At 32.3% G+C, this 60,948-nt stretch overlaps 1 protein-coding gene and 1 long non-coding RNA gene across 2 annotated transcripts; one reads left to right on the forward strand and one right to left on the reverse strand.

Annotated features, from left to right (window-relative positions):
• The first annotated feature begins 26,661 nt into the window (after positions 1–26,661).
• Positions 26,662–35,609, forward strand: LOC127738797 (uncharacterized). The gene is made up of 3 exons (XR_008000168.1): positions 26,662–26,816; positions 28,030–29,032; positions 35,114–35,609. It is a non-coding gene; the product is annotated as an uncharacterized LOC127738797 (long non-coding RNA).
• An 11,204-nt stretch (positions 35,610–46,813) lies between these two features.
• Positions 46,814–60,401, reverse strand: LOC127738796 (uncharacterized). Its single transcript, XM_052250175.1, has 5 exons — positions 60,352–60,401; positions 59,454–59,580; positions 50,534–53,868; positions 49,834–49,994; positions 46,814–49,360 (listed from the first exon to the last, which is right to left on the reverse strand). The coding sequence occupies exons 2-5, from the start codon at positions 59,520–59,522 to the stop codon at positions 49,167–49,169; spliced, it is 3,759 nt and encodes a 1,252-aa protein (XP_052106135.1). The 5' UTR covers positions 59,523–59,580; positions 60,352–60,401; the 3' UTR covers positions 46,814–49,166.
• Positions 60,402–60,948: the final 547 nt, after the last annotated feature.

A 60,948-nucleotide genomic window follows, 5' to 3' on the forward strand; every position in this document is an offset into this window, starting at 1 on the left:
AAGAAATTTAAGTTCTATCAAAAAGGACTTTGTTTCATAACTAGGGGCACAATCGGAAAGTTGGCGAAACTTAAATGAATTTAGATTTAACATTGTAGCTATAATTTGGAATCAAAATAATCAGTATAGAGTTTTTGGTGAAATTTAAAATTTTTATGCAGAAATAGATTTGACTGTAAGAACTATTGTTTGAACGCCGACATTACTCTTATTATTTTTTTTGATAATATCTATACATTTTTGCTGAATTTCTAAGAAAGTAATCTCTGACTTAAGTTATTCAATTCAAAGGTTAAAGTTAAACATTATAACCATAGAGAATGTTTATGTTGACAAAATAAAAATGAAAAGTAAAACAATAATTCAGAAAGCAGTATGCAGCACAATAACAATTAAGCAACAATCAAACAAAACAATAACAAAAAATAAAAAGAACGCCGTTCGAAGAGCAAGTAGTAGTCTCATTATTCAAAACTCGATATTTAGTCGATATCTTTTACCATATATTTCATGAATACAAGCACCCTGTTTTTTTAAATAATATACATAAAGCTATTTTTTTTATCTCACTTGTAAGAAGGTTTGCGCCAATCCCGTCTTCTCCGTTAGCATAACTTCTGATAAAGTTAACCAGTTCATCTTCAGGAAAGTTTTCATGTATATTCAGATCAACTTCTGCTCCATTAGAAAATCCGGTTTTCATATCGCCATGATCCCAGTTTTTCATGGACCTGCAAATTTCAAAAGTAAAATTTCAAGATCTGTCTCTGCAACTTGTCTTACTTCAAATAGAAAAAGTATGATTCCGAACAAGGAAAATAGTAACAGATACAACATGTCTTTTAATTCTTATTTAATGACAACAATTATATTATTTAAAAAAAAAAAAAAAAATACATATTGCAGTTGGGGAATCTTCGCGCAGATCAATTTTCCCTCATATGTTTGCAATGCAGGAACCTGCAAATCTTCACTACTCTTTTTTTTTTATATTGATATGAGAATCGTGGGTAAATTGGAATTAATCAATTCGGCTTAGATTTAGCTAGTTTGTAAAATGTTAAAATTGTGAAATAATCTTAAATAGTGTCACAACAAAATACCTTGGAATTTAATATCCCATCAATGTGTGTGACATTTATGAATGTCTTATAGCTATTATAATCTTACGTTTTTTTGAATATCAAAGTTGATCTAAAGAACATATTGGACGTATGTCAATTAGAATGTAGGCCAACGGCACAAATAACTAAATACATTTACGACATCCGTCTTTGAAAGGTTAAACTCACTTGTAAATGTCATTCTGAGATGGTTTACATTTGCCATCTTGAATTACCGGAGCAGCACTAAAATCTGATGCAATTGGCATTGTTTTCCTCCTTCCATCTGCAGACGCTCCAAGTGACATACCCCAACCAACATAACCTTCAAAGGTACCGCTTCCAGGGCAGAGGATACACTCAAATGGTGCTTTGGTTGTAGAATACTCTTTTTTCAAGCGTGTAAACAGCTGGCATAATGCATCCGTTTCTGATGAGTTTTCCACAACGTCTTTAAATGTCGAAACGACCATACTGGACAACCATTCAGCAAGTTCCTGTACTGTTTTGTCTTCTGCACCAGCATCAGTTCCAAATTTTGGAAATGTGAGAACCCTTTGTCTAAGAGATCGATAGTATGTACTTTTTTCAGCGGACCTCATTATTCCTGCATTGTCATTTACAAATGGCTCTGACATGTCAAACCCCCAGTCATTTTTCAATGCTACAAGAAGTTCTTCTAGAGAAACACAGGCAGAAGTGTTGTCAAAGCATAATTTCTTTATACTGTAGAGCGAGTCGATGCAATTAGAGAAACCAATGAACATACAAGCGGCGACGACATATTTTGCCCCTCCATTATACAAATCCCTGCCTGTCTCAAGACAGCCATCTATAAGCGTCGACAGTAATGGCGCCGGGCATGCTTTCCATATATTGCCGTAATTTGCTAGCAATTTATATAAAGACCCCTCGATTTGAATTTTTAAATGGCTTTCAAATATATCTTGCAGGTGTTTAAAGCTTTTAATGTCTGATGCTGAGACAGATCGATAGGAACTTGGTTTCCCTTGCAGGAAAGCTGGTCCTGCAGAAACGTACGAATTACCTTGATTGATAGTAAGTTCTAATACCAATGGCAATGGTACGTAGGTGAATGCAAATTCAGACTTTCCAACCAAAAGTGGTTCAAAGCAACCGTCGCAAGCGTAGTTTTGTATGTCAGCCTTTTCTATTGGCATTTTCTGAAGATGAGGACTTGACTCTAAAGCGGGAATTATTCTGTCATCATGTAGAAGTATTGGATGTGCTCCGCCACTCAGCAATGATTTTGCTGTTTCTTGTAATATTTCCTCATTCATTCCTTTATGAAGACGCAATGACAAACAAGGAGCGTTTAACGGAAGACGCCTTGCAGCCTTCAGGCAAAGAATTGTGACGTCATTCATCGCTTGGATAGTCTCCGGTTTGCTGTGATAACCTCCAACAGTAATTTGTTGCACCCACTGATTCAAAGAATCGCCTCTAGGAAAATTACCATCTGACGTGTATGGCACTGCACAATTTCCCCAGCTGGTAACGTCTGTAGCTTGATGAGGGTCCAATATTACTCTTTCACCAAATTTTATCCAAAAACAATCAATTATTTCCTGATTCGATATTGTTTTGTTACCTGATTGGTTAACATACGGTGCCAGGAGTTCGTCTAATCTTCCTACTGCTACGGGTTGTCCAATCAAATGAAGGCAGCAGTGCATAGAGAATATTAGCTGCACTGCTTCGGTAAAGTTGTCTGGCTTGCCTATTGAAAGATGTTCCATTCGAGCTTTGATTGCTTCCAGGTTTTGTCTCTGGCTGTTCGAATACTCCTTGTTAAGAGTGTACAAATTAGCAGCTAAACGACTATAATTTTCAAGATACATCTTTACGCCTTCCAATGCAAAAATACATGATTTATAGAAGTCATTAACTTCATCTTTGGCGTATTTGTTTTTAATGTCTTCTATCAGTCCATTGACACCTAAATTCAATAATTTACTGTAATCAGGAATGATATGACCAACGGCAGATGACTCACTAAGACCCAATAAATAATACGTCATCCTCTCATCGTCATTCAGGTACTTCATCACTTTCTTCCCAAGGCCAAGTGAGCTGTCTTTCGGCATACGTCCTACTATAATTTCATCAGGATGTATGTTGAAAAGATCAGACTTCCATCCATAGAATTCAGAGGGATTGCTTATGCTTGCTTTTACGTTTGCAGTTGTAAATAATTCACCAAGAGACTTCTTAATGGCCAATCCTTTTCGTAAAGGAACGCTTTCTTTTAGGAAATGTTTCTCTGAATTTTTCAACATTTTTGACAGGTCTGGAATATCAGGAACGACTGCTTTTCTGTACCAGACATTATTCCACTGTTCAAATGTATACTGTAGTAATCGTAGCACTCTGGTTGAAACTCGGTCCGGGTCACTATCATCCTTATCGATTTCATGCAAGTATTGTTTGTGGTTATAGAAAAGGTACTTGTTCTTTCGTGGAACGTTCCATTGTTCATCTAAATCAACTCTACAATATCTATTGTCAACAACTGGGAGATCTAACTCTTCAGAGCTAGGGACATACCAAAAACTTCCTTCTAACGAAGAAAATACATCTAGGAAAGCGTCAAAGGTGGTTCCAGGGCACCCACTGATATTCTCTAATATATCATGGAAAATCTTCGTCGATTTGGCAAAGGAAATATAGAAAGCACCTTCTTCTCTACCGGGATGAGTTTGACAACTTCCATATGGCATCGACTGTCGATAGATACGACGGAGACCTTTAGATACGTTACAGGGAGGAGGAAAATCGTCTAAAGTATGAGCGCGTTTGATATGGCTGCTATCTGAGAGTGATGGAATGATGCCCAGTCCAAACATCTTTCTACCAATCATTTCTTCCTTTGTTGAATCAGGCTTTGATCCTAAGATTTCCCAATGGGTTTTAAATTTCTGAGTCATCATGTATGTTCCCCCTATTTCCCCATTTTCCATTTCCCCAATCAAAATAAGTTGGTCGACAGAACAACGGTCAGACAAATTGGCTAACCCTTCTCTGAAAGAACCATTTATTATCAATGTATTGCCATATTCGTTTGATTTTGTGATACTTAAATTTTTACATGTGATTCCTGCATCTCCTAATCCTGTTTTCAGTAGCTCGAGTATTTGGTCAGCATTTGACTTTTTGTCAGATTTGATGTAAAAGAAAATATCCCCGCCTGTGTTAAGGAATTTTAGTGAATTTTCTAATAGATAGTTTCCATCAGGTCGTAGTTCTAATTTCTTCTTGTCACATACTTGATTCCAAAGTTTGGGATCAAACGCTATTAGAACACGAGTTCTATCTGTCATGTCAGTTGCCTTTTTATACAATTGCCGATACATATATGAAATAACATCTAGTTTAGAAGGTTGAATAGTCCCTTGATTGATAGTTACAAAATTGCCATATTTGTAACGCTTATCAAATAAACCTCTCTGAGCAAAACGTAGATTCTTGTAACTTCTGTCTAATCGATCGTTTTCATCTTCTACCTATAAACAAAGGAAAGATTCATTTCAGTATTGACAATACTTGTTCTGAATACTAGTAACCGTCATATGATACGTTGACCAGCAGATGTTTCGGATATCAACGACGACTGGGGTTTTAAAACCAACAGAACTTCTACTTAACAGTTGACTTATACTCCTTCAACAGTGTTTCAAACATGGTTTTTGTACAGTTAAAAATATTTGTCGCTGAAGATTTACTATTTATAGTAATTAATCTAATTATTGACTTAAATCTATTGAGCATAAGAGAGCCGAAAGATACCAAAGGAATTTTCATTCTCATACGTCGAAAACAAACTGACAATGCCATGGCAAAAACACTTAAAACGACGTAAAGATAAAGAACAGAACACGAAACACAACATAGAAAGCTAAAGACTGAGCAACACGAACCCCACAATAAAACGCTGATATGTTAAGGGCTTTACTATTAGATGATATACATGCATGAAACCTCTGTAAAATGTCCATGTGATACTCTTAAATAGGAATAATAGAGCGTTTAATTACAAATTAAAGAACCTTAGTGAGCGCGCTCACATACACCACGTCCCCACATTGTCACTGGAGAAATAAAATAACTGTAAGAAAAAAAAATTGTATAAGAAAAAAAAATTGAATCATAATTTCCTGTCGATATGCACATCTACATAGTATGTCCTTATTATCTACAAAGTTTCATGAAATTCTGTTGTGTGGGTTCAGAGGAGTTGCGATGACAAACTGTTGCAGAGGTATATTGAAGCAAATAAGTTCAAAGGGGCGTAACTCCTAGAAAAAAAATTGAATCGTAATTTCCTGTCGATATGCACATCTACGTAGTATGTCCTTATTATCTGAAAAGGTATCATGAAATTCTATTGTTTGGTATGAGAGGAGTTGCGATGACAAAAGGTTGCAGTAGTATATTGGGCAAATAAGTTCAAAGGGGCGTAACTCCTGGAAAAAAAATTGAATCGTAATTTCCTGTCGATATGCACATCTACGTAGTATGGCCTTATTATCTACAAAGTTTCATGAAATTTTGTTGTGTGGTTTCAGAGGAGTTGAGATGACAAACAGTTGCAGTAGTACATTAAAGTAAATAAGTTCCAAGGGGCGTAACTCCTAGAAAAAAAATTGAATCATAATTTCCTGTCGATATGCACATCTACCTAGTATGTCCTTATTATCTACAAAGTTTCATGAAATTCTGTTGTGTGGTTTCAGAGGAGTTGCGATGACAAACTGTTGCAGAGGTATATTGAAGCAAATAAGTTCAAAGGGGCGTAACTCCTAGAAAAAAAATTGAATCGTAATTTCCTGTCGATATGCACATCTACGTAGTATGTCCTTATTATCTGAAAAGGTTTCATGAAATTCTATTGTGTGGTTTGAGAGGAGTTGCGATGACAAAAGGTTGCAGTAGTATATTGGGCAAATAATTTCAAAGGGGCGTAACTCCTGGAAAAAAAATTGAATCTTAATTTCCTGTCGATATGCACATCTACGTAGTATGTCCTTATTATCTACAAAGTTTTATGAAATTTTGTTGTGTGGTTTCAGAGGAGTTGAGATGACAAACTGTTGCAGTAGTACATTAAAGTAAATAAGTTCAAAGGAGCGTAACTCCTAGAAAAAAAATTGAATCGTAATTTCCTGTCGATATGCACAACTACATAGTATGTCCTTATTATCTAAAAAGGTTTCGTTAAATTCTGTTGTGTGGTTTGAGAGGAGTTGCGATGACAAGAAACAGGACTGACGGACTGACGGACGGACAGACAGACGGACGGACAGACGGACAGACGGACAGACGGACGGACGGACTGGTCAAAAACATTATACCCTCCGCAACTCGTTGCGTGGGGTATAATTAAGAAAAAAACATGCCAACAACATATGAATCAGGAGATTGATCATATTTGACGTTCTACAATCACCCACTGGATACAACAAACACAACGTCTCATCGATTCCAGAAACATGTTAAGGAAATATATCCCACAAAAATTAATAGTGACACAAACATCATATTGTTCATATACATGTGCTCATATCGATTTGAAACGTACACCATGCAATGTACTCGTTGCTTTCTTTTAAGACGTTATAAACTTAAAGTAGATCAAACTTTTCCTTGAAACGAAGGAGTTTAATTTCATTAAAAAATAAATATTATTTCCGTAACGCACAACAATAGTTTTCGACAGGCAAATGCAACACGATTTACATATCTAATTATTAATTAACTGTCCAAGTCATCATTAGATAAACTTATCTCTCTTTTTTAACAAATTTAAAAAAATTGGCAAAGATTCAGTGTGACCTAGCATAGCCCGGATAAACTTGGTGGCATAAGCCCAAAAACACTACTGAAAAATAAACACTTTTGTAAGTAAATTTAATTTACATCCGCTTGAGTCCATTTATGCAACAATTTAATAGACAAATACAGGATATGGGGTATCCATTCAACAATTTCCTCATTTCAACATTATTTATGAAGGATGTTTCCTTTCTCATTACATTTTGGGTTAATCATCAATTATTCAGATTGTTTTAGAGAGTAAATTATCACAAAAAAATCTATTTTGCATCCTGTTTTAAACCCAGACTGTCATTAAACCCCTCACTGGAACCCATTAAAAAGATGAGAGCTGTTCCCCAATCCAAGTCTATTTGCATTGGTTTCGGGACATCTGTCCAATAATTCTACAGACAAAGAAGTTATAACAATTTGAACACAGATTGTCAATTGTCACGCGACTTTCACATTCTATAAACCGATAGAATAAATTTCAACTTATTGTACAAACTTAAAAGTGTTATAATGAAAAAACGACAATTTATACAGCATCAAAATTTTACGAGAGATTGGGTATTCTTCCATCAAGGTTAACATTGATTTTTCAAGAAGTAATGTGAACTATGTGTATTGACATTTATCCTGCAATCGTTCTTTTTGAGCAGTCAAAATGCGCTAATTGTATATTTTCATGTGATATATTGTCACAGATCGTATATTGTCTTAACCCTTGACCACCTTCGGGACATGTTGAGCGTCATTGATCTCGAAATGAAATGTAAAAACCGTGAAGCTGAATACGAAACCCAATGAACATAACTTGCAGTAAAGGATATAGGTCGATAACAGAATGAACTGTTAGAAACTTATATCTTACTTAAGACATTGTTTAACATAGTCAAAGAAAGTGAAAAAAGTAAACAAATACAAACTTTTGTCAAGATATATTTACATTAAGTCTGTAAATTGTTTTGGATAAACTTTATTAATATCATCCTACATGTTGGCCCCTTTAAACATGATTTCAACTTAAACAATAGAAAAAAAAATAAAGTACAGTTTAAGGTAAACTACATATATAGCTACATGTACATGAAGATCTAGTAGATGTGTGTCATGCTTTTGCGTGCGCTAGGACTACATTATATATTTCCCGTGAATTCCTTCACATGCGTTTGGTGTCTAAAAATGGATAAAGACGATGAAAGTATATTCTTAATGCAAAATCCTTTCCGACAAGAAGATAGCGATGTCGAATATAGTGAATGTGTTGATTCAAACTTTGGATAAAATTTAAATCTGTGTTCAAATATTTCCCATTGCAGTGCGGACAACGAGGAGGATTTAGTTATAACAGCTAATAATGGCAAGTTGTATATATATTTTAAAATGTAGTCCTCTCCTATTACTGCCTTATTCCTTCTGGGTTTTATTTCTCATTAGGTGAATGAGATAAAAAAATAAAAACACGTGAAGCTTGAAGACAGGTTAACGTTGCAGAAAAAGGTTCAACCGCAGTCGATTTTATTTCAAATACAACACTATTAAAATAATGAATGAACACACATGAAGAGATAACAAGCGTGGAAGCAATTTAATTATTTTGTTGTTCATCGGAATTTCCCCCTTTTATATAATTTCAATGAATTTTAAGAGAAATATGATCCAAATATTATATCTTTTACTTGCAAAAATAAATTAATATAGTTATAAGATCTAAATTCATCGCCATGAAATATCAGGAGATAAAAAAATCAATCAGACGTATTCACCTACTATACATGAAAAAAATATATTGATTCATAATTTTCCCGTATGACGAAGGCCCCCTCTTTCTTCCTCGTTCACATAAATTGACCTTCACTCGGCGGTTGTCTTGCAAGAGACAGTTATTATTTACCCAAACTGGACCTCCTGAACACCCCTAACCCCCCTTTTCCAGTTTTTTCTGCAAGGTTCGTGTCGCTCATTTATTTTAGTTTATTTGCGTATTGCTGTCCTTTTTTGTTTTTTTTTCATGTTTGTTACCGAAATATGTTTTGTCCCTCGATTTCCCTTTGCAAACAACGCATTGTAAGTGTATATATCTTGGTTTTTGCGCTTAATATATATTTATTGTTTTAAATCAATATTACTTTTGAGATCTTAAGTGTTTGAGACTATGTACATCGGTTTAAAAAAAAACCGATCACTACGAACAATTAAGCGAAGTTTTGTATTATATTCCTACACAGGCAAAAATATCAGATTTTTAATAAAAAACCTAGCAAATTAATGCCGACACCTGAAAATTATAAAAACTGTTGTAGCCCCCTAGTTCATGAAGCAAGTTCTTGATTTGCATTTTTTACACGAGATGAGGTTTAGGGTTGTTAATCAAATTCTTAATTAACTATTTTATTCAAGGAACAATCTGTGGCTTGCACCTCAACACTTAGTAAAACATCTACTTCAGATGAACGATATCTCCTAATAATGATAATAAAATTATGTTACTTGTGGTCCTCGTGTTGCGGCATAATCTATCAAGCCTTAGAAGAATTATTTTTTTTTTCATTTTCATTGTAGCTATAAATGATGTAAGTGAGAATGAGAGCAACACAGATGTCGATTTTTACATTCAAAGACGGACGAGGATATAAAAATCTTGTGCAAAAAGAAATACCTAAAAGCACCAAAAAAAAAAACAAAACACACAACGAGCATTGTCAAACAAATTGGTGTTAAAGGAGACAGCTAAAACATGAGAAAATGGCTGTGAAATAAGTATTGACGCTGGCAGTGTTAAAATAATTCAAAAGTTTTTTTTTTCAAGAAACCGTCTTGATGAGTGACGAAATTATTGTATTGGAAAGTGACCTGAATAAAAAATGTTTTTGGTGTAATTTTCATTTGTTCTTTCATTGTTAATTTTTTTCAAAATGAAAAATGTGAATTGATGAATTTTTTTCAGTCCTTGCCTGTAAGAATCAATTATGCTACCTCCAGCTGTCAAATATTTTTAAGAAAGAGGAGGGTTATTCTTAAAAATATTGGACAGTTAAAGGGAACATTTTTTTTTTTTACAGGTAAATGTTAGTCAAATTACTGAAATAAAGAACGGGTACAACAATAGAATGACGTCACAACAAAGTTTTAAATGAAAATTAAATGAAAAAAAACTTGTCGGAGTACGAAACTAGATGAATAAAACTAAAACTAAAATTATATGAAACTAAAGGAATAAGCTTTTTCAGTACGAAACTAATGACAGAACATATCAAGTACAATACAAAATGAATATAACTTATACAATTATTTTGGGAACAATGTTCGGCTAAAATTAACACAAAGGCAAAAGTCAATATTACGGTCATCTTAAAACTATAAAAATAACAATAAAACATGTCGCAGCAACAAATAATGAGAAAGTAATCATTTGTAAATTTATCTGAAAAAAATGGATGTATTATAATAGAAGAAGTCCCTTTATACTATTATGCTGGATGTCTAAAATGCCAAATTCTTCATGCGCGACTAAGAATGAATAGTAGTTCCTTAAACTGTCACTTGTTTCCAAGAAACTTAGTTTCTTCTCCTCAATGTCGCTGTGGTGACTTGGAAACTAATTCACATTTTTTATTATTTTGCCCATTAAATTCGGACATAAGACAAAAAAATATCATTTGGAAGCCTACAATTAACAGTACCAATGGACACCGAATTACTATTAAACGGCTCAAATATGATTTCAAATGAAGAAAACATTAGTTTATTTCTCATGGTACAAAGGTTCATTATTAAATCTAAAAGGTTTACAAACTAATAATTCACACAATATACCTGTAAGCATTTCATCTTATCAGTTGCAATTTTTTTTTCTTTTTCAGTTCATTATGTTACGTAACTCAACTGACATTATCAATATTTTTATTATGTAACAGAGCATATATTTTTGATTTATTTGTGTATATTGTATCTAATTTAACAAGGAGACAGATTGACATAAGCACTTGTTGCTTGTTTCTGAATCCTTTTGTGAATGTAAATATATATTGTAATTGTATAATTCATAATAAAATATTGTTTACACTAAAAGAAGAATGTATTGGAGTTCAAATAATTATCTTTAATTGACAAAAATACCTCCTTTCTTAAACTTGATTAAAATATGGAAGAAACTCCAAGCAGAATTTAGCATGCATAATCGTTTCGCTTCGTGTATACAATGAACCATAAGACTACTATATCTTATTTAAAACGCCCATATAAGAAGGTCATAATTTACAAGAATTAATCTATATTGAATAAAATTTGGCAACATTTGCACGTGAATGTTTTTTTTACCTTCCTTTAAATAGAACCAAGACTATCAACTTTATTTGCATTTTTTTTCTCTAGATATTATAGAATCTATACTTATACCAATTACAAAGATAAACGAAAACAAATAAAAAATGGATAAAATGACATCAATAAAATTACAAAGAGTTATATATATTTTATCTCTTCTCTTTTTTTATTTATTTTTTTCTCATTAATTGTTGTTAAGACTGAAATTCAAATTCAACAACTGACCTGCTTGTTGTGTTTCTTCCTCAGTTTGCTTGATTCATTCTCAACTCCAGTTCTCCCTCTTTTTGACATTCTGATGTAGATAATGTTCAACTTGTGGACTGGTATTTTTAGTCGTCGCTCTCCGCATCTGAAATGATATGAAAGGAACCAATATTTTTTATGATCTAATATACCCATGCATGCACTTTTTGTATGTAACTAGATAAGGTAAACAATTCCTATAAAAATGCCAAAAAATGTCTTTGAATGTTTTCAGTTGTATGCAATTTAGGTAAGATGATAGTATATCTCATTTGACTCACAATGGATCTACTTAAAATTGTAAGAAAAAAAAAATTGAAAATATTTTTTTAAAGGAAACATAGCGCATAGATGAAACAGATAAGGTATATGCTTTGTATCTCAATTATAACTACGTATTTACAATAATTATTCATATAAACGTCTTTTAGCAAAATGTCTTGGAGTACCGGTAGTTGGGTATGTTCATGTCTATAGGATAACTGTATCATCATGATACAAAAGAGGAAAATCATACCATATTCATTGGATATATTCAGGTCTCTTCATGTTTATAGGATAACTGTATCACCATGATACAAAAGAGGAAAATCATACCATATTCATTCCATATATTCGATATATTCAGGTCTCTTCATGTCTATTGGATGACTGTATCACCATGATACAAAAGAGGAAAATCATACCATATTCATTCCATATATTCGATATATTCAGGTCTCTTCATGTCTATTGGATGACTGTATCGCCATGATACAAAAGAGGAAAATCATATCATATTCATTCGATATATTCAGGTCTCTTCATGTCTATTGGATAACTGTATCGCCATGATACAAAAGAGGAAAATCATACCATATTCATTCGATATAATCAGAAAGTAATGTTTATATACTTTGACAATAAGGTGTTCTTTACGTATAAATGGTCCGAAGCGCTATTCTGGATTACTTACATCAGGAACGCTCGAAGACAAATATTTAAAATCGAGAATCTTGTCAACATTTGTATTAGATTTTTGATATTCAAATACTTTCAGCCTCGTACATCAATGAAGAGCCACTAATTGTTGAAATGCGCATCTGGTGCATTATAATTGGTACCGTTTATGTTATTGTGAGTTATACAATATATGGCAGTTGTTATCAAATAGTCCGTTTCTATGTATGTTGGCGTTTGTTTTTGTAGCAGTTCAATGTTTATGTTGTTCCGTTGTTTTCCTCTTATAGTTGATGTGTTTCCCTCGGTTTTGGTTTGTGACCCGGATTTGTTTCAGTTAAATCGATTTATGACTATTGAACAGCGGTATACTACTGTTGCCTTTATTTATACAACTTTTATTGTGCTCGTATTTATTTTCATTATTGTTTTACTGACTAGTTGATGTTAAACAAACTTATCCTTTAAAAATCATCTTTGTGGAAAATACTTCATTGGAAACATTTTAAACTAAAACATGGAGAAAGCAGATAAATAAATCATTTTATGAGCGTAAGCTCAATATGGGAAAAAAAAACAGGAAAAAAAATAAAAACAAAACTGTCTCCAATTGAGGAAAAGAACAGTCGATTTAATTTTGTTTTGATAATGAATTATGAAAGTATTATTTCAAGACAAATGGTATCTTTGGAAACGTTTGGCTAGCAGGGTACATACCAAATACCATCTAATTTACCTGGCGAATAATACGACACACCATAACTATATTTTTGGATTAACATGTGGAATGAACTTTGAAACGCCTATTGCAATTGCACTCTGTACATCAAAGTTTTACAAAGCTTAAATGAGATAACCAAAATAGTCTATGTTCAATTTTACCTTATGTTGCATGACCCATTTATGGTATTCTCGGCTTTATTATTAAATAATTTTCTTATTAACAATAATGTCTTTATTGAGAAAAAGCATAGCTAAACGTGTTAAATGATTGCTCCTTTCCCTTTGGAATCAATCAAATGGTATGTTTTTTATTTTACTTTGGTATATGGAGAAGAATTATAAAGCATTTGCTTTGAAAGTAGCCCATGAATTACTATTATTTTTTTATTTTCATTGTATTCATTACACACTTTTTTGTGGTGTTATTATACAATATGTCAGCAGTTTTTAAGTAAATGACTCCCTCCGGCTTGTATGTACATACAGTCTTGCAAGGTGATATCAATATACTCTCCTAAATTATGGGAACACCATGTTGATTTCCTAATTTTTTCAACTATATAATATTCTTTCTTCCAACACACAGTTTATTTTTCTGTCTGTGTGCTACGGGTTGTTTTGATTGCTTTGAGGTTGGCACGGATTTGGATCTTCCTTGTTCCATACTGATAAAATCCATAAAGGTCGGAATTTTGCACGGACATGACATTTTGAGGTGAAAATAAAAAGCGCATTGGCGAATGCAAAGGGGAATAATTAAAGTCTCATAATAAATCAACCTTCGTTATTTGCATTTCCGTAAGGAACAATGTAGCCGCATATCTTATTAATAACCGGAAAAGTACCTTTATAACTTTTCTTTCATATACTGTGCATGACTATAATTAAGATGTAATTAAGATGATAATGGGCGTGAAATTTAAAAAAAATGTATGTGGGAGTATAACATGCTCCTTGCACGTACATAACTACATTTATTGCTATAAAGCGTCGTAATAATTTTACTCGTTATAGTTCCTTTTTTAGAAATAAAACTTGAAAACAGTTTAAATATCCACACTTTTTAGAGAATAAAGAGCTTGGTCTTTTGTAGAAGACTGTACCTACCGGTTTTGCCATATATACGTCTTTTAGTTATTTGTATCAGTTGGTTGCTGGCTAATTGGCTTCATTAAAACTCCTTTAAAAGCTATTTACTTTGGTATGTGCAAAAATGCAAAAACATTATTATGAACAATTGATGTACATTTTCTTTAAATTTGATCACAATTAAATTATATTTTTCAATTTCTAAATGAAGTTCTTGAAACAAAGGTTGCAACTCCAAAAAATAAGTTGACTTTAGATGGCTTTTGATTTCTGATTTGGTCACTTGATTTTGATGCTTACAAATGTTTCCTTTATTTGACTTCCCAAACTTTTGTTCTCGAGGTGCCTAATGATTGTTTTCTAAAAAAAAAAAATGTCGAGCGTACAGAAATCGGTTTTACCCGATTTATACCAAAATAATGAACGAAAAACAATTATGACGGACAGCAATAAATGATAACCACTCGTATACAGGCTCCAGGCTTTGACAGGCACAATGATATGGTGGGGTAAAACGACCCTTTCGAAAACCAGCGACAATACAACTATTTTATGTCAATTCAAACCGTTACAGCCGCCATAACGAATGCTATTGGTCAGATGTTCTCAGGTGAATATTTTGCAAATGACCGTCATCATATTTCTTTTATAATTTTTTTCTTTTCCATTTTTGACCCGCACGTGATTTGGCTTTATATCGGTTTTGACCATATGTTTATTTGACACAATGCCATGCAGGATTTGATTTCCCTCCGGGTGCCGTTGATACTATTCCCAATTTTGATTGATTTCGGTGCACAAAAATTTAAAGTTTTAAGTGTTAGCTCTTTACTAAAACAAGTAGATGTGGTATGAACGCCAATGCACTAACTATTCTCCAAAGACCAAAAGACAGGATGTTAGTTAACACATGGCACCGCATGGCCTTAACAATCTTTGTATATTTTTTTATTTCTTTGTCTGTTTTTCTAAATTTTGATTTTTAGAAACTCTTTTTAATGTTATTTAAAAGAAACAACATGCCTTTTATCCATATAATTTCATCCATCAATAAATATTTGAATTTTTTTTTATATTTAGTAATATTTATATATGTCCATCTGAATCTAAATTGGGTAATATGTAATTAGTAAAAAAAAGTTAACAAGTATTTGGCAAAAGTCCTTAACCATACTTTATTGAATATCCTTTTAAACCCTAAGTATTGTTATGCTTCAAAGTATAGATGAATTAAAACAAAACTATATTTGCAAGATGTATAATTCCAGGAACGCTTTTAAAAAGTAATACTATACTGCAGAGAAATATCCTGGCTAATTTTGCAATTGGATTTGTTACATTAACAGGGTATATGAGCCCATATACCTTGTGAGCATAAACAAAGATCAGAATGGTAACTAATGTTGAAATCAGGGCACTCCAGTTAAATATAATTGTTCTCCGGTCTTCCCTACATCCCCTTCGCCTGACGGTTCAGGGGAAACAAATCACTGAAAGGGAATATGTGTCAATATCCGCTGTAAAGATTACGAATAGCCTTTAATATATTCATATCCAGGCTCTGGATATTTATGATATAAACGAAAGAGCCACATTAATTTTTGTTTTGAATGGCAAGACGCAAATAGCATTTATTGAACAACAACGATAACATACAAATATAAAAATGGGTTTGAATCAGTTATCACAAATACTTAAGACTTCGCCCTGTGTTTAAGTTGAAAACAATATCAAAACCAATAAGGACTTGAGAAAGTATATATGTAATGTTCCTTATTATTGTAGATAGCAAAGTTCATATATATTTAACAAAGCTCAGAGAAGTATAAGCTTAAAGAAATAGTCTCTTGCATTCGATAAACTATATAAATGTAATTGGAAAAATTTTCTTTGGATTTTTTTAAGTAAGTTTTACAATCATTTGAATTATTACTTTTATAAATAACGATTTATAATTTTTTTTAAAGACATTGTCTACTTTTCCAATTAAACCAAAATTGCAGAACGTTGATTTTTTTTCAATATGTTTGACATTAATCTGTAAAATTGAAAGGCCATTCTCATTCAGCGCTAAACATTACTATTGAAGATAATTTTAATACACTATTGCATTTCCCTTTTTTGGGGGGTCAAATTTGGCAAAGAAGAACATTAGAAACCAAATTAGTTTGTATCTGAGGTTATATCCATGTTTATTTTTCCTAGAATTTGGTTTTAAGTGTAGGCTTTTTGTAAAAAAGATAAAGAAGATATGGTATAATGGCCAATGAGAAAACATTTTCCAGAGATCAAATGACAAGATGTGAGCAAACACTTGGCACTGTATGGCCTTTAACAATCTTTGTATATTTGTTTATTTCTACGTCTGTCTCCTTCTAGTATTGTTCTTTGAATTTTGAAAACTCTTTTTAGGGAGATTTAGAAGAAATCTACCTGTTATGTATCCATATCAATCGATCTGCCATCCATCGATAAATATATGAAAAGTGTATATAGTAATATTTATATATGCCATAACCATCTGTATCAAAATTGGGAGAGTAATATGTAATGATCTTAGACACATAGGTAATGACAATGTGCAATGAACAAGGTAAAGATCATATATCTTCCTTATTATAAGTTACTTAGTAAATAAAAGTAACAAATAATTGACAAATTGTTATACAAAAGTCATAAACACTTTTTTATTCATCCTTCCTCTCACTAAAAATTAGTTTAAAAAAGTTAATGTTATGTTGCAAAGTACAGTTGATTTAAGAAAGACTATATTTGCAAGATGTTTAATTTCGAGAACGCATTTAAATAGTATTTATTCATATCCAGCATCTGTTTGATTTTTTTATGACATTTACAAGATAGCCATATAAATGAGTTTTGAAATGGCAAGACCGCAATAAGCATTTATTGAATTACTACGATAAGATATAAGAAATAAAAATATTTTTGAATCAGTGTATTTCTGTATTATCACAAATACAGCCCGGTTTTTAAGATGTAAACAATATGAAAACCAATGAGTCCTCAAAAAGTATATATGTAATGTTGACTGCTTTTGTTAATGTCAAAGTTCATATCCATTTAACAAAAGTGCTTGAGAAACAGGGAAGTATAAGCTTCAAGATAAACTCTTTTACATTTGATATACTATATAAAAGCAATTGAAAATTTTTCTGAATATACATTTTCTTACGGAATTTAATAGTTAGTTTTACAATCATGTTAATTTTTACTTTGTAAAAGGAATAGACATTAAAATTTAAAATAGATTTGACAATTTCCCCTGTGTTAGTTTCGCCTACGGAAAGGTCGTTTTTCGACATTTTTGTACATAAAACGGAAAAATTGATGTTATTCAGCAGTATTCATTGCTATTGAAGATAATTTTAATACATTATTACATATTACATTTTTGGGATCAAATTTGGTATACAATGACACCCGAAACCATTATTTCTCCTAAAAGGGGTTTGAAATGTCCCTTTCGTCATTTTTGATTAGTAATATCTCTAAAATGTGCTAAAATGTATCAAATTCGGCTCTTTGAAAATGTCCCTTATACCAAGGAAAATTTGTCCCTACCCCTTTTTTTTACCTGCGTTTCGTTAGATAAACTTACTTAAATGACAAACGGTGAACACTTATATAAACTGTACCGAAATAGTTATGAGGTATGACAGACAAATATATAAATTAATAATAATAATAATAATAATAATTCTATATTCAAAGAGCATCACACAGTTAACCATAAAACTCATCTTCTCTGAGGCCCTCAATTCAACTTTATAGATTGCTCAAATAGACACCTGAACAGGATTCCAAAATTTCCACCAAACGTTGATATTCTGAATTTACATAATAAAATTTTAGAAAATATACCTGATAAAACATTTGAAAATCTTCACAAACTACTAGAACTTGATATTTCTTCCAATAAGCTAACGATTATTAGGATCGATGCGTTTGTGGGATTACATAATTTAAAACGATTGATCTTGGAGGACAATAGATTAAAGGATGGTAACTCGTATCCTTTTGGTGTTTTCAAATCTTTGGTTTCCCTTGTTTATTTGAATATCAAATTTAATGATAACGATGAATTCTTATATAGCATAATCCCAGATGATGTTATATCACACCTTGTAAAGATTGAAAGTTTGGAACTAGATGTAATTGATCGTCGTTTCGGCGTTTTTGTCTTTGGAGAGGGATTTTCTAGATTATCTTTTCTTAAAAGAATCAAAACAGGAACATGTAATATCAATATGGTGAACAATGAAACGCTTTCCAACTTGCCACATCTAGAATTTATAGATCTATCTAATTGTGTTATTTATCAATATGTAGCTGGAACACTAAGCGATAGAACACAATTGATATACCTGGATATGTCAAACGTCCTCATGCAAATTGACACCTTTAAGGACTTATTCGAAAAGGATATTTAATTATCCAAGGTGAAAATTCTAAAAACAAAAGGTTTACTTCAATATGCAGCTGATCTTCCGCTGTGCTTTTTCCTAATCTTGAATAATACTGGTATTGAGGAACTATATATTAAGAATAACAGTTTTGTTGTAGCTGAAAATGTCCATGTAAAAATTTGTAATTCCGTTCCAACAACATTGAAATTATTACACTTTTCAAACAATAAACTGACAAAGTTTTGCTTTGAATTACCATATTTGGTTACACTTAATTTGAAAAATAATGCCCTTGCACAATATTTGGCGCATAATTCATACATGGATAATGATACCGGTATTTCTCAATTAGAAATGATAGATTTGTCTCATAATCAATTGATAACTCTCAGTTTCACAATCTTTCATTTTCAATCACATCTGAAAATTATAAATTTGAGTCATAATTTTCTATCAAATATTACCTTTGACCTTTCACACAATGTCAATTTGCAGGTCTTAGACTTGTCAAGCAATTGGATAAGAAACTTTTTTGAATATTCAATCATACAAATGCGTATCCGAAAATGAGGCTATTATTCAATTAAACAATTTCCCCAAAACCGCCCAAGAAATTGAAAAAGAATGTAAGTCCTATACAGTTTTAACAACATGTATATCTGTAGCCATAACAGCATGTGGTATTGCTATAGCAACAGGATTGATATTTAGATATCGTTGGAAAATGCGTTATTTGTATTACATGACGAAAGGCAAATATTACAGTTATAAGCCAGTCGCTGATAGTATACATACTTACAAGTACGATGCCTTCATTAGCTTTTCAGATATTAACATTGGCTATATCAAAAACGTTTGTATACCACAACTTGAGATAAAAAGTAATCTAAAGCTATGTATTCATAACCGTGATTTCCTGCCCGGTGAAGAAATTACCGTAAATATAACAAATGCTATCCACAACAGTAGAAAAACTATTTGTGTCATATCTAGAGCCTTTTTGGCTTCATACTACTGCAGATTTGAATTTAATATGGCTAGAATGGAAAGTATCTACTCAAGAAGTGGAGATAATATTTTGCTTTTAGTATTTTATGAACAAATACTTCCAAGAGAACTGCCTCTAGTCATGTTAGAATTAGTTCAGGAGCAGTTATATATTGAATACCCACACGATGAACAAGGAAATGTTGTGTTTTGGGAGAAACTCAAAGAAGTAATAGCTTAAGAACTGTTTTTACAAAAAAAAGTTGAAAATCCATTACATTAGATTATAAATACTATCAAAATATCATTTATTTAACATATCAATGATGATTATTATCATCATAATGTAAATTAGTTATTGTCTTTCTACTATAACCATAGTGTAAATATTAGAGTGAATTAGGTGTATTAATTCAATCAGGAAGAGATAATGCTTAAACCATAAGGATCATAAATATAACTTAGGATTATCATAAGACCATCCTTATTAGGAATATCTTAGCAAAGCTTAGATTAAGTCTTGGAAGTTTCCCAGTAAGATGGTCCCATGCATGTTAGTCCTGAAGCCTATCTAAAGATATGTCGCAGGGCAAGTCCTAATAAAAATTAATAAAAGTATACTAAGGGTTAAACTAATTTTTTCTAGAGATATTGATGTGTAAACTAGGATGCTGACTCACAAACTGTTCATAAAAATCCTTCGGACAACCATATCCCTATTAATATGTACAAACATTATCTCCATTAATATCAACATCATGAATGTATGTAACTTACAAAGGCGATTACAAAAAAAATGTAAATGATTGCTTGATTTATTGTTGTTAGCTTAATATCCAGTGGCATATCGTTCACGCATTTTAAGGACGAGAACAAATAAATAATATATCTGCAAAGTGGGTAGATCGCGGGAATGATGGGTGGGACATTTAGACTTTTGGTAAAAAATGGTATGCTGGATATGGACAGAAATGTTGCCTAACAACCATTTCCGAATCCCTAAAAGAGTTGTTGAAAAATGAAAATAAGACTTTTTACATTTGATTCGTCCGAAGCTCTTTTCTAGATTTACCTTCATCAGGTTCGCCTAAAAACGGTGAATTATTGTTGCTAACTTCTACTCATTTGGTCTGTGGTGGAGATCTGTCTCATTGGCAAACATACCACACCTTCTTAGTTTTATAGTACATGGTTTGATCGATGGATTAGTAATTAATTTCCAGTGATAAATAGTACATTCACATGCTGATGTGGTTATGAATATGAACATCGCTTTATAAGACCGAAACGCTGAGTTAAATTTCAACTTGCAAGTTCACAAGGAAACATTCATCAGGACGACATGTCACCCTTTTACTGATAAATGCCACGTTCCTAGCGCAGAAAAAGCATATACTACTTTTCAAGTCTTTGTTTTACCGGCAGGGGATCAACGCTACGTCCTCCTGTAGAGCACACTACCTCGAAAGAATTGACGCGGTTGTAGAAAGTTTGAAAACAAAATAATATACTGACTAGTTCGGCATAAACATCGACATTTATACACTGGATCACGGTAATAGTTTCAATATTGCAGGCATAAGTGTTATGTTTGCTAGATTCGTATAGGAGGAATAAGAGATCAAGACCACATATATGTGTTAATGTTCTTTAAAGGAGACATGACACGATTTTCAATTTGTGTTTCAAAATGTTTATTTATACTTAACTTTCCCCAAAAATACATCGATAGCAATATAAGTGTCAAATATTTGTTAAAATATGTATTTTAATGAGATTTTAATGCACCGATTTATCGACCTGTCAAATATGCACATTTCCATCCCTGAAGTCACTCAGAACGAGGCTACTACGTCAGTGGTTCCTTTCATTCATATTAACATAAGGGTACAGCGCAAATTTAGTTTCGATTATTATCCAACAAAACGCATGACAGTGATAAAAAAATGAGTATGTGTAATGCCGATGGATTCAACAATATAATTAAAAAGAATATTGACATGATATTTTCTGTTTTTCGAATGACACGCGGACTTAGAAGGTGTAAAGATAGGATTTTTTAACAAGCCCAAACTACACTTCTTTCCGCCCACTTTCATAAGGAATCCAGAGTTGGGGTCTCGGGTGCAATGTCATGAGTTCATCGTAGGTCACAGGTGAACGGTACAGGTGATTGAGTTTCGCAATTTCAGGTCTCGTTTGAAGTCGCAAGCTTCAGGTGTCACGCCACGTGGGGGATTGATAAGATATAGTTATTACGCAATATTACTTCATAAGCTCTTTGTGTACATCCTGGATGTTGGTTTTGCCGAGGGCACAGGTGAGATTGGAATAAATTATTGTTACAGCAATACACGTACAACTACCTGATGTTTAATGAATACCTGCATGTAGTACGACCATACAATACCCTATGCACCACCAATTAAATACCCTAACCAGCTTTGATAACTAATTATAGACAACCTGTATATAGATCTTATTTTTATTTCTTTTAAGAATATGCAGATATAAAAAGGTTTATAACAGATGCATTTTTTTAATTGACTTCTTGAGATGGAAAAGTAATATTCCTGTATGCTTGCAAGTCTATAACTTCATACCGTATATTCGGCTATAAAAGTTCGCAACATGAAAATGTGAAACGATAAAACTAACTTATTTATAACAAAATAATTTCCGCAGAAAAAAATTGACAGACATGAACCACTGATATACATGCTCCTGATTTGAGACAGGCACATTCACAATGTGTCGATGCGGGGATATATGTTTGTGAGCGCCTAACCCCCCCCTCCAAACGTGTGATAGCGGTCTTACAGCATAACATAAGAACTATAAAAACCAGTCTAACTCAAAAGATCGGTACGAAGTACAGAAACAGTCAAACCACTAACGTAAAAACAATAGAGATAACGCACAAATAATGTAAGCTAGATCAAAGCCAAATACAAATAATACATAATTCATGTATTCGAAGACTGAAGTATGTAACATGTAAACATTTTCATGTTCAGTACGATTGAAAATTTAACATCTTTTCAAATGACCCCTTTTTGAAGAAATATTAAGTTGTGAATATTTTCCTGGACTCAAGCATTTTGCTGGTAGCAATAAACAAATTGATTGCTAAATGATATTTGGAAGAGAAGGGTGGAAATGTGTGAACTTGAATTTACTTTGTGTAATTCCTTAAATTTGAAATAAGATTTATAAGGGTTTGGATGGAATTGCAAACTTTAGAAGTGTAATATAACTATATTAATTATTTCAACATAAGACTACAGTAGTTCAAGGTAAATAACATAACACGCGACTAAATCACACTACAGGTGCCTTCTTACATTTCACCTGGTCAGGTATGCTATAGGTGTCAAAATTTAATTACTAATACAACAGCCTCCGATTAAATGTTTTGTATTGTTTAATTTTATACATAAGGTGAGACGTAAATAAAATATTGAATTGAATTGTTTACATAAAAAGGGGGAAAGTAATAAAACTGTTAATTGAATATCCTAATGCAGAAAAGTGTGATAAAGGATTTATCACTATACAAATCCTTGGCGTGATGTATGGTTTCCAACCAATGCATAACTTTTGGTGATAGTTTATACCTATTAAAAGTATCACCGTAACCAAAACAAAGCAAAACAAAAAACGTACCCTTTGCGAACGCATAATTTTCCTTTTACTATCTTTTTTTTCTCTTTTCTTTCTGCTTCGGGCGCACACATAATTATAACATTACCGTAACAGAGAGAAAAAAAGAACAATTTGATCATCAATAATAAAATTTATATTTTGAATCATGATTAAAAGTAGTTTTATTTGAATAAATAAAAAATGAGGAAAGCGGTTTATTAAATTTATTCATCAGACAAACCTATATGACGAAGTCGATACACTATGGACGGTATTGAAAGCACTTTTTCCGATTATTGACAAACTACAAAGACAGTTGACCTCATCAATTTGAGCCATTGTGTGTAAAATAACCAAGAAAAGGATATTAATTCTTCATGCGAAAAGTCCAACAACGACGATCTTTCAGACAATACCGATCGGATTGTTACCACAATAAGAGACATTTTCCCAGCTTGTAACCATTGACGTAAGCACGATCACGTGATCGTTATCTAATTAAAAATCATTCATTATGACAAGCGCTGGATTCTTTGACCTAAAAAATGCCGATTGGTCAGGTTTTGACTAGCAAAATTGTACAAAATATGTTTTAAGACTAATATTTATCAATTTAATAAAACAAAAATAATTAAAAAATCGTGTCACGTCTCCTTTAAATAGATATAAGAAGATGTGGTATGAGTGCCAATGAGACAACTGTCCATCCAAGTCAAAATTTATAAAAGTAAACCATTATAGGTCAAAGTACGGTCTTCAACACGGAGCCTTAGCTCACACCGAACAGCAAGCTATAAAGAGCCCCAAAAATTACTAGTATAAAACCATTCAAACGGGAAAACCAACGGTCTAATCTATATAAAAAACGTGAAAACGAGAAACACTTATGAACCACATCAACAAACGACAACTACTGAACATCAGATTCCTGAATTAGGACAGGTGCAAACAAATGCAGCGGGTTTAAACGTTTTAATGGTACCAAACCTTCACTTTAAAAGCTACTTTAACGTCATAAGATATTTTCATTCCAAATAAAGGGCCACTGATGGGCAAAGATAAATAAATAATTTCTCCGCTTAGAAAAAAACGCCCCCCTCCCCCCATACAAAAACATAAAACAAAAAACAACCGAGAGAGAGAGAGAGAGAGAGAGAGAGAGAGAGAGAGAGAGAGAGAGAGAGAGAGAGAAAACAATAGTAATTTAAAAATCAAAACTATTCTTATACCAAGAAAAGTGAAAAAATAATTAAAAATCTTATTTAACATATACTTCTTACCACGTTTCTGCGACATAATTTTTTTTCTGTCCACACACCTCCTATATCAGATCAAGTATGAACTAAACTCCCACAAAAATTATTTAACAAATCTATGTGACATATAAGTACAATGATTTGTCGAGAGATAAATAATTAGTTTGAGGATATGTCCTTAATGAGCCTCTTATATTATCTTGTTTATGTATTAGAACCGTTGCCCCATAGATTTTCTGCACGTGATCAGGTCAAGTCCGAGGCGATAGCCGATGACCTTGACCTGACTGAAAGTGCAGAAAAACTATACGGCTGGTTGTTACCATCCCGTTTATTTTGTTACTTTTGTTTTGTATCTGACTTGTACGACGTTTTTAATTAGAAAGTAATACTTTTTGCATTTAAGACGGTTGCATAATTAAAAAGATTGAACACAAATAATTTGCACACCGGTTTATGTACCACGATGTTTGAGATATTTAGTCTTTAATAAATTAGGGATTTTGCGTTAACACTAGCGCTTCTCAATTCTATCAGCTGTGTGCAAGTGGAATTATTGCGTATTCCTTTGATACATATCAGTGAAGTAGGAGTAGATTGAAAAGTTGAGAAAGAAGGGGGACTTCTTAAAGTGACAAGCAAAAAACAAAAGACCTTTAATCTATATTTTCTATCATAATAGTCTAATAGTCTAGAAATAAGTTAATGTCCTCTTTCGTAGCCATTTTATATTTTAATAATAAAAATAATTGCCAAAGAGGGGGGTGTATTATAGTTTTACCCCTCACCTTTACAAGTGAGTTATGCGGTAATGGTCCCCTTTCCCGGCTCCTACACCCCTGCATTGATATATACCCCTCTACACCTAAAAAAAAAGCATACATACGTACAAAAAAACAAAGCCAAACAAAGAAATATGTTTTGCCTCCTCCATCCCCCATTTTGAAAGGGGGAACTGCCCCCTTTCCCGGCTCATACCCCCCCCCCCCAAAAAAAAAAAGAAAATAAACAACAAAAATATGAAACAGATATAAGACATTTAAAAATTCAACGACGTATGGAAATGAAAAAAGAAAGAGTAATCAGACAAACATATATACAACACGTATAAATATTGTCAAAATCAATAAAAAAAAGAACAAAATATATAAATATAAAAAAAGATGTTTTTCTGTTTTATGGGGAATAACATTCAATCAACATACTATATTTTGTCTTGTTTTAAATTTTTTTAATCTACTTATTTTGGAAATCAATTTTTTTTTGTGTTTAATTTCATGCTCATTACAGTAATGTGATATTCGAGTAGACTCAAGTATTGATCATGTGACACAATATTTTTTTTTCATTTTCCATCCCTGTATCCCAAATGGGTGGACATTTATTGACGTTGAGACTGATTTTGTGCTATCACAATTCGACTTAAGCAAATTCATTGAAATTGAAGAGAAAAGGGGAAATCCTCCGTCTAGTTCGATTTAGACGATTTAAAAGATTTCAGCTTAAGGTTCCACTAAAGTCAAAATATAGGACACTTCATAAACATCTAAACTTTGCCTGTATTTTTCAACCTATAATGAGTAAAGTCCTAAACTATGAGAACATATGTTCATTTAAACATACTTAACATATACACACTGTGTAAATTGTAAATAAACTTGAAATTGTTATGTTGTGGCCAAACCGGTTCTTGGGGTGAACACTTAATTTTCTAAAAAATCTGGATACCTGCGAGACGACTTAATTTGTTTAAAATTGGTATGGACGAATACTGTTATATCTAATGCAGGGCCGAAGTGTCCTATATTTTGACATTAGTGGAACCTTAACTGCTACGCAAACCCACGAGATGTTTGTACATGGAAACATTCTATGGTTTCAGTTACTCTTGCAGTCAGTAACTTCGTAGACACTTTATTTAACTTCAGCATTTTGGGACATAGTTAGCTTTTTTATAATTATGATTTTTTTGAAAACTTTTCATATAAATTATATTTATAAAACAAGGTAACTATGTCACAAGGTGTACGATAAAGAGCCTATGAACTCACTGAATGCGCAAGTGACTCTATTAATAAAAAGTGTCCGTGTAACACCCGTTATTGTACTGTTTTTCTATAGCTCTGCTGGGGGCAAAGTCGTACAAATAATTTGAAGCCATTGAATTATGCAACGTGTTGTTTACTGTTAAGTTATATAAGTGCTTTATATAACTCAAATTTATGTAAACGAAAAAGGTAAGAAATTGCGTTTTATACTTTTAATTTATTACTCATTTCGTCATGATAAAAAGTAAGTATGCTCTTTTAAAGTAAATGATTTATTGACGAACGAATGTAAAATAAAAAAAATGGGGTTTATTTATTAATTAGCACATGGCATAGGCAAAATATCTATCTAACCGTGCTATAATCAACAGTAAATTCGGTCCGGTAGAAAATTTTGTCCCCTGGACTTTTTTCCTAGGTAATCAAGTCCATGAACATAATTTTCCTAGGAATGTAAGTCCCAGGATAAATTTTCCTAGGAAAATAAGTCCATAGCTTGAAAAATATGTCTGGCACTCTTTTCCTTATAATAAAGGACAAGGACTTTTTTACCTAGGGATATTTATGACATGGACATGAATTCCTATGAAATTTAGTCTGGGGACATAAATTTTATCAAAAGATTAATGCAAAACTGTTAAACAAATTATTAAAACATAAAAATTAAAAACTCCATTGTTTACATGATTTCTTTCCTAGAAAAATAAGGGGTTTACTACTGGTTTGCCCACATTTAATTATACCAATTATCTATTAGTTGAGAAAACAAAAAAAACCAAAAGGTTTAATGAGCATACAATTGTATAGTCTGTTCCAACTTTATAGGTACATAGTTTATCTGTGTTTTCTATATATTCAGGTATTTTTCATTTTGTAGTTCCACTTTTATTTGAATAGATAAATAATATATAAATCAAATATTTTTTTCACAATAATCAAATATCAATTCAATCTATTCATTTAACAGAAAACTAACATGACTAATAATAAAATAATGGCATTCATTTATATAAAAGTGTCTTAATAATTGGTCAGTATATAAATGATTATGATATAAATACATCAATCTATGCTAAAGTTTTCTTTATAATTACAATTTATATTACTTATGAATCAAATTTATACATGTATTGCATAAGAAAATAAAACAAAAGCACTAAGGTAAAAATAAGTAATATGGGTTACTATATGTATAATGATAAAAAATACAACATTTTATATATATTTCAAAAGTAACAAAACATTTATATATTATCAAAGTCACAAAACCTTTTATTTACAAAGTCACTAAGTCACAAATTACAATATTTCACAAAGTCATTCAATTAAAATGAAGAAGATAGAATGCTGAGTCAGACTAGTCTATCACGTTGATAAGTCCGTGTTAGTATCTGTCTTTCAGTAGTTGGAGGCTGGTGTCTATAACTTTGTGTCGTCGTCTTTTTGGTGGACAGGTTCCTCCTGCTGCATACTGGATAATGGTAGAAGAAGAGATAATGCTTAAAACATAAGGATCATAAATATAACTTAGGATTATCATAAGACCATCCTGATTAGGAATATCTTAGCTTAGATTAAGTCTTGGAAGTTTCCTAGTAAGATGGTCCCATGCATGATAGTCCTTAAATCTATCATAATAATTGTGACGACGTCTGACAAAAAGGGCCCAAATGCGGCAAAACGTAATTTTGACTATGACGTTGCAAAGTTAACGTTGGCGAGCACCTGCAAAAATTATTGTTCGCTGCCTAAAACAATATTATTTCACTAATGTTATCAAATGTACAGCTTACCATGTGTGCGTATTTCGTAATTGTCTTTTTTTATCAAAATCCGCAACATTTATTTTAGCACGATACCGTATATTAGTCTGTTCAATGTTATAAGTTACTTCCCTAACCGAAAACGAAAGTTGACAAAGTGAAAGAGTCTGAAGCTAGTTTTGTTTCATTTTGCTAAAGTATCCCATCGGCATCGGAACTATTAAACAGATAAACATTATGAGAGTTTATTGAGGATTACGGATTGTTGATGAAATATATTTTGCCCAGATAGAAAGTTCTCAACGTGATAATCTAAACGATGATGTTGGCGCTGTTTAAAACATGTGAATCTGATGACGTCGTGTCAATGCAGGATGGTATTTTTATACAAACAAATGGAGAAAATCGGGAATGTATGAAATATATGCCGTAGAAGTGAAATACAAAAGTGTTGGTTTACGCTCTTTCTTACATGTCTAAAGATTTTCAAAAATTGTGGTGTCAGAACCATGGACTGACAACCTGATTTACCTGATAAATACAGTACACATGGACATGTTCAGCTAGCAACAGAAAAAAGGGACTAATGCTCTTCTAGCAAAGAAAACTTTACCAAACTCCAAGGTGACAGCCAAGATACAGGTAATTATATTGAATAATTAAATCAGATTAAAACACATTAAATTACATGTTTGAATATTTAACATTTTCTGCTAACATTTATCTTGTTTTTCATGTTTATTAAATAACATTGTTAAGTAAAATCAATAAAGTTTGTGATAACTCAGGTTGTGTACCCCTCTCAACAGCTAAAGTATGACATGTATCCATTAAGAACAAGAATGTAAGCATTATATACATGTAATACATGTATGTATATTATATGCATTCAAAATTGTACTTTCATTTTGATAAATATTACTTTCAATTTTAATATGCAAAGCATCTGTAGAAATCTATGTACTCATTGAAATTAATAAAATGTTATTGACTAAATCATTTATGAATTTAGATGTACCTTTTTTCCAAACTGCACAGATGTCATAATGATGTTATAGCATGTACATATAGACTTTTTATCATGTTTATGATGAAAGCACAACATTGTAGCTATAGTTTAGTATAAGTATAAAAAGAGTGTGATAGCTAGTTTTCTCTGAAATTGACAAATCATAAATATATTTTCTAAAAAAATTAATGCATCAGATGTTTAAGAACATGGTTAAAGTTAAATTTACAACACCTATGAATTTAATTCCCAGACAGATAATACTGACAGCACCACTCTGAAAACTGCATCTTTATGTTATAGTCTGAATATGCATATTATACTGCATATAGTATGACTAGCATCTACATATTTATGCGTATTATACCAGCATCTACATGTCCTTAAAAATATACACATTTATGAAGTGGCTTTATTATTTTAGTCATAAAATTTCATCTTGTTTAACTCAACGTATAAACTGTCCTTTTAACTCAGTTTAGAAGTAAAAGTTGAGTTAAACAACACAATTTAATATATACATGTACATGTATGTTGTCTCTTTTTATCTTTTGTCCTTATGTAAGTGTTTTGTGTGCCTCCAACAGATCTTTGAAGTTAGGCCAATTGCTACTGTTTTTTTAGTTTGTTCATTTGTTGGGATGTTACACCACCTTCCCAAGTTGGGGAGAGGGGATTGTTCCAAAGTTAGTAACCTGCAGTTCAGTGGTTGTCTTATGATCATATTTGTCACACTTGTTTTTCCTAATTGTTTTGTTATGAATTAAGCTCTTAGTTTTCTTGTTTGAATTGTTTCAAATTTTTTATGCTCTGGGCTTTTTATTACAGCCAGTAATAAAGTATGGTTTTTCCTCATTGTTGAAGGCCGTACAGTGCCTTAAATTGCTGAATGTGACTTCATTTTAATTTTATTAGATACTTGTCACATAGGCAATCAGACCACATCTCCTCATTTTTATATAAGGTACATATTCATTTTTTATCAGGTTTCAGGAAAATGTTTAACATGTTTAAACACATTTTCACCTAAGTGCAATGCAGTACATTTAATGACATTAATTTCAAAATTGTGTCTTTTTAAAAAATTATACTTCTCAACTGAGTTAAGAAAAAGTAGGACCAGATAAGGTTTATGATCTAAAATTCAAAGTGATTTTTTATAAGGACATGTAGATTCCAATAATATTATATGCATAGTTTTTTTTTTACTTAAAAGCATTTTTTTATATATAATTCTTATTTCATTAAAATATTTGATTTTAATATAGATACTAAATAAAAAACCAGAATGAGTTCATTTATTATAAACAAAAAACATTCACATTAGTTTTTCTTATTTTGGCATAATCATGACAATTCAATAAAGAATTTAAAGAAGTGTATCAAGGATAAGAAAGACTATTTTCGGTTATCATCATAACATATCTTATTCCTAAATGTGCTTACTTTTACAGACTACCTTAAGTTAAGGGGCGGATCCTGGATTTCTAAAGGGGGTGTAATTCCCAATTACAGATTACCCCAAAAAATGTGTGACATATAAAAAGTTGTGGATGATTTTATACTATAATTTATATATATGGAGAAAAACAGGATTTTTTCAGCAATCAAAGGGGTGTGTTGGGGCGGGTGCTTTAACACTCCCTCTTGACCCCTGACTCTGTCAATGAGTCTTATAACTGTGGCACTGATTAACGATATAAATATAATTATTCAATTGAAAGATTATACATGTATGCATTATATATCCATTGCAGGAAAAAAAGCATGTTGAACCCTTTTTGAATGTAGTGGCTCTTCTGGCTACTTTTAAAACATACTGTATGTACAATATTTTTGATGATGTAAAAGCATTTGTATTTTATTATTTTGCAGATTGCAGATAGTGTCATCAGTAGAAAAAGCCATTATCTTGCCCAGTTAGTCCGGGATACTACTGATACCAGAAGGACTGCTTTATACCTTGATATTTTCCTCAATATTGGAACAGATGGACGACCTCACACGAAAATCTATGATAAACGGGACGATTTCAACTTCCCAATTATCAATTTCCCATTTCTCAGCAGTAACATACCCTCTGCCCCTTCGTATGGTGTTTACATATCTCAATTGATACGTTATTCTCGTGCTTGTTCACACTATACGGACTTTATATACAGGAGTGTGCTCCTTACGCAGAAACTGCTGCAACAAAGTTATGAGGAGGACAGATTAAAAATGACACTCCGTAAAATTTACGGACACCATCACGAATTGGTTGATCCATACGATGTGTCTTTGTCCAAACTAATTAAGGACATTTTTACCACGTGTTAGATTGTGGTTTGTCATTACGTCGTCTGATCTTTTGATTACCGCACGTGACTTATTCCCGATTGTGACTGTTTTGCTGAGTGTGAAACCGCATTGCTATAAGACGTGTCACGGTACTTTTCTATCCCAAGTTCATGTATTTAATTTTGATGTTATATTTGTTATTCTCGTCGGATTTTGTCAAATGTCTTAACGTCTTTTCTGTTATATTCGTGTGTTATGGTAAAAATAATTAATCACTCCCTTCATTTATTAGATTTTAGTTTGGTTCAACGAAATTTATACGATATATTTGGTTTACGGTTTGATTCAGAAAAAACACCGACATAGCTAGATAATACAATTGATTATCTAATTACTACCACAATTTTATATTAATAAGTATTGTAATTTTCATTGTTATTAATAAATGTAATGTCAGTATTACAAATCTAATATTGAATCAATCCTAATCCTATCTTATTTTTGGGAAATATTTTTACAAATTCAAATGTGACGTCACTTTGTGTGTTTTTTTAGAATTTCAAATGTGACGTCACTTTGTGCGTTGAGGCTTTGGCTAACTCGGCTGTGTATTTTTATGTGTTGGATTAAGTTGTTTTATGTAATGTATCCGTTTTTATTCTGTAGTTAGTCCCCACTTCGGTTTTATCATGTATATCTATTATATAGTCATTTTATAAAATTTACTGTTTGCAAAATTATAAATTATTCTAAATAATAAGAATGTTCTTGTCCCAGGCAGAAAACCCTGGCCGTGTTAGGGGCAACTTTTTGGAAGTTTTGGTCCTCGGTGCTCTTCAGCTTTGTACTTGTTTGGCTTTCAAACTTTTTTCATCTGAGCGTCACTGGTTTGTCTTGTGTGGACGAGACGCACGTCTGGCGTGTTAAATTTTAAGCCTAGTACCTTTTGTTAGCTATTATTCGTGTGTTTCTTTGTCCTATATGTTCTTCCATTTTTTTTGTATTGTGGTCTTGTCATGTGATGTTGTCGTTTTGGTGTTGTGTTTGACGTTGCCATAAAAGCGTGAAGTTTGGCATGCCACAAAACCAGGTTCAACCCACCATTTTTTTCTTAAAATGTCCTGTACCAAGTCAGGAAAACGGCCATTGTTCTATAATAGTTCGTTTCTGTGTGTGTTACATTTTAATGTTGTGTTTTTGTTGTGTCGTTGTTCTCCTCTTATATTTAATGCGTTTCCCTCAGTTTTAGTTTGTAACCCGGATTTGTTTTTATCTTTATCGATTTATGAGTTTCGAACAGCGGTATACTACTGTTGCCTTTTTTTATATGGAGAAACCTGTCATATATTAAAATTGGAACCAATACCTTCAGCAATATTTTAACACTGCAGCATATAATTACATGTCACCATTTTATTGTTGATTCATCAAAACACATATGTGTATTATCATAATATCATGTAAAGAATCATGTGACTCATAACCTATTATCATCAATATGTTTATAAAGAAGAACACTATAATTCCACCATCTATTATGCCAAACAACTTACACACAAAGGATAAAATGTAGCAAGACCATAGTATCTGTATTAAATCCGGGAATATTGCTATAATGAAACTAGTAATGACATAGTCTGTCCAAAACCAACCATTGCAGCTATAACTGTGGTTGATTTGACCGATGAAGGAGAATCTAATAAACGCTAATGTCCATCAAGATCAGAGCTTTTTATGAAATAAAATACTAAAGTTTGTTTTGTCAACTATTCTATTTTTTCTTAAAATTTGGAAATATTAAATTCTCAAAGCTAATGTCACCAACAAAATCAAAAAATTGTTAGTTGTTGATATATTGACCACATGGCAGAGAACTGGTATATTCTGCACTTGGTACAGACATTTTCAATAGCAATGCAAAGTTCAAGTTATTATTTCATTTAATTTCGGGGAAAAATCCGATTGAAGTTTTGATACATTATTTTAATATACCACATAAAAAACACACATTCAAAACATACTATAACGAAAAGCAACTCATTGGAAACCAACCAAAACTTAAAACAGTACACTTAACTTGAAAGTACCATTGTGAAAAAAAAATACAGCTTTAGGGACAATGACATGAAGACAGTACATTACAGCCAGAAACAACACATAAAATATATGTAAAATTTAAGACATTTGGAGAATATGAAAAAAAGTTTTAAAATATTGATTGCTTTGTTTCCGTCGAAACCACTTATTTAACACATACATATTCCACAAAAACCAGATTTTGGTCATCAATATAGATATTCAATTCTGGCGTATTTAAATATAATACAATATTGAGGTGGAACACATTGCCAACATTCCAATTACCAAAGAAAATAATTAGTCAGAATTTTGTTTGAATTTCCATATTTTTCTGATTATGTATTATGTACCCAAATGCATGTCGAATATGAACAAGCTGTATTTTCGAAACCAGTTGAGATATCATCATAAAATTTTGTATTTATGGTAAGCACGTTAGTAGCATTGAAAAAAATGCAAAAAACTGAAAATATGTATAAATCTCATCTGGACCCATTTTCTCAGTCACGGTCACATATATGGCGCAGGGCAAGTCCTAATAAAATTAATAAAAGTATACTAAGGATTAAACTAATTTTTCTAGAGATATTGATATGTAACTAGGCCGCTGACTCACAAACTGTTCATAAAAATCCTTCGGACAACCATATCCCTATTAATATGTACAAACAGCATCTCCATTAATATCAACATCATGAATGTATGTAACTTACAAAGGCGATTACAAAAAAAATGTAAATGATTGCTTCGAATTATGAAATAAAATAAAGGTTGCAAAAGTGTTCGGGACGGGAGAAAGGCTCCTCTCTAAACATGAAACCTTTTTGAACAATTTTTTTGGTAATTTCTGGGGACAAAATGAATGAAAATTTTAGAAACTCGAATAAACAAAGATAAGATTTGGATCAATTTTTGCTAAATGGAATTAATAAGGATTTTTTAAAATATTTATTCCTGTTTAGGAACTATTTCGAGAACGATTTAATGCGGTTCATATTTTAAGTATGTGCATAAAAATAAATAAGATTCATATCAATAGACTTCGTTCATCATTTGTCGTCGAATACAGTTGATAAATAAGGGGGAGGTATATTATGAAAAAAATATTACGTTTTTCTCTTCACTTTACCTTGTTCGATAAATTTTGTCTCATCTTTTAGATCTTTTAAAATGAAAGAATTAAAAGCACTTAATCTATACATAATAACCCTTTTAATTTATGATTTTGAAGTACATCAAACAGAGCTAAAACTGTTATAAAATCTTAACAGGAATTATAGATCTAAACATCTAAAAAGTCCAGTTAATTAGCCCTGTTCACTTTGAGATGATAAATGACTACTTGTCTTTTATAGATATTATAGGATGCCATATTCAATGCCAACGAACTCCCTCAAAGAAGAAAAATTGGCAATCGGTATCTTAAAAGTACAAGGAGCATTCAATAAACATCACGTAGCACTGCGCAAAGCACAAAAATGCTTAAATATCACTGACTTAGAAATTATTGGTGTAAGACATCCGGACCATGTATCCGACAAAATAGACGGCCTTTTAATTCCTGTTGGTGAAAGTACAACCATTAGCTTATTTCTGAAACGTAATAAAATGGACGAACCATTGCGGAAGTAGATTGATACGAAAAGTCACGTGACCTGGGGGACATGTGCTGGAATGATACTGTTATCGAAGCAGACAGAAAATCAGAAAATCGGCGGACAACCTTCGGTATAACGATAAGTAAAGCCACTTGTACTTTATATTACAGTATTAATTCTCACCAACCTGGTGCTAACTCTTGAATAATGTTGTCAGAATAAGTGAACATTTTCTGTAAGGTTCACCAAAAAATTAAAACACTTCAAGAATTCAAAATAATAACATTTGTAATCTTTCTAAATAGGAAATATTCTTTTCTGAAGAAAACATATACCTAACGTTTTGCATGCGCGTATGGAAACCACAATATTATAAGCCGTACACGCGATTTATCAGAGCGCTTGGTGATAAATAAACTCCGTTGAACATTGATAAAAACCACCAACCATTTTTTGAAGACACAATCTCATTTGCAACCTTCCAGCTGGTTGGAAATTTGCATTGTTTCGGGTACTAATTAGAAAATTTTATTTCTTAAGGAATTGCTACTTTTTCAGAAGAAACTTTCAACATTTCATGGCTTATGACAGCAGGACCAGATGCCTTGTTAGGATATAAAATTTTGATTTTTTCAAATATTTCATCTGTTTCAATTACTAAGTTATATTTAAGTATTGGGGCGTGTTTTAATGGTCTCTTCTGTACATCTCCAGAATTTCTTCTGGTGAAGAGTCCAAAAAAAAAATGAATCTGGACCTCTTCTGGAGATATTCTGTAGAAGAAGAAATAAAACACAAATTCAATTTGACGTCGAATATAGCAGATTTATTTTATGTTGGATGACATAAATGAAGTTTACGATGATTTATTAGAAAATTTAGTTACGTCAGTTCATTCGGTAGACATGACTGTAATAGTGTTCTCTGTTTTGGTATTGATGTAATTATATGAGAAGTGTAAAACAAAGAAACTTGGTTGGACGAAATCGCTGTGTTCGTGACATTTTTTCTTTATGCTTTCCCAACTTAATTTAGCTTAACAAATCCGACTTAAAGCTCCGACCATTTGATTTTCAGGAATAATCTTAAACTGTACAAGAATGTATCTATGTTTTTCTGGTATATGATCGAAAATGACATCTTGTCTATCAAATTTTTTTAAAGTAACCAAACTGGATTATTTTTGTATATAAAAGATATCGCAGAGTTCTCACAATCTTTTTTCCCTGGTGGTCCTTGAAGAAAATCTGCTGATACTAATTATTATTTTATTTCTAATTGCAACTGATTTTTACAGTTTGTTCTTATGTTGTACTGTTACACCACTGTCCAAGTTTAAAGGAGGGTTTAGCGCTCACAAACATGTTTAACCCTGCCATACTTTTTTATGTGCCTGTCTCAAGTCAGGAGCCTGTAGTTCAGTGGTTGTCGTTGGTTCATGTCTGCCGACTAATATTTGATTTTTTTTAACCGATTTGTTATATATAATAAGCTATAGGCCGTTAGTTTTTTCGTTTGAATTGTTTCATATTTTTCATGTTGGGGGGCCTTTTATAGCCGACTATACGGTATGGGTTTTTGTCATTGTTGAAGGCCGTACGGTTACCTATAATTGCTTACATCCACTTCATTTGAACTCCGGTGGATAGTTGCCTCATTGGCAATCATACCACATCTCCTTATTTTATATAATATACCTGACTTTTTAACTCCTTTATTCTGAACATGCATGAAATAATTGTAACTGGACGTTAAAAATAACCAACCAACAATCGATCAATTTAAACTCGTGTTAAATAAGGGGAAAACCATTTGATATTTTTCTTTTTAGGGCGGGGTGGGGGACAGTAGGAATTTGAATATGAATACGGTGGCCTGGTAAGAGCTGACAAAAATAGGCATGCTTAGCGACAGATTATAATGAATAATAAATCCGCAAAAAATCCTCCTGCACCCTCCCCCCCTCCCCCCCCCCCCAGAATATCAAATAGTCGTCCCTTACTGTTATTGTCCGTGTAGTTCTATTATTTATACAGCTTATCACAGGGATGTCCTACTAAAGCTGCCGTATCATAAAAAGTTTATCACGAAGCTAACGTTCTATTATATCTGCATTCATAAATTATTAATGTCTTTATACTAAACTGCGCCATGTTTGTTTAGTGCCTCTGCCGTTTAATCTACCTGTTTAAAATGAAGAGGTAGAAGAGAGACGGAAGACCTTCCCAATTTAAAAAAAGAGAAATGGACCTCTTCTGGGTCACTACAGAAGAACAAAAAAAACACGCCCTTGGTTCTTGGTCAAATTTCAGAGATAGGAACACTTCTCCCCTCTAGGGAATAAATCAGACAAAAATATTTATTCAAAAGATAGCATTTCTCTTTGTTTTCAGGAATAATTATAATATTATTAAACGAGGGGCCTCGGTGACCGAATAGTCTTAGTAGTCGAACTACTGTATCACTAGCCTGTCAACACTGAGGTTATTAGTTCGAATCCCTTTCGTGGATGGTGTGAACAATCGTAATTGACTAGCTATAGGATTGTCAGTTTTCCTACTGAAGGCTACCGAAGGTTACCGAAGGTCTGTGGTTCTCTCTGGGCACTCCTGCTTCCTCCATCAATAAAACTGACCGCCACGAAATAGAACAATAGTGCTGAAAGTGGCGTTAACACAAATCAATAAATCAATCAATATTATTAAACGAGGGTATATCACAAGAACTTTAATGACAATTTATAAGCATTTTCCAATAAGTTTTGGGTAAGTCACATTGTTTAAGTTGATATTATTCAAGTTTCTTTCGAATTTTTCTTTTATAGCTTTTTTCAAATTATTCAATATATTCCTAATGCTTTGTATATCTGTTTTTTATCAAAATTTTGGTAAAGATTTTTAATGAAATCGTTTTCTTCTCCTAATTTCTTTTCTTGTATCATTCTCAAACTGTGGTTTGTCATTGTATGCCTATGTATTGATGTGATTTCCGAGTATAATCACCAAATAGATACGCCAATATTGCAAACACACAACTATCTATAACTACTAACTTACAAAATATCCTCTGATATATATCTGGTTGAGTTCCAATGTATTTCACATGCGTTTTCACTCCCGCCAAATCTCCAACTCTCGTAACCTGGTATCTATCCTAAAAACAATGTGCCTGTCCAGAGTTAGAAACCTGTAATCCAGTGGCTTTTTCTTTCTTTAATATAGATATAAGAAGATGTGGTATGAGTACTAAACGATATGAGTTTTGCTCGTTGTTGACCTGAAATGTTTTACATTCTTGCTATCATGTTTTTTGATGGACAGTTGTCTTATTGAAAATTATATCTATTTTGATATATACTCAATCTTATATATCAGATATCTTTTTAAACATTTACACTATTCATTACAGCTCTTTCGGTAAATCCAGTCATATTTAAACATTTATCTTGCAGTGGAAATAGACACACGATCTTTTAACTGATCACCAAAAGTGTCCAAATAATTTACTGCACTGGAAATATCTGTAATATCGTGAAAAACTAATAACAACACAAAACATTACTTAGCGATTTCTTTTCGGAGGAATGTTCATTCAAATTCTGATAAAAATTACTGTTTCTTTTCAAATATTTGTCAAATGCGAGTTAAAGTTAGTATACATAAATTGTTAGAGACTATAACAAATCTGTCATTAAATGCAAAACTTCTATGCAGCTAGTAGTATTGTCGTTTTTACTGCTTTAGTACATATTATATTCTGATAGCAATGTAAAGTATTGTTTTTTTATATTGGATTATTAAGTAATTTTCTTGCATGTTGCACATTTTTTTCTAAATACAAACGTTTAGGCGAAATATTTTGTTTAAAAATATGTACTACTTTCCAGTAAGGTCTTTTTGACCGGGCCCGATTTGATGGTGTTACATCTTACAAAGTCTATCCGAATTGTTTTGCAAATTACACTCTAACCAGTGCTAGGGGCCATCGTAAACCGTGCAGTGAGATGAGAGATTTTTTCCTCCATGTTGAAGGCCTCACTGTGACTTTGACACGAAGAATAGCAATACAAGCGCTTTTCCTTGGCTTTTTGTGTTTCTTTGCTGTGCATGTACTGATTTTGTGTCATGCATGGATACCCCATAGCATTTTTTCTATAATATTTTACCAAATAAGATATTATTAAAAGAAACTTACCTTGTATATTCATAAAAATCACCAAGAAACAGGTTAGTGCGATACCAAACATCTACAAAAGAGAGGTGGTATATAACAAAGGGACAGTCAAAATCATAAGTCGAAAACGAACTGACAATGCCATGGCAAAAAACGAAAAACGAAAAAATACAAAAAACAGTTTACAAAAAAGATAGAGCTACACGAACCGCACCAAAAATCTAGAGGTGATCCCAGGTGCTCCGGAAGGGTGAGCAGATCCTGCTCCACATCGTGTTGCTCATGTAAGTACAAACCCGGTGATAAGTCTAATTCTTTAAATATATAAACAGTTGGAACGGACTACAAACAGATACATATATATATATATATATATATATATTCTGTTTTTATATAAGTACACGTTCAAAAATAATCGAGCACAAGATGTATTGATGAGGATTTACTTCTTGAATCAGGTTAAATATTACAATTTTGAGATTCCCAAGGGTTGACTGAGATAATGAAATATAAATACTACTGAAATTTTTAAGTCCGGAAGTAAAACCCTTTCCAAAAGATGAGCGTCCGTTTGGCTGTGCGGGATGTATGAATACGCAACCAAGTCCGCTCAAAATGTGGACATGACATCATATTCCTCTTGACAGTCTTTTAGTGAGAGTTTCCACATTCTGCACATTAAAGAAATACTTGAACAACCCTCAGAGGGGTCTTAATGTGACCTGTTACAAAGCAAAATGTCTGCTTCTATCGAACATGTCCACCATTAAATTCCGTTCTATCTAACATGATGAACCTACCTATTTTATTAATTGTTTAATTCATTCTTGTCCCTGATTTACACGAAATATTTACTACTGGACGTTAAGCAAGTATCACTCAATGAATCAATTATGCGTTGATGTTCAAATATAATTTATTGGCAATGTATAGTACTTATTACACAGTTTGGTTTCTTGTGAGTCTATAACTTCACCCATATCTTTAGGTATCACTCTTTTCTATGATACAGTTAAGTCTTATGTACAGTCTTCGTCCTGAACATACATGTAATATTTGCCACTGGATGTCAAGCAACCAACAATCAATCAATCTTATAAACAGTCAACGATGGCGTTGTCAGTTTATTTTTCTGAGTTTTACAGGAAAATTTAATCTCAAACACTTGGCAACTAGTTCAGACTGTAACTGCAACCATGTCCCTTTGGAATCTATCGCCTCTCTTTTAGAAACCCATGTTTTTTCAGATTAAAACAGAGCTTGATATACTTCTTGCTTTTTTGTTTAAGATCTTGCGAATATTACCAATCCTTTTCTGTATACATTTTTCATAAGAATCACCCTTTATTCTGTTTAACAATTATATCTTCTCTTTTTCGAAGTGAATGATAGTTTTGAAAATACGGAAAATGTGTTATTGAAATTTGAATAAATGAACATATCTCCCTTATGCAAAGCTCTGATTCCTTTCCGGCTTTGGTTATAAATTTTGTCCTTCTAGATTTTATCAGCTCTTCAATTTTGAAAAATATTCGGATTTTTAAATATTTTGGCCACGAGCATCACTGAAGAGATATTTGTTCCATATCGGAGCTATTGCGATCTGACTATTTCAGCGCACATTTATCTGTACTAATTGTACGCATTTTATTATATTTATTGTTTAAAATTAACCTTTTCTAATATAAATTTAAACAATACTCGCATATTAAACCAAAATAAATTGAAACGATAAAATCACAATGAAAAAAATATTCATAAATTGCTTAAATATATACATTTATGTTTTGTTTGACTTTTTAATTTTATTTCCCAATTAATTATTTAGAATATTGGTCCAATAAAGTGCACTTGCAATAGATCTATCAACTCACCTTTGTCAGTGCATTTATCACAAAGTTGTATTAGCACATATAGATAAGATAAGATAGATAAATTTATTTTATTAAAGTGTCACGTATTGATCTTACACAACAGTACAATATTTACAAGTACAATCACATAAAAAAAAAGATCAACACCCAGCCTATAAAGACTTATGAGACACTATTATATACATATAAAACAAGTTCCTGCATTTAAAATGTTCAAGTCTAAAAAAAACTGTAAAAATTATGAGTTATCAATATTCCAAGATAATACAGGAAATATTGTATTTCTACTTTTACTGAATTATTTAACAGTTATTCTTTATATCTTTTTTTATGAATTCATAATTGTTCATATGATAAGCTAAATTTAGATTTAAAAAAATATGATATAGCGAAAAAAGAAAAACAAGAAACGTATGATACAAATTTCCGTGCCCACGTCAAGAAAAGAATTTAATCATACGACCGAGACCACAAGTTTGCCAAGCAAAATTATAATTCTTCATAAAGGGACGAGAATTTGATTTTCTGTGAGGAGGAGGATTTTTAATGGACGGAATATTTATTTTCACTTGTTGCTAGGCCAGCTAATTTATTTGTCCCGTGAAACATTATTTTCGATTTTGATCATAATTATATCCAGTTTTTTCATATATCAGAATATTTCTTTTCATCATGTCTACGGCAAAAGGATTTGTTTTTTATTCTTACCATGCCAGCATACTCCCCTCCTCTTTTTGATTATAGTTCCATAGTCAATATTCACTAACAATTATAGTAACAAACTATTTCATAGACCTTTGGAAGAGTGTTTTCCTAATATGCAGCTAAATTACCATGGCCGACCATCTGTTCATGTAGAATCCTTGGGTACAAAAGCTTTCTCTGCCAGAACTTTTTTATTCATGTCTACTGATGTATTGCAGACCTCGTTTTTCTCATCTGTTAAAAAAACCAGGTTAATATTCCCGAAATAATCACTTTTTGCTTGAAAACAGGATTAAAACAGAAATTCTAAAGAAAATAACCACACAGTCAATAAAATGTCAAAAATATTTAGATATGTTTAGAATATTTGAAAGGGTAAAAATATATAGACGGTATATGTTTTTTTTGGAAGTAAACGTTTACTCTGTGGTTATTTTTCAGACAACGTTCAGAATCACAATATTGCAATAGTAAAAGATACATTTGTATGAGAGTAGCAAAGTTTTCACATGTTTGCTCTGTGTTCTGTTAGAATTAAGTATGATCCACTAACTGGTAAATTGCGTCTTGAAATACAATATAAAAATAAGAAGATGTGGTATGACTGCCAATGAGACAAATCTCCATGAGACAACTCAAATGACATAGAAGTTAACGACTAAAGGTCACCGTGTTAAGGGCATACGATACAGTTACAGGGGAGGTAATGACGTTGCAAACGTAAAATGTCATTTTCGCGACGTCAAACTGTGACATGTTGGGAAAAGATGCATTTCTCGACTGATTTTTATCATTCAGACTGATTTAACTTGAAAACGAGTTCATGGACCCCTCTTTTTTAAAATGACATTCGGTTTAATTACGTATGGAGATTATTCTTGTTTCTGAATTGGAAAAAAAGATAAATCTTCTCCGTAAAAGCTACGTGGCATTTTGACTTGTATACCTATAAACTTAAAGTGCGTTGTGCCCGTATCAATTTCCCTTTTTGCGCCAATTTGACAAAAAATACGAACGTACCAGGTAATTTTGTTTCTGATCGGTTGAAATATAGAAAATAATCCTTTTGAAAATACAATGTAAATAATCAGTACTTTTTAGGACTGATGTGTAGGCCATCCTCATATTATCCTGATCTAAGAACAACAATAGCTGCCTTTGGCAATGCTCATTTTTGATTTATTTAAATTTTTGAAAACGTCACCTTAAAGTTGAGGGCTACATTATTTGTAACTTTGTTGGGAAAATGTAAGAATAATTCTGTACAATTACTTGATTTGACTCTGATTGGGCAACACATATCAAGACCACGTACACTATTTAATTTTAACTGGCTGACATTTTTAAAATTCTCCTCCTACAAAACACCAAGGCCAGATGTATACCAAAACACAACCAAAAAACAGGACAACCCCAGGAAAACATACCAGGATAAGAAAACAAAAGGAGTGGAAAGAAAAATAAAACACAAAGTTTAACATAGAAAACACTGAAAACTTAAGCACGAACAAAGCGAATTCCCACAAAACCGAAAGTGAAATCAGATGCGCTGGAAAGATAATCATTTCCTGCTCTGCATGCAGCACTCGTCATATTGTTCAAAGGTAATTTAAAAGCCGGTAGTAAGTCATAATCATTATAGAACATCTGATAAGAAGTAAGACAACGGGAATATATCCATAACGATTTGTAAAATGGACATTCAATACAACATCATATCTTTCCGACGAATTTTTTGGACGAAAACATAACATGATATTTCGAGGAAAAAAAGTGCTTTTCACAAAAGAAGCATGGCAGTCACTAAAAGATGGTATTACGTCCAAGTGGAATAAAAAGGTTTTGTAAGTTATATTTTAATAAATTACATACATCGAAATGCGTTGTAGTAACAATAATGCAATGAAACCATAGACATAAATATTTTTATTACGTCCGTAATTAATCAAATCCAAACCCGACCTTGTATACCGACAGTTTGGATTCCAAACTGATACCTCTAAATGCCCAGCTGTACACGTAGTAAGTTATAAAAAGGTTTGTTTGTTGATGTCAGATTTTGGGAAAGATACCAGAGTATGAAAATGTGTTTGATAAATATATTACAAGGAACTTTCTGTACTGGATTTCATCACGCCTTCGTCATTAAGTACATTTCTATTTATACATAAATCATAAATAAGCTGTTAGGCAATTTGATGTTATTGACTTATTTATAACATAATAATATTTTACCGGATTTGTAATTACATAAGCAACACGACGGGTGCCACATGTGGAGCAGGATCTGCTTACCCTTCCTGAGCACCTGAGATCACCCCCAGTTTTTGGTCGGGTTCGTGTTGCTTAGTCTTTAGTTTTCTATGTTGTGTCATCTGTACTATTATTTGTCTGTTTGTCTTTTTATTTTTGGCCATGGCGTTGTCAGTTTGTTTTCGATCTATGAGTTTGACTGTCCCTCTGGTATCTTCCGTCCCTCTTTTATATAAAATCCACCACGTATCCGTCACTTTCAGATCAGTATTCAAGATTTCCATCTTTATAAAGACTTTTAATAAATATGAAATGTAGGATATTGATACTTTTGTAAGTATCATACCTTAAGCTGTAAGAGATACCATCTTAACATAGTTTTATATCCACCACTTTCATTATACAGAAATAACTTCGCCACAACAAAATTCATTATCTAGATAAACAAACTCTATAATGGTATTTGGTATGGAGACGGGTAGTATCTTAAATTTTGATGATGAACAATTTTGAGAATTATGAAAATAAGATTGTTTATATATTGTTATGTGGTTAACATTTACTTAGTTTTCCCGTAGTTCTGCTCCCGACATCACTAAAGAAATGTTAAAGGTCTTAAAACATTATTTTGCATTCATAAAAAGATAAGTCAATAACATGCTTTTCGCCTTTCTTCTCTTAGTGTTTTCTGTTTCCTTCGAATTTTAGTTTTTGTTTGTTTTTCTTTCCATATTTTTTCTTTATTGAACATACTTTTGACGGTATAAAGAAATAATTTTGGTTTGGTAAATCACAAGGTGCCCATAACATAATAGAAAACAAACTGTTCTTTATATGCATTGTATGTTCAAAGCATTTTAAAATCTCCCAATGAATCTGTGATAATTTATCTAAATGTTGTCTTACGTGTTTGCTTTTGGCCTTCAAACCCGTATTTTCATTTAAAACTTATTAAACCTGCAGTGAGGTGAGAGTTTGTTTTTTTGCTCCGTGTTGAAGACCTCACAGTGACTTTGAGATGAAGAACAGCAATAAAAGCGCTGTTTCTTTGCTTTTTGTGTGTTTTTTGCTGTACTGTTTTTGTGTCATTGATGGATACCCCATATCCTATTCTCTAAATTTTACGGTAAAAAAATAATCATGTATCAACGGTTTATGAACCTTTAATATCTCGGTGTTTGAAAAGGGCAATTAGCAGATCCGCTTTATTTGATGCCTAATTGGTGGATACGACTCATCAAAATATTTTTACACGCGTAACATGACATGCAGCGGGAGTAGGATATGATGATCCCCCGGAGCACTTGAGTTCACATTACCTTAGATGTATTTGGCGAAACCTTCGTAATTTTGGGTCCTCAATGCTCTTCAACTTCGTACTTTTTTGGGCATTTTTCCTTTTTTTTCTGATTCAAACTGATGAGTCTTTTATAGACGAAACGCGCGTTCTGGCGTACAAAATTGTAAGCCTGGTATCTATAATGAGTTTATTCACATCCTGTTTTTGGTGGATTTTGTGTTGATCAATTTTTAGTTTTTGTGAATGTAGTGTGTTGGGGACTGTCTATAAAGAGGTTTAGCAATGAAACTTCGTTGTTTTTCTTTTTGACCATGGAATTGTCTGTTATTATTCAACTTCGGCTTTTTTGCTCCTTGATTGCATATCTTTTATCGACTTAAAGCCTTGGTTGTGTCTTTGATATATTTCCTCCTGTTTATGTTAGTTTGTTTGTTTAAAGACCTTTAATTCATTCGTATAATCTCTTAATGTTTTGCGCCTTATGAAAACAAAAGTTATAAGATGTGCATTATGTTTATTTTTATATTTATTTGATATACAAAATGAATACAATACAACACAAACGCACAGCAATTCTTTTAAATAATACAGAGAGTATATTTTTATTAAATTAACATGATTATTGAAGGTATTTATATATGCACCCTAAAAAAAAGGTAAAAACAACGAGCTTGATGCCTTGCTTACCCTTCTTGAGCACATAAGATCGCATTCAGTTTTAATGGGGTTCATGTTGCTCAGTCTTTAGTTTTCGGTGTAATAATTTGTGGACTATAAATTCCAAATGAAAATTAGGTAGCCAGCAATCAGTCCGCACCTTTTTTATTTAGTGGGAAACATTTTGATATCTATATATTTATATTAAGTTTTTGATAAACACAAATGTGACCAGCCATGCGATTTCCAGGCTTATGGAGGTACCATGATCAAAATGAGTTTTGTTTTGCATTTTATGAAATATACATATCTTTAAAACACCCTGACAAGTTATTTTGCTAGATTCTACAAAATAAAAGAATTATAGTCATTTTTGTTATTTTCAACTTTATAAAAAAACAAAAAAATGTTTTCAATTTTTCACATGTATGTTCATCGATTATAGTTATCTTTTGAACTTGTCATGTTTTTTTATTTTTTTTGGGGGGGGGGGGGGGGGGGGCGGGGTCTAGTCTTAATTGTAGCTTTTATAACTAAATAACTAACGAATATTTATTTCTGTATTAACTATTCGGTTGCCATAGAAGTTGATGATACACTTAATTCACTTGCCATCGTGAAACCATTTCTTTAAGTGACTTATCATAGTGTGAAATAAATATGTGTGATTCCCCTTGACGAAAACCTACCGCTCGAAACTGATCCTGGAAAGAAAATAAATTTACGCATCGTTTATAATTTTTCGGTACTTTATATCTCGCAATGGTGATATAATTTAAACCATTTTCTATAACCGAAAACATTTTATGCAGGAGAAACTGATTTACGCAATGAAATCTGGAAGATAAATTGTGCGAATTTAAAACACGATTTTAAACGGGATTTAAACCTACTTTATTAATTTTTTCCGAAAAAATGAACTTGTTTTGTATATCTTAATATAACATTCAAATTTCCTCAAGTCAAGAAAAAATGAACTTTATTTTACCGCATGGTATAATTAGACATTCAATAACAGGTGCCCCGAGTACGTTACGTCATTTTACATCGACGTTTTCTTTTTATGACGTTTACCACCATAAGCCTGGAAATGTCATTGCGGGTCACAAATATGTTTATTAAGTTTACCTCCCATGAAAAACATAACAATATAAATTGGTCCTATTCAAAATATATTTCCAGAAGCGGCGAGTCAGGATTTGTGAGAGAAAACGCTATGTTACTTAAGAATTGAATGCTTCTTTTTGTAAATTTATTTGGGTTAAAAACGTTAACCGAAGCGCTTCATTCAAAAAATGTTTGCACGGTCAACGCTTTTACAACCCTATAAAACTACTAAAAGAAGCATTCAATACTTATAATTACATTTTTTTGCTAGGATCATGAAAACACGATTTTTATCAAGCTTTTCTTTTATTTTCCTGTGCACTTTATTGTGGAAGCTCGTTTCGTCATGAATGTTACATTGCATTTTGAAATGAAGGTTAATTTCAGAATCAGCGAGATTGCTGTTAGCCAATCAAAATAACGTATTATAATGAAACATACATGAGATGTAATTATTGGAATGTTAAAGCTAGAATATACTACAATTTCCTTGTCAAAGTCTTTGTTGAATATGCTAAAAAATCACGAGCGGGTGTATTTTGTTTCGACACTCTACAGACTCCGTGCTCCATGTGATTTTTTTACATTTTGTACTCTGGTTTCGAAAGCTTTGCATCTAAAAAGAAAGTCCAGTTAAACGCTTAATATTCAAAATATTCTTCATATGGATTAAATATGTGCAAATGGACGTGATTTAAGCAACAATCGATCAATCCAAAAATTTTAATAGCAATGAATTTATATATTTTATTTGATAATAGGTTATTGGTATATTTAACCGAAAACTTTTAATGCATTCAATATGTTTGACTTTCTAAATATATAATCAAAACGGGTATAAACATGGTTACTTGCAAAAAGTAAAATAACAAAAATACCAAACTCCAAGGGAAATTCAAAACGGAAAGTCCTTTATAAAATGGCAAAATCAAAAGCTCAAACACATCTAACGAATGGAAAATAACTGTCATATTCCTGACTCATGGCATTTCCTTATGTAGAAAATGGTGAATAAAACCTGGTTTTATAGCTAGCTAAACCTCTCACTTGTATGACAGTCGCATAGAAGTTCATTATATTGACAACAATGTGTGAGCAAAACAAACAGACATAATATTAATGGTTTACTTTTACAAATTGTGACTTGGATGGAGAGTTGTCTCATTGGCACTCATACCACATTTTCTTATATCTAAAATAGGTAAAAACGTCAAAAATTGGGGTACAGCAGTCAACATTGTAATATAATCTTAATCACCAAATAAACAAATAACTATTTCAACAAAGAAACACAAAATGGCATGTAGACAAAGTAAATAAGCAAAAATGAAAGACAAGAACTCACAATTGACCATAGCACAATAACACAATGGCGGGATGTATAAGTACCGATCCACGTCGTAACTGATTCCTTATTTGAGCTTCATGCGTCCGAGAATAACAATGACAGGTTCCTTCACACTTTGTTGGAACCTACGCGTGTAATGGTCAACCAGATAAAATGTTTCAGTTTTATATGATATATATGAAATAATCTTTTTTACTTTATTTTTGTCCAATGGACAGGAATGCAGTAATGTTTAGACAGCAATGAACATCTTAGCATTATCTACAGTCGTAAAGTAATATATAAAGTAAGTAAGTTTAAGTTGTCCATATTTCAATGATAGCGGTAGATTTTAAAGCTTCATTCAATGGTGATGCACATCCACAATTCTTTCATGGGTGAATGGCCAATAGTTCAGATTGCTCCACTTTCTGAAACGGTTTTGAGAGAAGGTGGGTTATAGTATGCACGCCTCATATGTTGATTCTTGTGAGCTTTGAACATTGCCACGAAATGTTCTGACCAACCTCCCATTCTCACTCTGATCAAATCGTACTTTTCAGAATCTCTGTAAGCTTGTTGATAAGTGTCTTCATCAGCACATGTTACTAAAAATATTTATGCACAGGTCAAAACTAGTACAAATGGTATTATGTCATATTTGTTTTAATCTATGTGTATGTTTGGAGTTACGTGTAAATATCTAAAAGCATGAGGATTTGCAAAAAAGCTGTGTCTTTACTTTAATCCATAAACTATTACGGAAGAAAGTTAAGTTCTATCAATTGGACTTTGTTCCATTATCAGGGGCACAATCGGAAAGTTGGCGAAACTTTAATGAATTTAAATTTAACATTGTAGCTATAATTTGGAATCAAAATTATCAGTATACAGTTTTTGTTTTTTTTTTAAATTTTTATGCAGAAATAGATTTGACTGTAAGAACTATTGTTTGAACGCCGACATTACCCTTATTAATTTTTTTGATAATATCTATACATTTTTTGCTGAATTTCTAAGAAAGTAATCTCTGACTTAAGTTATTCAATTCAAAGGTTAAAGTTAAAAACTTCTATCTCACTTGTTAGAAGGTTTGCGCCAATCCCGTCTTCTCCGTTAGCATAGCTTCTGATAAAGTTAACCAGTTCATCTTCAGGAAAGTTTTCATGTATTTTCAGATCAACTTCTGCTCCATTAGAAAATCCGGTTTTCATATCGCAATGATCCCAGTTTTTCATGGACCTGCAAATTTCAAAAGTAAAATTTCAAGATCTGTCTATGCAACTTGTCTTACTTCAAATAAAAAAAGTATGATTCCGAAGAAGGAAAATAGTAACAGATACAACATGTCTTTTAATTCTTAGTTAATGACAACTATTATATTATTTAAACAAATACATATTGCAGCTAGGAAATCTAAGCACTGATCTATTTTTCCTCGAATGTTTGCAATGCAGGAACTTCTCTCTTTTTTTCATATAGATATGAGAGTCGTAGGTAAATTGGAATAAATCAATTCGCTAGTTTGTAAAATGTTAAAATTGTGAAATATTCTTAAATAGTGTCACAACAAAATACATTGGAATTTAATATCTCATCAATGTGTGTAACATTTATGAATGTCTTATAGCTATAATAATCTTACGTTCTTTTGAATATCAAAGTTGATCTAAAGAACATGTTGGACGTATGTCAATTAGAATGTAGGCCAACGGTACAAATAACTAAATACATTTAGAAAAGAGTGTATACGATATCCGTCTTTGAAAGGTTAAACTCACTTGTAAATGTCATTCTGAGATGGTTTACATTTGCCATCTTGAATTACCGGAGCAGCACTGAAATCTGATGCAATTGGCATTGTTTTCCTCCTTCCATCTGCAGACGCTCCAAGTGACATACCCCAACCAACATAACCTTCAAAGGTACCGCTTCCAGGGCAGAGGATACACTCAAATGGTGCTTTGGTTGTTGAATATTCTTTTTTCAAGCGTGTAAACAGCTGGCATAATGCATCTGTTTCTGATGAGTTTTCCACAACGTCTTTAAATGTCGAAACGACCATACTGGACAACCATTCAGCTAGTTCCTGTACTATTTTGTCTTCTGCACCAGCATCAGTTCCAAATTTTGGAAATGTGAGAACCCTTTGTCTAAGAGATCGATAGTAAGTACTTTTTTCAGCGGACCTCATTATTCCTGCATTGTCATCTACAAATGGCTCTGCCATGCCAAACCCCCAGTCATTTTTCAATGCTAAAAGAATTTCTTCTAGAGAAACACAGGCAGAAGTGTTGTCAAAGCATAATTTCTTTATACTGTAGAGCGAGTCGATGCAATTAGAGAAACCAATGAACATACATGCGGCGACGACATATTTTGCCCCTCCATTATACAAATCCCTGCCTGTCTCAAGACAGCCATCTATAAGCGTCGACAGTAATGGTGCCGGGCATGCTTTCCATATATTGCCGTAATTTGCTAGCAATTTATATAAAGACCCTTCGATTTGAATTTTTAAATGGCTTTCAAATATATCTTGCAGGTGTTTAAAGCTTTTAATGTCTGATGCTGAGACAGATCGATAGGAACTTGGTTTCCCTTGCAGGAAGGCTGGTCCTGCAGAAACGTACGAATTACCTTGATTGATAGTAAGTTCTAATACCAATGGCAATGGTACGTAGGTGAATGCAAATTCAGACTTTCCAACCAAAAGTGGTTCAAAGCAACCGTCGCAAGCGTAGTTTTGTATGTCAGCCTTTTTTATTGGCATTTTCTGAAGATGAGGACTTGACTCTAAAGCGGGAATTATTCTGTCATCATGTAGAAGTATTGGATGTGCTCCGCCACTCAGCAATGATTTTGCTGTTTCTTGTAATATTTCCTCATTCATTCCTTTGTGAAGACGCAATGACAAACAAGGAGCGTTTAACGGAAGACGCCTTGCAGCCTTCAGGCAAAGAATTGTGACGTCATTCATCGCTTGGATAGTCTTCGGGTTGCTGTGATAACCTCCAACAGTAATTTGTTGCACCCACTGATTCAAAGAATCGCCTCTAGGAAAATTACCATCTGACGTGTATGGCACTGCACAATTTCCCCAGCTGGTAACGTCTGTGGCTTGATGAGGGTCTAATATTACTCTTTCACCAAATTTTATCCAAAAACAGTCAATTATTTCCTGATTCGATATTGTTTTATTACCTGATTGGTTTACATACGGTGCCAGGAGTTCGTCTAATCTTCCTACTGCTACGGGTTGTCCAATCAAATGAAGGCAGCAGTGCATAGAGAATATTAGCTGCACTGCTTCAGTAAAGTTGTCTGGCTTGCCTATTGAAAGATGTTCCATTCGAGCTTTGATTGCTTCCAGGTTTTGTCTCTGGCTGTTCGAATACTCTTTGCTAAGAGTGTACAAATAAGCAGCTAAACGACTATAATTTTCAAGATACATCTTTACGCCTTCCAATGCAAAAATACATGATTTATAGAAGTCATTAACTTCGTCTTTGGCATATTTGTTTTTAATGTCTTCTATCAGTCCATTGACACCTAAATTCAATAATTTACTGTAATCAGGAATGATATGACCAACGGCAGATGACTCACTAAGACCCAATAAATAAAACGTCATCCTCTCATCGTCATTCAGATACTTCATCACTTTCTTCCCAAGGCCAAGTGTGCTGTCTTTCGGCATACGTCCTACTATAATTTCATCAGGATGTATGTTGAAAAGATCAGACTTCCATCCATAGAATTCAGAGGGATTGCTCATGCTTGCCTTTACGTTTGCAGTTGTAAATAATTCACCAAGCGACTTCTTAATGGCCAATCCTTTTCGTAAAGGAACGCTTTCTTTTAGGAAATGTTTCTCTGAATTTTTCAACATTTTTGACAGGTCGGGAATATCAGGAACGACTGTTTTTCTGTACCAAACATTATTCCACTGTTCAAATGTATACTGTAGTAATCGTAGCACTCTGGTTGAAACTCGGTCCGGGTCACTATCATCCTTATCGATTTCATGCAAGTATTGTTTGTGGTTATAGAAAAGGTACTTGTTCTTTCGTGGAACGTTCCACTGTTCATCTAAATCAACTCTACAATATCTATTGTCAACAACTGGGAGATCTAACTCTTCAGAGCTAGGAACATACCAAAAACTTCCTTCTAAAGAGGAAAATACATCTAGGAAAGCGTCAAAGGTGGTTCCAGGGCACCCACTGATATTCTCTAATATATCATGGAAAATCGTCGTCGATTTGGCAATGGAAATATAGAAAGCACCTTCTTCTCTACCGGGATGAGTTTGACAACTTCCATATGGCATCGACTGTCGATAGATACGACGGAGACCTTTAGATACGTTACAGGGAGGAGGAAAATCGTCTAAAGTATGAGCGCGTTTGATATGGCTGCTTTCTGAGAGTGATGGAATGATGCCCAGTCCAAACATCTTTCTACCAATCATTTCTTCCTTTGTTGAATCAGGCTTTGATCCTAAGATTTCCCAATGGGTTTTAAATTTCTGAGTCATCATGTATGTTCCCCCTATTTCCCCATTTTCCATTTCCCCAATCAAAATAAGTTGGTCGACAGAACAACGGTCAGACAAATTGGCTAACCCTTCTCTGAAAGAACCATTTATTATCAATGTATTGCCATATTCGTTTGATTTTGTGATACTTAAATTTTTACATGTGATTCCTGCATCTTCTAATCCTGTTTTCAGTAGCTCGAGTATTTGGTCAGCATTTGACTTTTTGTCAGATTTGATGTAAAAAAATATATCCCCGCCTGTGTTAATGAATTTTTGTGAATTTTCTAATAGATAGTTTCCATCAGGTCGTAGTTCTAATTTCTTCTTGTCACATACTTGATTCCAAAGTTTAGGATCATACGCTATTAGAACCCTAGTTCTATCTGTCATGTCAGTTGCCTTTTTATACAATTGCCGATACATATATAAAATATCATCTAGTTTATAAGGTTGAATAGTGCCTTGATTGATAGTTACAAAATTGCCATATTTGTTACGCTTATCAAATAGACCTCTCTGAGCAAAACGTAGATTCTTGTAACTTCTTTCTAATCGATCGTTTTCATCTTCTGCCTATAAACAAAGGAAAGATTCATTTCAGTATTGACAAACATGTTCTGAATAACCGTCATATGATACGTTGACCATCAGATGTTTAGGATATCAACGACGACTGTGGTTTTAAATACCAACAGGACTTCTACTTAACAATTGACTTATCCTCCTTCAACAGTGTTTCAAACATGGTTTTTACAGTTGAAAAAAATTGTCGCTGAAGATTTACTATTTATAGTAATTAATCTAATTATTGACTTAAATCTATTGAGCATAAGAGAGAGCCGAAAGATACCAAAGGAACATTCATTCTCATATGTCGAAAACAAACTGACAATGCCATAGCAAAAACACGTAAAACGACGTAAAGATAAAGAATAGAACACGAAACACAACATAGAAAACTAAAGACTGAGCAACACGAACCCCACAATAAAACGCTGTTATGTTAAGGGCTTTACTATTAGATGATATACATGCATGAAACCTCTGTAAAAAAACCATGTGATACTCTTTAATAGGAATAATAAAGCGTTTAATTACAAATCAAGAAAAAAACATGCCAACAACATATGAATCAGGAGATCGATATATTTGACATTCTACAATCACCCACTGGATACAACAAACACAACGTCTCATTGATTCCAGAAACATATTAACGAAAAATGTCCCACACAAATTAATAGTGACACAAACATCACGTAAATTCTTGTTCATATACATGTGCTCATATCGATTTGAAACGTACACCATGCAATGTCTCGTTGTTTTCTTTTAAGACGTTATAAACTTAAAGTAGATCAAACTTTTCCTTGAAACGAAGGAATTTAGTTTCATTAAAAAAATAAATGTTATTTCCGTAACGCACAACAGTAGTTTTCGTCAGGCAAATGCAACATGATTTACATATCTAATTATTAATTAACTATCCAAGTCATCATAAGATAAACTTATTTCTCTATTTTAATAAATTTAAAAATAACAAAACTTGGCAAGGATTCAGTGTGACCTAGCATAGCCCGGATACACTTGGTGGCATAAGCCCAAAAATACTACTGAAAAATAAACACTTTTGTAAGTAAATTTGTATTTGTCTATTCTGGAATATAAGAAAACTGTATGCAGGGCATTACAAAGTTTTAATTTAGCGTCTTTTGGTTCATACAGACAATATATAAAAAGATTTACTCTAAATTAACCGCTTATAATGTTATCAAAGTGTGATTCATATTTGTTTATAAGATAGTATTGATCTTACAAGGGATACGTATATAATGCACTATTACCAAAAGGAAGAATCAAGTGTTTTTTCCGTTTTGTTAATTTTTTTTTTTTTTATGTCAAAGCAATTATTTACACGTATGATATAATATTTTTTGTGGTGTTATACAATATGTCAGCAGTTTTTAAGTAAATGTCTACCTCCGGCTTGTATGTACATACAGCCTTGCAAGGTGATATCAATATACTCTCCTAAATTATGGGAACACCATTTTGATTTCCAAATTCTTTTCAACTATATAATATGCTTTCTTCCAACACACAGTTTATTTTTCTGTCTGTGTGCTACGGCTTGAGTCCATTTATGCAACAATTTAATAGAAAAACACAGACTATGGGGTATCCATTTAACAATTACACCATTTCAACATTATTTATGAAGGAAGTTTCCTTTTTCATTACATTTTGGGTTATTCATCAATTATTCAGATTGTTTTAGAAAGTAAATTATCACAAAAAATTCTATTCTGCATCCTTTTCTAAACCCAAACTATAATTAAACCGGTCACTGGAACCCATTAAAAAAAAGAGAGCTGTTCCCGAATCCAAGTCTATTTGCATTGGTTTCGGGACATCCGTCCAATAATTCTGCAGACAAAGAAGTTATAACAATTTGAACACAGCCTTTTATTGTCAATTGTCACTCGACATTCACATTCTATAAACCGATAGAATAAATTCCAACTTATTGTACAAACTTAAAAGTGTTATAATTAAAAAAAAACGACAATTCATACAGCATCAAAATTCTACGAGAGATTGGGATATTCTTCCATCAAGGTTAACACTGATTTTTCAAGAAGAAAGGTGAGCTATGTGTATTGACATTTATCCTGCAATCGTTCTTTTTGAGCAGTCAAAATGCGCTAATTGTATAATTTTATGTGATATATTGTCATAGATCGTATATTGTCTTAACCTTTGACCACCCCCGGGACATATGCACATGTTGAGCGTCATTGATCTCGATATGAAATGTAAAAACCATGAAGCTGAAAAAGAAACCCAATGAACATAACTTGCAGTAAAGGATATAGGTCGATAACAGAATGATCTGTTAGAAGCTTATATCTTACTTGAGACATTGTTTAGCATTGTCAAAGAAAGTGAAAAAAGTAAACAAATACAAACTTTTGTCAAGATTTATTTTCATTAAGTCTGTAAATTGTTTTGGATAAACTTTATTAATATCATCCTACATGTTGGCCCCTTTAAACATTAACTCAACTTAAACAATAGAAAAAAATAAAGTACAGTGTGTCATGCTTTTTGCGTGCGCTAGGACTACATTATATATTTTCCGTGAATACCTTCACATGCGTTTGGTGCCTAAAAATGGATAAAGACATAAAGTATATTCTTAATGCAAAATCCTTTCCGACAAGAAGATAGCGATGTCGAATATAGTGATTGTGTTGATTTAAACTTTGGATAAAATTTAAATCTGTGTTCAAATATTTCCAATTGCAGTGCGGACAACGAGGAGGATTTAGTTATAGCAGCTAATAATGGCAAGTTTTATATATATTTTAAAATATAGTCCTCACCTATTACTTCCTTATTCCTTTTGGGTTTTATTTCTCATTAGGCGAATGAGAAAAAAGAAAAACACGTGAAGCTTGAAGACAGGTTAACGTTGCAGAAAAAAGTTCAATCGCAGTCGATTTTATTTCAAATACAACACTAATTAAATATAATGAACGAACACACATGAAGAAATAACTAGCGCGCAAGCAATTTAATTCTTTTGGTGTTCATCGGAATTTCCTCCTTTTATATTATTTCAATAAATTTTAAGAGAAATATGATCCAAATATTAAATCTTTTACTTGCAAAAATTAATTGATGTAGTTATCGCCATGAAATATCAGGAGATCAAGAAATCAATCAGACATATTCACCTACTATACATGAAAAAAATATATTAATTCATAATTTTCCCTCTTTCTTCCTCGTTCACAGAAATTGACCTTGACTCAGCGGTTATTGTTTACCCAAGCTGGACCTCCTGAATACTCCTACCCCTACCTCCCTTTTTCCAGTTTTTTCTGCAAGGTTCGTGTCGCTCATTTTTTAGTTTATGTGATTATTGCTGTCCTTTTTTGGTTTTTTTCATGTTTCTTACCGAAATATATTTTGTCCCTCGATTTCCCTTTGCAAACAACGCATTTTAAGTGTATATATCTTTGTTTTTGTGCTTAATATATATTTATTGTATTAAATCAATATTACTTTTGAGATCTTAAGTGTTTGAAACTGTTCATATATACATTGGAAAGAAACAAATGTAGTTCGTATTTTGACGTTATAATACCTTTATTCATAACTCCCCCTTTTTCACTCAATTCAATGCAGGAAAGGGGTTTCTGTTCAAATTTATATAACACAATTACAAACTGTCTAAAACATATTTAACAAACATATGATTAAATCAAGCACCTACGTTTATTTAATTTCAAGAGACTATGTACATCGGTTAAAAAAAAAAAAAAACCCGATCACTACGAACAAAGTGCGAATCGGACAAACGATTGATTTATTAAACCTGAGGCAACGTGTTCCTTTTGTCAGATTTTTTAATAAAAAAAAAACTAGCAAATTAATGCCGACACCTGAAAATTATAAAAAACTGTTGTAGCACCCTAGTTCATGAAGCAAGTTCTTGATTTGCATTTTTTACACGAGATGAGGTTTAGGGTTGTTAATCAAATTCTTAATTAACTATTTTATCCAAGGAACAATATGTGGCTTGCACCTCAACACTTAGTAAAACATCTACTTCAGATGAACGATATCTCCTAATAATGATAATAAAATTATTTTACTTGTGGTCCTCGTATTGCGGCATGATCTATCAAGCGTTAGAAGCATTAATTTTTTTTTTTCATTTTCATTGTAGCTTAAAATGATGTAAGGGAGAATGAGAGCAACACAGATGTCGATTTTTACATTCAAAGACGGACGAGGATATAAAAAAACTTGTGCAAAAAGAATTACCTAAAAGCACCAAAAAACAAAACTTACAACGAGCATTGTCAACCAAATTGGTGCTAAAGGAGACAGCCCAAAACATGAGAAAATGACTGTGAAATAAGTATTGACGCTGGCAGTGTTAAAATCAATTTAAAATTTCTTTTTCAAGACACCGTCTTGATGCGTGATGAAATTATTGTATTGGAAAGTGACCTTAATAAAAAATGTTTTTGGTGTAATTGTCATTTGTTCTTTCGTTGTTAATTTTTTTCAAAATGAAAAATGTGAATTGATGGATTTTTTTCAGTCCTTGCCTGTAAGAATCAATTATGTTACCTCCAGCTTTCAAATATGTTTAAGAAAGAGGAGGGTTATTCTTAAAAATATTGGACAGTTAAAGGTAACATAATGGTTTCTTACAGGTAAATGTTAGTCAAATCTCTGAAATAAAGAACGGATACAACAATAGAATGACGTCACAACAAAGTTTTAAATGAAAATTAAATGAAAAAAAAAACATGTCAGAGTACGAAACTAAATGAATAAAACTAAAACTAAAATTATATGAAACTAAAGGAATAATTTTTTTCATTACGAAACTAATGACAGAACATATCAAGGTACTATACTAAATGAATAAAACTTATATACAATTATTTTGGGAACAATGTTCGGCTAAAATTAACACAAAGGCAAAAGTCAATATTACGGTCATCTTCAAAATATAAAATTAACAATAAAACATGTCTCAACAACAAATAATGAGAAAGTAAACATTTGTAAATTTATTTGAAAAAAATGGATGTATTAAAAAAGAAGAATGTATTTGAGTTCAAATAATTATCTTAAATTGACAAAAATACCTTCTTTCTTAAACTTGATTAAAATATGGAAGAAACTCCAAGCAGAATTTAGCATGCATAATCGTATCGCTTCGTGTATACAATGAACCATAAGACTACTATTCTTATTCTAAACGCCCATATAAGAAGGTCATAATTTACAAGAATTAATTTATATTGAATAAAATTTGGCAACTTTTGCACATTAATGTTTTTTTTATACTTCCTTTAAATAGAACCAAGACTATCAACTTTATTTGCATTTTTTTTCTCCATATATATATATAAAAATTTTACTTCTATAATTATCGAAAAAGAGATTTATATCATTCACAGAATCTATACTTATACCAATTACAAAGATAAACGAAAACAAAAAATCATGGATAAAAAGACATCAATAAAATTACAAAGAGTTATATGTATTTTATCTCTTCTCTTTTTTTTATTTATCTTTTTCTCATTAATTGGTGTTAAGAATGAAATTCAAATTCAACAACTGACCTGCTTATTGTGTCTCTTCCTCAGTTTGCATGATTCATTCTCAACTCCAGTTCTCCCTCTTTTTGACATTCTGATGTAGATAATGTTCAACTTGTGGACTGGTTTTTTTAGTTGTCGCTTTCCGCATCTGAAATGATATGAAAGGAACCAATTTTTTAAAGATCTAATATACCCGTGCGTGCATTCTTTTTGTATGTAAACAGATAAGGTAAACAATTTCTATAATAATGCCAAAAAAAGTCTTTGATTGTTTTCAGTTGTATGCAATTTAGGTAAGATGATAGTATATTCACAATGGATCTACTTAAAATTACCGAAAAAAAAAAAAAAAATTGAAAATGTTTTTTTTAAAGGAAAAATAGCGCATAGATGAAACAGATAAGGTATATGCATTGTATCTCAATTATAACTACGTATTTACAATAATTATTTATATAAACGAGGAAAATCATACCATATTCATTCCATATATTATATATATTCAGGTCTCTTCATGTCTATTGGATAACTGTTTCACCATGATACAAAATAGGAAAATCATACCATATTCATTCGATATATTCGATATATTCAGGTCTCTGTATGTCTATTGGATAACTGTATCGCCATGATACAAAATAGGAAAATCATACCATATTCATTCGATATATTCGATATATTCAGGTCTCTTTATGTCTATTGGATAACTGTATCGCCATGATACAAAAGAGGAAAATCATACCATATTCATTCGATATAATCAGATAGTAATGTTTATATACACTAAGGTGTCCTTTACGTATAAATATCAAGACAGCATTAAAATGAAAAACGAATATGTTTTTATTTTTTTATTTTTGAAAATACAACAGCTCAAAAATAACCTAATGGCAATTTAATAGACTCAATATGGACTTACCGAACCTACTGCTACACCAGTTCAGAACTTCCTTGTGGTTACAGGATCAATCCCCCTTTTTATAGTGATTTGATACTAGCAGTGGATTGGATAAATTCTTTAACAGCATTTTATTTTATTGTGGTTGCAATTGTTTACAAATTAGTGACTCACGTATTGTCGTAATATGTCGGATGCTGTAATATGCAGTAGTTGTTGTATTGTACAAGTACAATGCTATCTAGACAAAATTATTGTATATAATTTGTATTAAAAATAGGTCGAATATCGCGTAATAATAAACAACACTTTATTGATATCCATGGTCCGAAGCGCTATTCTGTATTACTTACATCAGGAACGCTCAAAGACAAATATTTAAAGTCGAGAATCTTGTCAACATTTGTATTAGATTTTTGATATTCAAATACTTTTAGCCTCGTGCATCACTGAAGAGCCATTAATGGTTGAAATGCGCATCTGGTGCATTTCAATTGGTACCGTTTATGTTATTGTGAGTTATACAATATATGGCAGTTGTTATCAAATAGTCCGTTTCTATGTATGTTGGCGTTTGTTTTTGTAGCAGTTCAGTGTTTATGTTGTTCCGTTGTTTTC

This window comes from Mytilus californianus, unplaced genomic scaffold (genome assembly GCF_021869535.1).
Source record: "Mytilus californianus isolate M0D057914Y unplaced genomic scaffold, xbMytCali1.0.p SCAF_4, whole genome shotgun sequence".
Lineage (NCBI taxonomy): Eukaryota > Metazoa > Mollusca > Bivalvia > Mytilida > Mytilidae > Mytilus > Mytilus californianus.

Excerpts from the sequence above, each read along its gene's own strand:
- LOC127738796 (XM_052250175.1), bottom strand. The coding sequence starts at position 59,522 with ATGTCAAAAAGAGGGAGAACTGGAGTTGAGAATGAATCATGCAAACTG. Across the intron at positions 53,869-59,453 it reads GGAAGAGACACAATAAGCAG|GCAGAAGATGAAAACGATCG; the intron begins GTCAGTTGTTGA and ends CTTTGTTTATAG. Across the intron at positions 49,995-50,533 it reads TCTCAGAATGACATTTACAA|GTCCATGAAAAACTGGGATC; the intron begins GTGAGTTTAACC and ends TGAAATTTGCAG.